The sequence below is a fragment of the Nuphar pumila genome, chromosome 14 (assembly GCF_984573655.1).
Source record: "Nuphar pumila chromosome 14, dmNupPumi1.hap1.1, whole genome shotgun sequence".
NCBI lineage: Eukaryota > Viridiplantae > Streptophyta > Magnoliopsida > Nymphaeales > Nymphaeaceae > Nuphar > Nuphar pumila.
Genome location: NC_143262.1, coordinates 12,969,711 through 13,030,658, shown reverse-complemented (window position 1 = coordinate 13,030,658; position 60,948 = coordinate 12,969,711). Strand labels below are relative to the sequence as shown.

The window sequence follows — 60,948 nt, the reverse complement described above, 5'->3', positions numbered from 1 at the left end:
TGGAGCTGATCAGTGTTGTGAGAGGCGTACGCCTCAGTACCTGAAGCGTACGCCTCAGAGGCGAGGTGCACGCTCAAAGTACTGAGGCGTTGCTGTGATGCGCCCCTCATCAACCTCCGACCAGTTGTGACCACCGACCACCGGAGTTGCTGTGCTGCAGCTGCTGCTCAGTCTTCTCCGACCACCGGACGACCAGCATATCCCTCGATTCCGTACCAGCTGGGCGCATGGTCCTCTTACTGCCTCCCCTCCCACCGCTTCACTTCCATACCAGTTGTGAGAGGCGTACGCCTCAGGTACCCTCATCGCATTTAACAACCTTGGAGCTGATGTTTCTCGAGCCATTAAGGACATTTTCTAGAAAGGTAAGCTTGTTCATCGAGTTAATGGTACACACATCATCCTTATCCCTAAATCAAATAATTCCTCATCTTTTGTTGATTACCAACCTATTCCATTATGCAATTTTCTTTACAAAATTGCATCCAAAATTCTGGATGTTCAGATGCAGGCTATTCTCTCACGCATCATATCTCATAATCAAGGAGCTTTTTAATTACAACATCTCCTCGGTTTGTCTCAAAATTGACTTGTCTAAAGCCTATGACCGAGTGGACTGAGATTTCCTTAAAAAGGGTCTTCCCTTTTTGGGATTTCATGAATCATGGGTCAGTCTTATCATGTTAATGGTCTCTTTGGCCTCTTTTGATGTCTTGATTAATGGCTCACCCCAGGACTGATTTCATAGTTCTCATGGATTACGTCAAGGTGATCCGCTTTCTCCTTATTTATTTGTCATTGTGATAGAGCTACTGCATTGATGGATTCTTGCAGAAATTGATAAGGGAGAATTACTTGTTCCTAAGTTTCCTCATGGTTCGACTCAAATTTCTTCTCTATTTTTCGTGGATGATGCCTTGTTTGTGTGCACAGCTCATGATAAATTGATATTGACTTTTTGTAATATTTTTCGAGAATTCAAAGATGTGATAGGAATGCAAGTGAACCTTTCCAAATCTCAATTCATCTCGATCAATATCTCAGATAGTGAAGCTGCTCATTTGAATGGTGTACTTGATTGGACTCTTGAAACCTTACCGATTAGCTATTTTGGTCTCTCGCTATTCTATGACAATCGTTCTGGCGAACTTTGTCAAGATATTATTGCTAAGGTGGATACTAAATTGGCAGGTTGGAAATGATACTTATTATCTTATGCTGGGCGAGTATGTTTGATAAGGCATGTTCTCTCTACCCTACCCTTACACGGGATCCTGGCATTTACGATTACAATTCAAGTCTTGAAGGAACTAGAGAAGATATTTTGCAAAGTTTTGTAGGATGGTAACGATTTCAATCACCATATTCATTTTATAAGGTGAGACCTATTGTATAGATCAAGATTGGAAGGGGCAGTTGGCCTAAAACACCTTGGAGACATAAACAAAGCTAATCTTGCTTTGTTGGGCTCTCTTGTTATCACTAAGACTTCACTATGGAGTTGTTTTATGAAAAACAAGTATCTTTAAGTTAGAAGTATTTGGTCACACAGCCCAACAATGAAAGGATCATGGTCTTAGAAATGGGGATGAAATCTCATCAGTTGACTTGAAAGGTGGACAATGGACAATATGTGAAGTTTGTAATGAAATGGTAGGCTCCACGAATGCACTTGAATCTACTCAAAAGGAAGTATCTAAAAGATACTTTAGACAAGACCCATAAAAGGGTATAAATGAAAAAGCATAAAAATAAATAACACTTTATTTATGAGAGCAAAATGCTTAAAAAACATTTAGAGGAATGATTTACACAAGGGGATGCACCCCTATTGATACAAGAGTATTAAGGAGAGCTCATAAGGAGCTCTCCCTTTCTAGCTGTTGGAATTTCCAACAACTAGAATTCTAGCCGTTGGACTAGTTCCAATAGCTAGAAAGTTGGTCAAGTTCCAATCGAAACTTGACCAAACTAGATGTATCTAGTTCTAATAGAACTAGATACAAAAAACAAAAAGAAAAATTATAAAAAATTTAAAAAGTATAAATAAAAAAAATATAATAATAATAATATAATAATATTATTATTATTATATATATGTTGTTTATATTTTAACACTCCCCCTCAAACTTACGGTACAATGAGCGATAAGAGGAAGTGAAATCTGAGAGCCACGAGAGGCTTGGTGAAGAAGCCTGCTAATTGGTATTCTGACGTCACATATGGCAGATCAATGGTTCCATGCAAGTACTCATCTTTGACATAGTGACAATCCATCTCAATGTGTTTGGTGCGCTCATGGAAAGTCTGGTTGCTTGCGATGTAGATTGCACTCTTGTTGTCACAATACATTCATGAGGCCTGTGTTGCTTCAGCTCCCATATTAGCGAGCAGTCGTCTGAGCCAAACAACTTTCATTGTGGTGGTTGTCATGGCTCTATATTCAGCTTCAGTGGAGGAAAGAGAAACCTTATGTTGCTTCTTGCACCTCTATAATATTAGAGTTTCACCTAAAAATACACAAAAACCAGTTGTTGAGTATCTATTATTAGGATCACCTCTCCAGTCAGCATCAGTATAAGCAATTAAATCTAATGGTGACAATGCAGACAAGAAGAGTCCTTATGAGAGAGAACTCTTTAAATATCTAATAATACGTAAAACCGCTCTCATGTGAACAAAAGTGGGAGCATGTTGAAACTGACTAGTTGTGTGTACAACATGTGCTATGTCTGGCCGAGTGATGGAGAGATAGGAAAGTGCTCCAACAAGTTGTCTGAATAGAGTGGGATCATCAAGACGCTCTCCATCATCAATTTTCATTTTAACATTGACCACTTCTGGAGTGTCCACCTTCTTATCATCTGTAATGTCACACCTGAAAACAATATCAAAAGCAAATTTAGATTGAGATATCAAATACCCACGAGAGAAATAAGCAACTTTTATTCCTAAAAAATATCTCAACAATCCTAAATCAGACATTTCAAAATGGGTTTTAAAAAGAGTTTTGATATTGGTAACTCCCTGTTTGTCGCCTCCAGTGATAATCATATCATCCACATAAAGAAGAAGGATGATGATACCTGCATCAGATTGCTTAATAAATAAGGCATTGTCAGTCAAACAAGAATGAAATCCAATATCAATCATAACATGACTAAATCTGCCATACCAGGCTTTTGGTGCCTGTTTGAGGCCATAAAGGGCCTTCCCAAGATAAAGTGTTTTACCCTTAGGAATAGTAATATCAGGCGAAGCTTCCATGCAGACTTTTTCAACAAGAATCTCATTTGAAAAAGCATTTTTGACATCCATTTAAAATATAGGCCATTTTTTGATAGAAGTCAAAGCAATTAAAGTTCTAACAATGGTCATACGGGCCACAGGAGCAATGGTTTCTTCGTAGTCAATGTCATACTCTTGAGCATAACCTTTGGCTATGAGTCGTGCCTTATATCTTTCTAGGGTCCCATCACTTTTGGTTTTGACTTTATAGACCCATATACAACCTATAAGTTTCTTTTCGAGAGGAAGGTCTTGAATGAACCAAGTGTTGGCCTTCTCTAATGCATCCAATTCTGTTTTCATAGCTTTAACCAATTCTTCATGGTTTTTGGCTTCAGAATAGGAGAAAGGTTCAACATAAGATTGGATTAATGCAAGGGCTGCCCTATACGAGGGTGAAAAAGATTCGTAAGCGACAATTTTTTTGGGAGGTCGAGAAATTCTAGAAGTCCTACGAGGGGGAACTTCAGAAAAACTTTTTAATGCACATGGTGGGTGTTGCTCTCCAACTCTTTGTCTTGAATATTGCAAACCAACATCCCTACTGGTTTGGTATTCGCTATCATTTTAAAAAATAATAGGACTTTGATCATTGTCAAAGTTATATTCAAAATCCTCTTCATTGAATTTTGAAGTTAAATCATTTAAAAAGAAATATTCAGTAATATCTTTGGATTTTTCACTTTCAAAAGAACTTTTTTTTTCTAGAAAAGACGCATTTCTTGATACATATAATTTGTCATTTTGAAGATCATAACACCTGTAGCCTTTTTTATTTTTAGCATATCCTAAAAAGGCACATGGTATTGCACGAGAGGAGAATTTATCATTTTTGTTTGTAAATACAAAACATTTGCAACCAAAAACTCTTAATCTAGAGTAGTCTGGAGCTAAATCATAAAGTTTTTCAATTGGAGATATATTTTTTAATGAAGAAGATGGCATTCTATTGATGGGATAGGTGACAGTTAGAGCGGCTTCAACCCAAAAACCTTTTAGAACTTGACTTGCAATAAGAAAAGTCTGAGTGGTTTCCATAATGTGGCGATGCTTGCATTCCACAAGATCATTTTGTTGAGGGGTGTGTGGGAATGATCGTTGATGAGTAATGCCATATATATTAAGATAGTTTTTAAATTCTTGAGACATAAATTATCCCCCTGAATTGGTGCGAAAAATGAAAAGATTACTTTGAAATTTGTTTATGACCATTTTATGAAATATTTGAAAGTGAGCAAAAACTTTTGATTTATATTTAAGAAAATAAATCTAAGTGTGTCTAGAAAAGTTATCAACAAAGATAACATAATACACATAACCACCTTTAGAGATAACTGGTGCAGGTCCCCAAACGTTCGAATGTATTAACTCAAGAGGTTTTGTAGAGACAAAGGTTCTACTAGAAAAAAGTAATATTTTCATTTTACCAAGAATACAGTCTTTACAAGTAAAATTTTCAGATTTATAATTTTTTTCTAAACTTGGGAAGTATTGGATTTTTGACATATGAGGATGGCCAAGTCTTTTGTGCCATAATTTTGTTTCTAATTTTTGAACATTTAAACAAAATACATTCTTTAGTAGTTCCAAAAAGTCCATGTAATATAGTCCTCCTTCTCTATGGCCTTCCCCAATCAGCTTCCCTGACTGGTGATCCTGTATCCAGCAACCATCAGAAGAGAATGATATATTACATTCATAATCAGAAATTTGCGAAATAGATAAAAGGTTCAAATTTAATTTTGGAATAAATCTAACTTCTGGAATACAAAAAGTTTTTGATTTTTAAAAACTTTTAAAACATCTTATTCCTTTTATTTCAAGAGATGTTCCATCTACTGTAAAGACTTTTGATATACTTGAGTTATTTTTAAGACATTTGGCTAAACATTTAGCATTTCGTGTCATATGAAATAAAGCACCAGAATCTAAGAGCTAAGGGAAGTTACCTGGACTAGATACAGATGCAACTGCCGCTCTAGTTGAGGCTTCAGTCGAAGAGGATACCTCTTTGAGAATAGGTTGAAGAATCTTCATCATTTGAGCCATGAAAACATGTGCATCTTAATCTTTTGGCTCAGTTTCAACAGATGCAACCCTCTTTTCGACTCTCCTTTTTAGCTTCGGACATTGAGGTGTATAGTGCCCCGGTTCATGACAGTGGTGACAAATAACTTTTTTTTTGTTAAACTCATCACTCTGTCTCCCAAAATGAGGCGGCCTATAAGTGTGACTATGATTCCATGGTCTAGACACAGCTAGAACTGAATCATCATCAACTTTTAGAGTACTCTTTCTAAGACGATTTTCTCCATGATTAGTTCTTCAATAGTATCCACAATAGTAGGGATTTTACCACGATGAAGTAGAGTCGATTTGGTGGATTCAAATTCTGACCTTAATCCATTCACAAATTGGTAAGTGTTCTCTATCAAGTTATTTTTTATGAAGCTCGATATCTTCGGTCCAATACCATTTTGGCTCTAGAATAGCCAACTCTTCCCAAAGTTCGGACAACTCATTATAATATTCATGAATAGTTTTGTCATTTTGAGTTAATGTCCCAACTTTTTCTTGAAGATTACACACATGGGCAATATCTTTAAGGGAATACATATTTTTGAGGTATTCCCATGCTTTATCGACATGTTCAAATTTAGCGAGGCTAGAACATTTTTTAATGTCTACACTATTAATAAGTCATGACATTATCTTTGCATGACCCATCCTCCACTCTTTCCATTTCTTTTCATAAGAGGCTAGAGCATTAGTCTTCTCCTCTTATGTTAGAGGGATTTCCTTATCACCCTCTTTTTTGGTGAGAGATAGTTTAGGTTCCGAATCAAAACCATCCACTATTTCTTATAAGCCTTTTCCCCATATGTGGTGCTTCATAATTGAAGCCCACATTACATAATTAGTATCATTCAACTTCATGGATATGATTGTGACCTTATCATGGTCATTCATCATTTACAAGGGTGTGAAGAAGATAGTAAGGAGAAGAAAAAAAAAAGGAAAATAGAGAAAAAGGAAGAAAGGGATACAATACAATGTTGTTGCTCAAGTCCTTTTCTCCAAATGAATCCTCTTGTAGTCGATAGAAAAGTGATAAAACACTCATTTGGCAAGTGATGAAACACTCATTTGCAAGTGACGAAACACTTTTTGTAAAAACAAGGTAATAACACACCTTTACACAAAAGGCACAGAAATTGAGGCAGAAGTTTTTCAAGATCTAAGAGTTTCGTAGCTTTGATACCATGTAATGAAATAGTAGGCTCCATGAATGCACTTGAATCTACTCAAAAGGAAGTATCTAAAAGATACTTTAGACAAGACCCATAAAAGGGTATAAATGAAAAAGCATAAAAATAAATAACACTTTATTTATGAGAGCAAAATGCTTAAAAAGCATTTAGAGGAATGATTTACACAAGGGGATGCACCCCTATTGTTACAAGAGTATTAAGGAGAGCTCATAAGGAGCTCGCCCTTTCTAGCAGTTGGAACTTCCAATAGCTAGAATTCTAGTCGTTGGACTAGTTCCAACAGCTAGAAAGTTGGTCAAGTTCCAACCGGAACTTGACCAAACTAGATGTATCTAGTTTTAATAGAACTAGATACCAAAAACAAAAAAAAAATTACAAAAAAAAAATAAAAAAGTATAAATGCAAAAATATATAATAATATTATTATTATATATGTGTTGTTTACATTTTAACAAAGTTATGGCAGGACCCTTGGTGTGAGCATCCTCTAGAAGATGATCTCTCTCCAGTAGAGTTTGGAAGGATTTACCAACATGTAGGTATCTCCTTGGTTGATGCTTATAAGTTTGCTCAAACATTGAAGGACAATGATCTATATGTGAAAATCTGTGTGAAAATCATTGAAGGACAAGATTCCAATACAAATCATTGACCTATTTGGCGTGTGAAAATCATCTACCTACCCAAGATAGACCTATGTCTATGGGCATTCCCTGGGTTAACAGTTGTTACTTATGTAACTCTAGAGAAGATTCAATTGATCGTCTCTTTATCTCCTATCCTATAGCTTTCATGCTATGGAGTTTTGTCTCTTCTAAATTTGCAGTAACAAGAATCCACTTTAGACAGTCGGTGCTCGAAATTTAGTGGTGGTTCTCCAAGTCTTTTGAGTTTTACTGGTTGGCTCCAAGTCTTTCATCTAGTTGTGTGGAGACCAGCAGTTTAGGAATCACTTTAGAGACAATGATAGCATCCTTACTAAGGCACAAATGAAATTCAACTTATGCTCCTTATGCTGTGAGAATTTTTATAAGTAGAAGTGGTCTATAAAAGAGAAGTCTTGTCTAACCATTTGGTTAAAATTTGGGATAGTGCCACATCCTTGGCTAACATTGAATATACAAGGTATTCATATTCAGATTGCCTCATCCAATTCCTTATCAGCAGTTGCTCTTGCCTTTGTGATTAAGAAGACCAATCAAAAAGTTTATTGTGGCAGGGGCTCAACGTATATCCCCAGATCGCCTCTCACCGAAAATTCAGCTGTTGGATGATGCTCTAAGTCTTGCCTTTCCTGGGGATGCTAATATTATTATCTTTAGCAATAGTAAGCTTTTTAGAACCTGGCTTTGTCAACTTAGTGAGGGAAGAAGATACGTTGGTAACAACTTCCCAACTCTAAATCAGCTTTATCACAGGTGTTATGTCACTTGTTGTAATCCTTGTTTGGAGGTTTGTAAACTTTTGAAATTTGTTCCTAGGATTGGGGATCATGTGGTTTGGCACCAACGGCCTCCAGATTTTGTCTGACAGATTGATTAAGACAACAATACAGTTGTAGGAACCATATTTTTTTTTGTCAAGCCAATAATCAAAAGCTTGTTGAGAAAAAGAACTTCAGAAATAACTCAAACGCCTTGATGGTAATAGCCATTTAATGATTCCTTTCTTTACTTTCAACATTATATTTATGAGGCTGTGGGAACTATGGTTATCAAAATAAAAGCCAACTTTAGGAACCCTAGTTTGTTGGACATCAATGGCCAATAACTGGGTCGTGGATACCCAACCTGAAAGCGATTAGACCCAAGATGACCTGATATTGATAGACTTGTAGGCTTGACTGAAATGCAGTGTTTTTGTCTGATCCGAATGGTTCTGTGCAATTCATACCTGAACAGACCAGAATCCAAAACCTTTTATACCCAAACTCGTTTCACATCTGACCAAACCCGTACTACACCAACCTGAACCACCCCGCAAACCCAAACCTGATTTATACACAAACCCATTTCAAATAATGCTCTTTGCATCTCCAAATTTTGGCATGCTTTAGAATAGTGATTTTTATAAGCTTTTCAATTTACAAGTGTTTATTGTAGAGTTTATTAATAAATAATCCTGTTAAAAGGATAAAATCCTACTCAATTGAAAAACAGTCTGTTTAAGACCCGATTCATTCATATCAGATTCGGTTTATACCTGAATCCATTACCCCATATGGGTCTACAATTTCAGTCAAAACCAAAGGCAAACTCATCCAGAATCAACTGACTCAGGTCTGGGTCCCATTTTTCAGACCTGATTGACAAAATGTCTGTCAAAACCTGACTTATACCTAACCTGATCTATACTTGAACCCACTCATACAGGTCTACAATTTCAATCATATTCAAGGCCCAAACTCAAACCCGAACCAAATTATGCTAGGTCTAGGTTCAATTTCGACCCGTTCCAGTACACAAGTTTCACAAAACCTGACTCGAAGGGACCACTTGCATCCCTGTTAGTTGCAATGTTAATTATGATTAATTAAGAATTTAGGATAAATGAAAAATGTCCATATATTTCCTTCCACCGATCTTTGACTTACATTTTTGAAAATTAGGGGTATTTGGAGAAAATAGCTTTATCTAGAAACTCTGAATAAGTTGGGAGACCTTATTGTGCTCCACAATGCAGTGTCCCAACTTATCCCAAATATTTGTGTGCAGCAGTAGCACTTGGTCCAAGGGTGAGCGGCAGTTTTGTAAATAGATACTGACCTGAAGCTGATCATTAAACCAGCTAGAGTGAAATCTTTGATAGTCATTAAAAAGTTGAAGAGGAACGCTTCACAGATATCATAAACTCTAATCAAGAAGGTGAAAAAAAACAAGCTTCCATGTTCCAAGTAAGACAGCACAAGGGCTGAGCTTACCCAAGCATGAGCCTGATGAGCTTGGATCGAGCTTGAGCCAAGCTTGAACAATGGAGCTCAGGCCAAGCACAGGCTGAGCTCAATAACATGAGACCAAACGATTTGGTTCTGCTATGCTAGTGCTAGACATGCAAAATGCACAAAAAAGATTGAAAGCACAGAAGTCACATCCATGATAATGTGGAGCCCATAGGATACAGAATAATCAGGACCTCAATGCTGAATTGGGGTGGTGCTCATTGTAATTGCAATAAGGGGTTCCAAGAAATAAAAATAATGAAGAAATCCAAAAGATCACATCCAAGAAAAATAAACCCCTAAAGCTGGATGGCTCCTTTATATCTTTATCCAGTTTCTTTGAAAGACTGGCTTATGAAAAATGTAGGTTTCAATTTCAGACTTGGCTTATTTCCTCAAACAGAAAAAAAAATGTTTATAGAGTGAAAGAAGAGCCATGAGCCATGAGGGAACCTCTTTTGAGAACTTCACAGACCATGTTCTCCTGCTGGTTATATATTAGCACTGCAATGAACCATCCAAGATCGATAAAATCATAAATTTCACAAAAGCAGATTGAAACCTCTTCTAAAGTAGAGTGAAATTGCCTATGCTCTGCTGGCAGCCTGAAAACTACATTAGCATTTTAATTAACCATCCCTCCTTAGATGGACTGACACAGTAGAATGATAAAAAAAAACTTCATCGCTTCAATCCATTTTCAGAGAGAGAAACATTTATCTTAGATGAGGAAACATTTATCTTGAACAAGAAGCAGATTCAACTCTACAACTGTGATGAAACCACTGAAAAGTTGAAAAGCCATATATTTAAGTCAAAAGATTCAGAAAGAACGGGTTATAATCTCTCAAGTCAAAGCCTATCAGGTTTAAATAATCTACAAGGAACTTCAAGAATAGGTGGGAAATCTATTTCAAACCAAGAACAAGATTCAAGGCGAAATAGGTTCAAGATTTTACATGCTTAATTAATGATGAACATTGTCTATTGTTTTTAATTTCCACTTTTACGTTGACTTAATTTCTTGTGTTTCACAAGCCGGAGCTAGACCACCTTGACCTGATATAGATTATGGAGAGTTACCACTATTTGTGAAGGAAATTAGAAAAGAGAAAATGATCATATGATCCTCGGTTTGTAGCATTTAGCATCAAGCATACAACCAAGGAAATGTAAAATATCACTAAATATTCATCTGTCATGCTTACCTATTCAGCATTGTCACTACACAAAGATTCTGCTGAAATCAAGAGCCTATAACTTATGCAATCTCACCTGGTAAAATCCTCACTTTCTTCACAATGCATCCCTACCAGCAATGCGACAGGTTATAGAATCTGCAAGTGAGGATATCCCCAGCTCCAGGCCCGATATCTTGTAATGCTGAGGCATAAAAGCAAAATCAGTACCTATTTGAAAAGTCAAAAACTAAATACCTCAGAAGTCTTAGTCGATGAAAACCTTCTGTATCTTGCCCTTGTCTGCTAGTCCCTTTAACTCATCCAAATCTATCTCCTTACCATCAACAAGGTTCTCAATTGCCTTAATCTGCAAAAATTAATAGTATTTATTTTTACACAAGTTTTTTACTTAAGGATGCTAAAAAAACTATATAAATGTCCAGCATAAGAGGATAAGCATAGCACTTTGTTTTTCATTTTGAATAATCATGTAACAGTCCCTCATTGGCTTTGAAAGCAATCCCTTAGTTAAACATGCAAGCAATCACTAATATCAGGCTATATTCAGCAATTTGGCACTTCTACCGAATGTAGCTGTAAGAATCTGAAAAAAGAAAATATACAACTTGAATCGAAAATCTTTATTAACGCCATCAAAACAAAATAAAGAACTAAACGGAAGATGAGCATGCATATGCCCTTCATGCTACGTATATCTCCAGTGATGCTACATCTAAACGTGATCTATAGGGTTCTTAAACCAGTAACGAACAAAGATTTCCTAATCTACATATTAAGATCACAACCATTACAAGAAATAAACATTAGGAGCATATATCTTTGACTCAACTTGTAGAAGTTCCTCAAACTCTATTCAAAGGAGCTTCATCAACTTAAGCTACGGTCTCTTCTATTGGCATCTCTAACCCGCAATAAGACTCTTTGGCTTCTTGACTTAGGTGCCTCATTTCATATGAGGCCAAATGGTAATATGTTATCCGAATGTCATAACTCAAGCCGGTCAAATGTTTTTATTGTTGATGGGACATCTCTTGAGATAAAGGGAATAGAAAATTTCAAAAATGTTTCAAAAGGTTTTCTATTTAAAAAATTAGATATATTCCCAAGTTAAACCTAAATCGTTTGTTTGTCTTTCAATTATCTGATCATGGGTTTAATGTTTTTTTCTCTTCTATTGGTTGTCGAGTACAGGATCGTCAGTCAGGGAAGCTGATTGGGGAAGGCCATAGGGAAGGAGGTTTATACTACATGAATCTTTTGGAAATACCCAAAAATACCTTTTGTTACAATGTTCAAAAACTGAATTTGGATTTATGGCATAAAAGACTTGGCCATCCTAATGTATCCAAAATCTAGTACTTTCCAAATATGAAAAAAAATTGTAATTTTGAAAATTTTACATGTGAAGATTGTGTTTTTGGCAAGATGAAAAGATTGCCTTTTCAAGAAAGAACTTTTGTCTCTACACGACCACTTGAGTTAGTGCATGCGGATGTTTAGGGTCCACCACCTCTTACATCTAAGGGTGAGTTTGCATATTATGTAATCTATGTCACATGGGTGTGGGTGCGGCTCATTTTCAAAAAAATTGGACACGAGGACACGGGTATATATTTGTATATATATTTTTTAAAAAATATATCTAAAGACTGTGCTCTGCAGTCCGCTAAAGACTGTTTCTGCTAAAGATTGTGCAGTTGCACAATCTTTCTGCTAAAGACAGACTGTGCAACTGCACAATATATATATTTTAAAAAATATATATAAAAGATAATTTTTTTTTTATTTTTTATACATTTTTGTCCTAAAAAATGGAAAAAAATAGACCCGATCAAAGTTGATCGAGTCTAAAATATGGACGGACTCGGTCCAGGTGCGTTGACCGAGTCCACCCTGTGTTCGAAGCCGCACCCGTGTCGGGGCGTGTCGACGCGGGTGAGTCGCCTCCCAAGCCGAGTCCGTGTGACATAGTATGGAATTTTTGTTGATGATTTTACTAGATACACGTGGATTTATTTTCTCAAACATAAATATGAAGTTTTTTCATATTTTCAAATATTTCACAATTTGGTCAAAAATAAATTTCAAAAAGATGTCTCTATCTTTCGCACTGATTCAGGGAGAGATTTTTTATCGAAAGATTTTAAACAACAACAACAACTACGCCTTCATCCCAAAACAATTGGGGTCGGCGATATAAACCAAAAAAGAAAATCATTCTGGGTCGGCGAAAAGATTTTAAAGATTACCTAAAATCAAATGATATTATACATAAAAAAAAATTGTCCCTACACTCAACAACCAAATGGCTTGACCAAAAGAAAGCATAGACACATCATAGAAACCATAAGAACTTTGTTTATCTCAAATTAAGTACCAAAATAATTTTGGTCTTAAGCCACTTTGACCACAGTTTATCTTATTAACAGAATGCCATATGTTATTTTAAAAAATATATCACCAGTTGAAAAACTCTTTAAACTTACTCATGATTATTCTAGATTGAGTTTTTGGATGCAAATGTTATGTATTCACTGATAAAAATGATAAAAAAAAAATCCGTGCTATTCTTTGCGCCTTTTTGGGGCATGCAAATAACCAAAAAGGCTATAGATGCTTTGATTTTAAAAATAAAAAATTATGTTTAAAAAAATATGTCATTTTTAGAAAAAGATTTTTTTTTTAATTTGAGAATCCTAAGGACATAACTGGATATTTTTTTCTGTTGGATCTAATTCTAAAGTTTGGTGATTGCGATACAAATTTTGATGAAGATCAAAATATCAGAAATGATATGGTAAGTGAAGAAGAATCTCTTGACAATGAGATAAGTAAAGAACAATCTCAAAATCAAAACTGTATTCAATATTCTGGGCGTAGTAATTCTGAACATCTATGTGCCCTTGAGAAATATACTAATGAAAACAATGTAGAAATACAAACTAGAAGGCCATCGAGAGTATCAAAACCTCCTCGGAAATTTGGGTCCTATGAGTATTTTTCACCTAAGTATCAAGCTTGGATTGCATTGATACATTCTTTCATAGAACCCTCCAATTATGTTGAAGCAAAGAAACATTCTGGGTGGGTAGAAGCTATGAGGGTAGAATTAGATGCTTTAGAAAAGGGAAACACTTGGACTATCCAAGATATTCACCTAAGAAAGAAACCCATAGGTTATCGATGAGTCTATAAGATAAACACCAAGAATGATGGAACCCTTTAAAGGTACGAAGCTAGGTTAGTTTCCAAGGGATACTCCCAAGAACATGGAATAGATTATGATGAAACCTTTGCACCTGTCACTAGGATGACTACAATTGGAACTGTAGTAACCCTCTTTAGTGAAAAAATGGCTTATATACCGAATGGATGTTAATAATGTATTTCTTAATGGTAAATTGATTGAAGAAGTCTATATGTAGGCATCGCCTGGTATAGTTATTCGTAAAGGAAAGACTCTTCGTTTAGATAAGGTTGTATGACCTTAAGCAAACTCCAAAGGCTTGGTATGACATGTTTAGTCAAGTTATACTTAATGTTGGATTTAAATCTTGTTTAACTGACACAACTTTATTTGTTAAGATTTCTTATGCTGGTATTATTATTCTCCTTCTTTATGTGGATGATATGATCATCACAAGATGTGACAAATAAGGAGTTGAAAACATTAAAAACCTTCTCAAAACATATTTTAAAATGACTGATTTGGGGTTTTTAAAGTATTTTTTTGGTATAGAAGTTGCTTATTCCTCTATAGGATATTTACTGACTCAATCTAAATTTGCGTTGGATATTGTTGTCAGGTCAGGCATTTCGAACGATAAGAAGGTTGACACTCCCAAATTTGTAAATGTCAAAATGAAGATTGATGATGGGAAACCTTTTGAAAATTCAACACCATACAGACAACTTGTCGGGGCTCTGTCATATCTCTCAATTACAAGACCTGACATTACACATGTAGTTCACACAACGAACCAGTTTCAGCATGCTCCCATCACTGTTCATATGTAAGACTTCTATTTTTCGAGGACTTTTCTTGTCTGCTTCTTCTTCTTTAGATTTACTTGCTTATATTGATGCTGACTGGGGAGGTGATCCAAATAACCGACATTCAATCATTGGTTTTTGTGTGTTTTTAGGTGACTCGTTGATCTCATGGAGGTGCAAGAAGCACTAGAAAGTTTTTCCCTCTTCAACCGAAGCAGGATATTGAGTCATGGCTACAACCAATATAGAGGTGGTCTGGCTAAAGAGATTGTTCACTGGCATGGGCGTTCTAAATACAGGAGCATCAAGACTGTGTTGTGACAACAAAAGTTTCATCTACATTGTCAGCGATCAGACCTTCCACGAAAAAACCAAACACATTGAGATGGATTGTCACTATACGATAGGAATATCTACATGACACTATTGATCTTCCTTACGTTACTTCAGAATATCAATTGGCAGACTCCTTTACCAAACCTCTCGCTGCTCCTAGATTCCACTTTCTCGTAGACAAACTTTCGGTCATTCAACCGTAAGTTTGAGAGAAGTGTTAAAAATGTAAATGTTTATACAACGTATTTGTATATATATATATATATTAGGTTAGAACCTAACTAAATATAACTAAGTATTAGTGTCTAACTAGGTTAGTTCATTTTTTACTTTTTCTTTTTTACTTTTTCAGCTACCTTGTAGCTAGAGAAACATTAGAGAAAGAGCCCAACGACTCTATTGGAGCTGTTGGGAGAGGTCCCAATGTCACTCATAGGAGCTCTTTTTGTGTGTATAAATAGGGGTGAAACCCCCTCTCAAATGTATCATTCTTGCATGGTCTTGATCAATAGAATATTATTTTATTCCTTGTGTTTGCCCCTTTAGTGAGTGTTTGTGTGTGAGCCCATTTTGTGGCTTGTGAATGTTCTTTTGGTGTTTTAGTGAAACTCTTTGAGTGTCCACCTTGTTGTTTTGGTGAATACATTCTTGGAGGATCTTGTTTTCTTACACTTAACAAAGGAAAGGAAAACATTTATCAACGGCAATCAATATGCTCGATATCTTTTGTAAAAGAGTTAAAATCAATAATAACTACCAATAGATTAATAATAACAGTCACATAATCTACATATTTTTTTAATATTTATGTTTAACTAATAAACCTTTCCAATTTAAAAATAAAAACAATAAAAAATAAAATGTTTTAAAACAACAGAAGGAAGGGCAAGTTGATAGGCACAATGTTACTGAATAGCCACTTTGGGGTGCATGTGGACTATGGTGTACTGAGTTTACTAAAATTTTGCTATGGATTGCTGTTCTATTGCTGATTTTTTTGGAGCTACAAAGATTTACCCTTTTCTAGTGGGAATTTAATAACTGGTGATGGAGATGTTGCATGTATAAGAGCAGAAAATGATAGAACTCTTGATTCATCACCAGATGATTGAACAAACATATGTCAAGCACACTTTAATGGCTCACCTCCTCAGGAGAAGCATTGAAACGAGCAGCCAAAACATAGGTGCAACTATCAGAGATGCCACATCTTTTCAATGACTCTGTTATCTGATAACAAGCAAAGTGTCCAAGATAATATCATGAAGACCCAAAACATCTTAAGCAAAATACTGACAAAAAGTTGGAATTGGAATTAGTACATGCTTAGATCCCGAGTAGTTGTAGACAAGCTCTGAATGAAGAGTCCGAGTGGTCAACGATTCTCTTGTTTTGGCTAAAAGTGTCTTGTGTGCTGCAGCAAGAACAGGAAATACATCTGGTATCTGTTTCAACCATCACAAAAAATCAACATAGTTAAAGTGGCCATATGAACCAAGAGATGGATACAACAAGTAATTAGTAGAAATTTCATGCTAGATTAGTAGTTACACTATCTTAATGGAGGCCATGGGTCTTATATCCTGCTGGAGGCTATCCCCCAGCCAGCCTATTTGCAAATAAAAGAAAATCAAAGCATCAACACTACTTGGAGTCATAATCCACATTAAAAAAATAATAATATTAAAGAGTTAGTATATTCAACACTGAGAACCAAAGATAGATATTGAAAACGCCCATACTTCAGTAACAATGATCAATAACGTGGTAAACTGATAATCAAGTCTATCTCAAGTGCAAATTCAGAATATACAATAGTCACTTACTTCCCATGGAAATAACGGAAATGAGAATGTTCCAACCCAGCTTTTTCATGAAATGGATGGAGAACATAAAGGTTAATCATCACTTCCTTTTGAAAAAGTTGCAGAAATGAATATTTCAATGAAATCAGAAATCAAATCCCTCAGTAGATGCATTACAGTGGGGCAACTTAATTTATGATGTGGAGCCTTCAGAGGCTATGTCTATGTCCCAAACATTAAGGGTAGCTCTGAAAAGTTCATGGCTGTCAAAAAAGCTTCATTCATTCACAGCACTTTGCCTTGTTACGACCTGATGTCCTGATCGATTTGGTCTAGTGCCATTCAACTTATGGACTATGTCACATGGGGGTGGGTGCAGATACGAGTGTGGATGCGGCAATCTGCCACTTTTAAAAAACTAGGGTGCGGGTGTGTGTGTGTGTGTGTATATATATATATATATATATATATATATATATATATATATATATATATATATATATATATATATATATATATATAAAGTTTCTGAATGAAGTCCGGATACGATCAGATGGACCCACGTCTGAATTCTAAATAAGAGTCAAACCAGATCTGGATTTGCTTTGACTCAGTCTATTTCAAACCTAGGTCAAAGCAGACCCAGGAAGAGCTGATCAGACTTCGGTCTTGAAGCAGGTCTGAAGAGTCAAACCAGATTGGGGTCAAAACCTAGATCCAATTAGTCACTCCAGCCGGACGGGTCAATACCCAGGTTTGAAAAGTTGAACCAAACCTAAAAGTTGAACCAAACCTGGGACATGACCGAGGTCTTTCCACACCAGACCCGGATCGCGACCCAAAATCTAGGTCTGATTATGTGGTTTGGGGTAATGCATGGCCCTGCGGCAAAACCATGTGTTACAATTCATGGTATTTTACATCAAAAATCTTGTCCTAGAACACCTCAACAAAATGGAATTGTCGAAAGAAAACACCGACATATTGTTGAAACCAATGTTGTACATATTGTACAATACAGTACGATATTATCTATAATATTGATACGATACGCACTCGTATCGCGATACGAGTGAGTATCATAGCTATATTATATGAATCGGATGATACATGCCCATATCGTACCATATCATACGATATGGGGTATATCGTATGATACAGGGTCAACACTCTTAAACAATGACCAAATCGTAGTTTTTTAGTTTTGGGTTTTAAAGACCTATTGAGGGCCGACTCCCTCATTTGTGTAGAAGCCATTAGACAGGTATCCACACACCCTAGGACTCATGAGAGAGATTTGAGGGCCGATCCATGCACAAGGAAGAGAGATTTTGCGGTTTGCTAAAGTAAAAGTGCATTTTTACAATTTTTCCACTCAAGGAAGTGGGTTAAGGTAAAAAATCTTTATTAATCGTAAAATTACAAAACAATGACACACTCAAGTAATGAGTGAAAACCGATTGAAAATTGAGTGCAACTATTGCCATAATATTTTTGTTCATGTAATATGAAAGTATGAGTCTTGTGGCATGTTCTTAATTGTAAGATATTTAATATTTTGCATTATTCTTGTGAGATATGCAGACAATATTATCTATGATTTTATATTATTTGATCTTTGATAATGTCTTATGCAGCTCATTGAGACACAAATGCTTCATATGTGATTTTATGGTTGTATTTTGTGCAATTCATCATTGTTTTATGTGATATGATTTTTTAAAAAATTTTGCTAAATTTTTTATTTTTTTGGATTTTAAAAAAAATATATATAAAATTTTATGATATTTTACGATACGATACAGTCTTAATTTGGGACCGATCAATATTTGTAACGATACGATACTTACAACCTTGGTTGAAACTACTAGAACTTTGCTTATTTCAAAAGAAGTTCCAAAAAATTTTTGAGTCAAAGTCGCTCTCACCGCGGTATACTTGATAAATAGAATGCCTTCATTAAATTTGGAAAATAAAAATCTCCAATAGAGAAACTTTTTAAAATTAGTCCGGTTTGAAAAGATTGAGGGTGTTTCGGATGCAAGTGTTTTGTGCTTATTGAAAAACATGACAAACTCTCTCCCAAAAGACATAAAATGTGTATTTGTTGGATATGTCGATAACCAAAAAGGCTATAAATGTTATGATTTGAAAACTGATAAGCTCTATGTTTCTAGAAATGTTACATTTCTTGAGAAAGAAAAAGGATTTGATGTTAAAGAATTTAAGAAAGATCTTGAGTATGTTTTCTTGTTTGATTTATTACCCAAAAATAATGATAAAATTGTGGATTGTGATTCTAGTGAAAATGATAATGATGTTAATGTGGAACCTATTCATGAGTCAAGTAATGATATTGGACATACCCGTGAACTTCAATGTTATTCTCGACGTGATGGTGGGAATCATCCATGTGCTCTTGATAAATATAATCAATCCCATGAGATAGAAAAACCTAGTCTTAGGAGATTCGAGCATGTTTCTAGACCCCCAAATAAGTTTGTCTCATGTGAGTCTTTTTCACCGAATTATATAGCATGCCTCATATCTATTTATTCATATCATAAACCCTCAACTTATAGGGAGGCCTAAGACATAAAAGAATGGATTGAAGCCATGAACTTAAAATTAGAAGTCCTCCATAAAGCTAAACCAAAAGTGATGGACTATTGGAAAGATACAAAGTTAGGCTAGTTGTCAAAGGATACTCTCAATAATATGGCATAGACTACAAAGAAACCTTTGCCCATATTGCTTGCATGACTAGTATTAGGACTCTCATTGCATTAACATTCATTAGGAAACAACCCATATATCAATTAGATGTTAAAACTTCTTTCCTAAATGAAAATTTGAATGAAGAAGTATACATAGATCCTCCCCCTGGTTTGAATATCGAGAAGGGTATGGTTCTTCGTCTTCGCAAGGCCTGCTATGGGCTTAAACAAGCCCAAAAGGCATGGTATTATAAGTTCAGTAGAACTATGTTGGATCTTGGCTTTAAATCATATTATACTGACACTGCTCTTTTTATAAGATCCACGGGTTACACTTTTGTTATACTACTTTTATATGTTGATAATATGATCATCACTAGAAGTGATAAGAAAGGGGTTGAAAAAATTAAATCTATGCTTAAAAAAAAAAATTGATATGAGTGACCTCAGTTTTTGAGATATTTTTTAAGTATTGAAGTTGCATACTCACCAAGAGGATACATTTTTTCTCAAATAAAGTTTGCAGTTGATATTGTTGCTCGCTCAAGAATCACTGATAAACGTGCTGACACACCAGAAGTAGTTAATGCCAAGATGAGAGTTGAAGATGAAATTCCTCTAGATAATCGAACACCATACCGATAACTTATTGGATCCTTAACCTACTTGTCTTTTACTCAACCATACATTGTGCATGCAGTGCATACTGCAAGTCACTTTCAGCATGCACCAACTTCAGTCCACATGAGTGTCATGTTGCGAATAGACAGATATATAAAGAATATTATCTCCAAATGGGTTTCTTATCATCCTCCTCGTCTTTAAATTTTATTGCTTATACTGATTCAGATTAGGGAGGAAATCCCAATAACCCATACTCAACCGCTAGTTTATGTGTGATTTTCTTATATCTTGGCATTGTGAAAAGCAACAAAAGACATTATTGTCCTCTACAGAAGTTGAATATAAGACTATGACTACAGCAACAACTGAGGTCGTTTGGTTGCAGTCTCTTATTAGAGATTTAGGAGTTGATGTTTCAAAATCATCGAAGTTGTATTTTGATAACATATTGCCAACAATCATATGTTTTATGAATGAACTAAGCATATTGAAATGGACAGTCATTATGTTCGGGAAGAGTAGTTGAAAGAAACTATTGATTTGCCTTGTGTATAATCGAAATATCAAATCGCGGATTTTTTCGCCAAAGCCCTATCTTTACCGCGATTTATTTTCCTCCTTCGCAAACTTTCGATGATCTCACCGTAAGTTTGAGGGGGAGTATTAAATATTATTGTATATATATTTATATATGTATATATACTACATAATATGTACATACTATTTATGTATATACATATAGTATATATATATAATATATAATATGTAAAATAGAAATATATTTTTTGCTTCTTTATTTTTTATTTTTTAATACTTTATGTTATATGGCTGTTGAACTAGCCATTAAAAGTGTCTAACAACTAGTCCAACAGCTAGTTAAGCTAGCCGTTATGCACTCCCAACGGCTACTTCTAGCCGCTTGTGCGTATTTAAAAGGGATTCAATCTCCATTGTAACGTATACTTGTTGAGAGCTTTATTATTAATAAAAATATATTTTTTATGAGTGTGTGCTCTCTCTTGTTCTCACTTTCTTGTGCCTTAGTGCATTTGTATTGCCCTTAGTGGCTTTTGTATTGCCCATAGTTGCTTGTGCTTTGGCTTATAGCCTATTACTATCTCTTGTATCTCTTAGTTATTTAATTACACTTAAGCACCAAACACTCACAGTTGCCCCAAATATAGACCGCCTGATCTCCCTTAGCTACAATTAACAGGGTTACAACTCGAACTGCACACTTAGTATGAAGATCGAACACTTACAAAACTCAAAATGCAAACAAAATACACCGAACATACATTGTTTCTGCACACAACTTCATAATCTCATATCTCCCAAAATACATAAAATTTCCGGGCACAAATTAGTACAGAGACTCATTGTATGACAGTAAACAAACACAGAAAAAATGGGGCAAAACGCACGAGTAAATCTGGAGGTATGCACATGCAAATATTGGCCCAGAAACAAGACTGTACAGTCTGCAGAAACCTTGCCACCACCTGCGACTTTCCAGAAAATCGGTCTATTGCGCCCAACCTCTGCAACTTCCAGTGGCACTCCTTCAGCCAAATCCTTCTACACCCTCTTAAGTTTTTGTGGACCAAAAAACTGCCCCTGCGCAATTGTGGAATGGATGGAATTGGCCTCCAAAGCCAATGTTGTCTATTGTGCACAGGTACAGAACAGACTGCCAAACAGAACGCCGGAAAATCCAGTCTCGCACCGGATTCCGGTCAGATCGGGCTCCAACATCTATGCTCATTAAATATACACAAATCTACCACCAGAGGCACTCGTCCAAACTCCATATGGATGGCCGGAATTGTCCAAACAAGTGGCCGGAAATTCTATGCTACAGAATACTGCAAAATTGCAGAGATTCACCAGGGAGTCACCGGAAAATGAGCAATTCCGGGCTACTCATACCAAATCCGATTATGACAATCTCCAGATATTGTCTAGGGACCATAATGCACGTGATCCAAGTGGATATTGGCTAGAATTTGGCCGAAATGTTCAGATCTCAACCTGAACAACTAGCTGAGCTAGAGAATGAAGTAAATCACTCAATCTAGCTTTGGATCTAGGCGAATTACCAGAGAAATCACTAAATTCACGTAGGTCTGAGGTTGATCTAGTGTTTAGGCATAGATCTACAGCAAATTCAATAGGAAAAAAGGTAGAACGAGATCGAAATTGTTGGATCTACCTTGATCTTGCTGCCAGTAGCCAGGATCGGCCTCTCCCTTGCTCGATCTAGTCAATTCGAGCTAGCTAAGCTTAGATCTCACGAGGATGATGCTCCAGATGTGTGAATTCGGCATCAAACACGTTGAGGGAAATAGATCCACCATGAATTGGGGTCTGATCGCTGGAATTCTCCAGCAAACTTGCCAATTGGGAAGATCAGACAGCGATAGGGATGAGCACTCTATAGAGCTCAACTCGGTTTGAGTGAGGAGCACACTTGAGCTCAACTCCAACTCATATCTGAGTTTCGGATCTCAAGATGAGAAGTAGATGAAGAGAGGAAGAAGAAGATAGGAGTAGGGAGAAGAAGAGAAGAGAGTTCAAGAGGGAATTCAATTCAATTCATTTGTCAAGCATAGACCAAAGTGCCAATGGGGTTTTTAAACGCATGAGTTGGATCTTAGGCTGTAATCCACTTTATGCATGATCCTAAGACCCAAACAACCATTGCACCCTTATTCTAATGACATGCATGAAAATTTACATGAAATTCAAATTCAAACAAGAATAGGAAGTCGAACTAGCTAGGGGCTCAAGGTTTGGGCAAACCAAGCACACCCTAGTCATGTGTGGGTCTAGTGAGGCCATATCACTTGGTGCCTTCGATTTTAACCAGCTTTGATTCCAATATTATGCCTCGCAGATTAGGTGACACTTGCGAGGGTAACAGGCAGCCTGTTAGTTGTGGAGACCAGCAGCTTAACGAGTCTGCGAGGCTAGGCTTGGTGGATGTGATGGGTGGAAAGGATGGCTGAGCACACATGGGCTGCATCAACACCCCGGGCAGAAGCGGGTGCACACGTGGCCCTCGGTGGAATCACGTACGAGTGGGATAGGCTGCAGCCATGGAAGACATGAAGATGGAGGAAGAAGAAGGAGAAAATGCACAAGGGAAAGAGCCTCACTTCGAGGGGAGGTGCAACTTAGTTGTCAAAGGCGGCCTAGGTGAGGTAGGTGCAGCCCCACCACCTGGGCGACCAGGTCTGGGTGGTGGGGCCCTATTTTAGCACCTAGGCACCGCCTAGCTTGCTTAGGTGGTGCATAAGCTTGGACCACCTAGGCTTAAAACTAGGTCGGTCCAATTTTTTTTTTTACGCTGACTTATAAAAGGGGGAAAAAGGGGAAACCTTTAACCCCTTTTTCTCTCCTCTCTCTTGCTAGGGCAGAAGAAGAAGAAGATACCAGGCATCTCTCTCTCTCTCTCTCTCTCTCTCTCTCTCTCTCTCTCTCTCTCTCTCTTCTCAGGGTTTCGTTTGTTTGGTTGCTCACTCCGACTTGTGTGTTTCATTTGTTACTTGGATTGAAAGATCTTGATGCATGCAGACTTATTCTGCATTCTTTCTTGACTGTTCTATGTACATGGATGTGCAAATCATAGGATTGCCTTGTGCAGCAGTTTTTGTTTCTTCTTTCTCTTATTTCTTTTCTCCTGGCTCAAACTGTTTGTTTTGTTCTTTTTTTCAAATGCCTAGCTTTGGCTCTTTGTGTCTAACAAAAAGTAAGGTTGTTTCAAGTTTCTTATCCTATAACTAGGTTCTGTTTTTTATGCTTTTGAATTCACTCCAATGCACATTTTCAGATGCTTTACTGCTTACTGTTGTCGGTTTAATGGAGCTTTTTCTGTTTTTGAATGCCTGCCATATACTTCTGGTCTGTTTGCTGCATTCACTCAGTGTTTCGTCACATGTTTGGTTGTTTTGGTAGTGCTGGTTGGTTGAAATTTAGTTTATCCATTCATGTGCATATTAACCTTTTCTTACATTTCTATCACCCAAATTCTTTAAGGTGTTTAGGTTCATTTAGGTGTATCCTTCACCATTATCATCTCCTTGATACATTTCTTGACTAATTGATTTCCTAGAAGCACTTGATACATTTTCTTCTTGGTTTTTACTGATTAAGTTGATTCCATCTCGGACATTGAGGTTTTGGTGGACTTTTTCGTGCCATGTCTTTTAAATAAACAAGTTTTGTGCCATGTCTTTTTTGTTCCATGTTCTATGTAGATTTTGCGACTTGCTCGTGGTCTTGGAAATTTTTTGCTTGTGCCATGTCTTTTAATATTTCAAGCCTTTGAATACCCTGCTGCTTGGAATGTGTGCATGTAACATAGATGATGTGCTTATCTTTATGTCTTATTTGATTTTTTTAATTTTTAGTTGCTCTTACACGCTTAGAACTATCAGTTAGCTATGTTTTGCTGCTTATGAATTTATTGTTGGCTATTTTTTTTTGTGAAGACGAATATGCATTGTATATATAAAGATATATTTATACAATGATTTTTGCATGGTCTTATTTGCATTTGCAGATAAGACATTGGTTAAATGTGATGGTTTTAGTTGTCGTGCACTCTCAATACTTTAGTTATTGACTTACGACATTTTAGTATAACTTGGATGTGAATTTAATATTGTTAAGGCTTTGATTGTGTTTAAATTGTGTAGTTGCCTACTTGCCTTTTATTTACATTGAGCAAGTTATTAGTTGCATGGTTTCTTCTTCTTATCTGTTGTTAATTTTTTTTGTATACATGATTTTATTTTTTGTATAATGTTTATTCACATTGTTAGTTGTATGGTTTGGTTATTCAATTGCTCATTTATTCTTAATTGTTTTGAGCAGGTTATCAGTTGCATCATGGTTTGTTTATTTAATTATTCATTTCTTCTTATTTGTCTATTGCTTGTATTATGTCTATTGTTGTTAATTTTTTTGTATACATGATTTTATTTTTTATATATTATTCATTCACATTGTTAGTTGTATGATTTTTTTATTCAATTGTTAATTTATAATTAATTTGTTTGAGCAGATTATGTAATATAATTGCTTTACAATGTTCGACGACATGTTATTATTTGTCTATTGCATATTGTTGATTGATTTTATCTTATATACATGTTTGTTATTAATTTTAGTAATTTGCTTATATATTTTGTATGTTTTTTTTAAAAAATTTATTTGGGGTACCGCCTATTCCGCCTAGGCTTCGCCTAGTCTTTTTAGGGGCTCACTGCCGAGGCTCCGCCTAGCGCCTTTGACAACTAATCTCCACAATTCCTTTCTCATTGACAATCGACCCATTACAAGGAACCCCTTGTTAATATCTCTCTTGTGGGGGTTATTCAGGTCCAATCCCAATTTTGGACGTCTCGGATCTCAAACCCAATTACCTAAATCGGTCACTCTCGTTTTATAAATTCAAGCCTCATATATACAATTTCAAACGCCAAGTGGCCTCCATAGGTCTCATGGCAAGGCACAAATAGATGGCCCAAATTTAGGCTCATGGCATTGACTCTGTGCTAGGATAAAACCAGGTCAACCAAGTGAATCAGCTAGGTTTTGTTAATTTCTGCTATACATGTAATAGTAGAATAGTATATGTATGTCTATGACATTAAGTAATAACATGTAGTGATATAACTATATTTACCATCAACAAAATATAAATTATAGAATTAGATTCATCATATATATGAGTCATTAAACTAGTACGTCAAGTATCACAATTAACTAAGCAACATAGTCACCTATATCATTCAAGGTAATTTCTCGCCGAGGGTTATAAAGAAATAAGTTTTATAAGGTTTTAAAATATAAAAGAAACAAAAAAATAGAAAATGCATGCTTAAAATATTAAAAATGAGTTTTTTCCAAAAATATCATGATATTATCACGATATTTTGAAAATATTGCGATAAATTGCAGATAATATCAGCTGACTTGATATCGTTGATATTTTCAAAATATCGGCAATATAGGTGACACTGCTAAACACTACCATGTATAAACTATCCAATTCAATAATCAACAATCACAAAATGAAAGCTCAGTTGGGAAGCTCTGTTATTGACAAAGTAATTAATGTAAAAACAATATCACAAAGTTAACATACAAATAGGTTCACATCTGTGACACAAACCATAAGTAGTAAATAAGAGCTATTAGAAAAACTATTTTTTTTAACTTACAGAAAGCTAACATACAATTAGGTTCACATCAATCAAAAGTTGCATTGCAGCCAAAGATAGATATTATGGGTCTCAAGGAACTATCCGAGAAAGAAAAAAGAAAAAAAATGGAGAATCCACAAAATGAATCTTCACATGGCAAAACATGTTCTGAACCTATAACAATTCATGAAAACTAAACCTTGTACAGGAATCTTCTCAAAAATTAATACCCAACAACTAGACATTGAACGAGAACCAAGAACTCAATAAAAAATGCATATTCCAACCAGAAATTCTAATGGATTTTTTCCTTTCTGTTAAATACTTCAACCATGGAGAAAAAAAAATCCCACAAAAATTTAATATCATATACAAGCCACCCGCCTACACCAACATATGATTTTTCTTCAAGCATAAACGAGTTGCATCTATTAGAGCTACAAGGCGTATTACCACATAGGAAGGAGATATTACATACCAATGAGGCGTTAAGAAATGCTACTTCTGGTTCAAGGGTGCCTTCTTGCATTGCTTTCAGGAGTTCCCTGCACCAAAATTCACGTCTTATTAAGACCACAAGACCAAAACAACGGAAAAGTTATAAAAAAAACAACGAAAAAACAAAAACAAAAACAAAGGTGGAGTCCCACGACAACTTACTTGCTATTTGTGACACCAGTGAAAAGGAAGAGGCTGAGAGTCCCACCATCGACCTTGAATTCCTTCATCTCTCTCTGTCTCTCTCAGAAATAAGGAAGAGGGTTATTATTGCTTGTAAATTTAATAGTATTATAGGGCTGGGATAATTTAGAGACGCCCCCACTTTCTCTCTCTGAAAGCTGACACCAACGGGATTCGAACACGAGACCTCTCGGTTATGATACCTAACCTTCCGACTATCTCATTCTGACCCGTCTCCTCTTTCTTATGTCGCTAACCCTGCAAAATCACTCCCTGTTTGGACGTATTTATACGCTCATAAAGGATAAACATAAACCACATTTATAAAGAGCTACGAAAAGCAAACAAAAACCAAAGAATTTGTTTTGGCTGTGAAAGCGTTTTCTGAAAGAGGAAGTTTTGATCGGCTACGGCTGAAAGAGAAGAGAGGAAGAGAACTCGAGAAGAATAGAGAGAGATGTACGTGTCGGAGTGGCCTCGGACGGCTAGTTGGACAGCTCCGGCGGTGGCTGTGATGGTGGGTTTGTGGATGAGGAGACGGTGCAGGGAAAAGGGTGAAGGATAAAAAGAGGTGAAGTATAAATAGGAAAAAAAGTAGCCCCTCCCCTGTTTTGTGTTCGTATTTTTATTTGTAAATAGTTGTTTAAAGTAAATTAAATAAATCAGCCAGGTATACAATAAATATTTCAAATAAATATAAATCGAAATTTTCTCTTTATAAATATGTTCAAATACCACATTAATAAATTATTATTATTTTTTTTCCCGAAGGCAAGCTGGGGTTAAGCAGACCCCACCAGTTTTTTTTTTTTTTTTTAAGAAAAGCTAAGGTTAGGCAGACCCATCAAATACTATTCAATGTACCACTGGGGTTTGAACTTGCAACGTTCCACCACACAGAATCGTGCACTAACAGCTCCTGGCAACCCTGGAAAGCCCTACTTGGTACAGACCCACCAGTTACACAACCTACCATTGGGTTTTGAACTTGCAACTTCCCAAACACAGGGTGACTTGCACTAACAGCTACTACCAAACAAGCGGAGCCCCCGTTGGTACACATTGATAAATTATTGTGACCAGATAATAATGTAAACTACGTCTGTCAAGGGGCCGAGTACCCCGGTTCAGGTTCGGGTTTGGGGTTTTGTTGGGTCACAAAAATGGAATCAACTCTTGCCTCGCATAACTTTAGAAATTTACTTTTATTGAAAATATATATTTTATACTAGGCTCGGCTCAAGTGCCCAACAAAAATCATAACTCAAACCCAGCTCATACATTGCTCAGGTCAGGATCGGGTCGACTTGAATATTATTTGGGTCAGCACTTTTCATGCTCATACCCGAGAATTTGAGTCCGAGTTAGGTCGGGTAACCTGTACAAAGCCGACCCGACTTGAACTTTCTCTTACAGTTGTTTTCAATTTACTGCAACATTTTTGTATTTTATGAAAAAATAAATTGCAATAAAGCTAAAAAAAAAATTAAAAGTATGGTCCAATCATGATGTGTCCCTACCAAGCTAGTGTTGCAAAACAGGTAAAATATGGGTCAAATCAATTGCCTGATACAGGATCCAAATTTGTAACCATGGATTAGGCTTAGGAGACCGGGGATCAAAACTTTGACCCGTTTGTACCCCTACTACCGGTTGTGTACTGTGTCGTCTATGAAGTATGCATGTTTGGTATTCATAAGGGCTCGATTAACACTTATTAAAGTTTTTTTTTTTATGTATAAGGTAGATCAATTAAGAGTAAGATACACCACCCCGGGGTCTCCTGCATGGCCTTGAGTTGAAGGCCCCGGATCAAACCCCACTGGCGGATGGGTGTGTCCATAGCTTTTAGAGGTGGGCAGGGTAGTTGTGGGGCTCCACCCGGGGGTTTTTCCTCGCTTCGGCGAGGGTCATAGGCGGAGCTAGGGGGGGGCAGGACTGGACTAGCCCAGTCCTGCCTCCCGAAACAGTTAAATTTTTTTTTCTGTAAAAGCCAAGTCCTAGCCCAGCCCTGATTCCATATGAAATAGATTTTTATTCATTTTTTTAGCCCAGTCCTAGCCCACCCCGCCTCTCCCTGTTTGGACCGGGGATGGAGGTTAAAATCAAAACCAGTGTAAGGATGGACTTACGCCTTCTCCCACCCCGTCCCTGCCTTGCCCCACCCTACCCCGTCTCCAATCCTTCTTTAGGGATGGCAATGGATCGAGGGGAAACGAAGCCCTGCCTCGCCCCGTTTGAACAGGGAATGGAGGTTAAAATCCAAACCCGTGCAGGGATGAAGGCGGGGATGGAGGTCCAGATTTTGAGACAGGTCCCTGGCCCCCACCCTGGTCCACTGCCATCCCTAATACTCCATCGCTAAGGGCGAGGCGCGACTCCGCTAAGCTAGTTTCCTGCAATGAACCACTTATCACTTCTGCTGGTTGACATAAAGACCTGATGAAACTTCAAACACTTTGATCAGCAACCAGATCCAAGCCATTTGTTGAGGCCAAGTTGACCCAAAAATCAAGATATGACCGGCGAATTGAAGCATTGAAAATTCATCAAGGCCTTACAGTGGAAGACCATCAATGAAATTTAACGAGATGCCTTTTCGATACACATTTCTTCAAGGGAAAAGTCTCCTTTTACATTGTTCATAGTGAGTGAAACTTGAGCCGTAGTGTTACCAATTCCATCAACCACTTGGTAAAATTTTCACCAAACGTCATATTTTTCAGGCGTTAATGAAGGAAATCCCACCTGACACTATCAAATGCCTTTGGAGATGTCAAGTTTTTAGCCTAAAAAAGGGAGATCTTTGCATAGAGAGTGAAGAGAATACTTCTGTTTGAAATATGATGATGCCTTAATGATTGTCTTGGCCATCAACAATACTATCATTGCTGAATCGAGTTCACTTGTGTTCGGTGTGAGGCTCTCAGGTGAAAAAAAAACCTAGAATTTTGGTCCTCAGGCTTAAGGCATGTGATGCGTGATCTTTGGCGTCAACTAATTCCATCACCCAAACACCATTAAGAGCCAATTTGGAAAATGGAGGCCATTTTTTGCCGCCCTCCAATGGATCGTCATCCTGCATTGGGTTGGCCTCACTTTGCAAATGACTAATCTGCTCGTCAAGATCTCAGAATTTAAAAAGCTTGCATCTGTCGTTGTCGTTGATCTTGTAGCTGAATAAATGACCTAAGCCCCTTTAACTTGGAAGCCAATTGAAAGGCCGCCCATTTTCCAAAAACCAATTGTTTCCACTAATCTTCAACTGCTTTTAAATGGTTTTCAATGCTTTAAGTTTTCTTTCAAATTCAAGCACCAGGGCACTCTGATCAGATGCAATTCTATAACACTTCGATCCAAGACCTCTTGAGTCCGGGTTCCTAGGTATCACTTCTCAAAGAGAAGAATCCAAAATGAGCATAACGAAACCATGACATAATTTTTTTTTTTTAAATAAAACAACAACATTCCATAATAAAAGCATAAACATAAACCAGATGAAAGTTTACTCTTCATTTAACAGCTTAAGAACACCTGCAGAAGTCACGTCTACGTTGATTTATCTCTAGAAGACTGCTTGGAACCTACAGTTGTAATTATTAAGAGAAGTGAGTCTACAACTCAGTAAGAAACAATTATAAGCAATATAAAACTCTAATTTACAACTGTAGTGTGCTCTAAGTCAATAGTCTTAGTTTAGTTTTTCATCACATAGTACATATATTTGTCTCTTTTAACCCTCTATTAATCTTCTCAAAACTAATAAGTTAATATTTACTCAATGCTAACTAATTTTTTAGATTGGCTATACCAAAAATAGCTTAGTATGAGCATAGCAACCCGTGTAGAATACATCAATTCTACGATATTGGTCAGACTATGAATTATTCTGAGTGATCCCAGCTGAGATCACTAGGCACTACAGTGAAAGAGGACCCACTAATAGGTAGTTGAAGAGTCAAACTGATGAGCTATACCTGCCCCTAAGGCTCGTGGCATATGCTATATCCTGGTTTGCCTAAAGTCTCAAATCATTGTGTGAAACATAACCCCTACGATACATTATGCAACTCTTGCTTTTCCCACGTGAACTCCCTCAAGTTCAATTTTCTCTATCTCAAGTAAGTTTATCAGAGTATTCCTAAAATTTTGATATTCACAAAAATCTAAGCATGTCGAACATGTAGCATCTCTACATAGTGTTTCTACATTAATAAATCGTTGATGGCCCACGCTTATGACAACTCTCACTCTGACTGCCGTCATATAGCTCTTTTCATCTGTCGCCTCTTTCAAAATTTATAGGGTTAAGTCAAAGATGTTAAGATAATTGAAATTGCAGTTAATATAACAAAAAAATGGACTCAAGAAAATCTCTCAAATACTCAGTTTTGTTCACATGCATGTAGTTCTATATTCTCAAGAAGCATATAATATAGATTTTGTGTAAAATTATATAATTTTCTCACATACATAAAAAACTTAAGGATACATGAAACCATTCTCGACATTGTAGCTAACTCACATGCATTCATTCAATCTCTCAAGCATTTATAAAAATCATTTCTACAATACATCTACATTATATGCAAAGTCATGATTACATTCTCAATCATATATGATTTCATGCAAATTATCTCATACACGCAAACAAACATATTATTTATTATTAACTAGCAAAAGCTCATAATATCCCTTACCTCAAATGCAAGCGTTGAACTCTAACCTGTAGTCGAGTCTCTCGCTGTAGTAACAGGAATTGTTCAGAACATAAAGACCCACTTAATTGTTAAACAAACATCTCTTATATTTTCAAATTGCTCCTCTCGAAGTTGGTTTGTCTGACCTCAATTTATATGCTATGTGTTTGGTCATGAAATCAGAATATACAAATTTCTTTCTGTGATCTGATTCCAATAAACCATACCTCACTTAATTTCGATTTCTGAGTGAGAAGTTATGACCAAATTATCGAATCAGTAGAACAAAAGCAAATGGTCATTTCTCCTTTCAAACGGGTTTGGATCCTCCAAATCTAAACCCCTCACTGAACTCAATCCCAAAACTAGCCTAATGTAGGTTTATTTCAAACTGATCTTTTCAAATTTAGTTGTTGATTCCCAAACTCAGATCTAGATCGAAATCTACTATGCCATGGGTCCCAAATTGAATAGAGCTTGTCTCTGTTTCATATACTGGATCCAGATTTGATATGACTAATCTAAACCCAATTTACTCTAAGTTTGGTACAAAATAGAACCAGATCGATCTAGTCTGGGTTTGGGTCTAAACTGGACCCAAACCTACTCTATTCTAGTTTGGTCCTATTGGATCCAAATCTGATAAACGGATCCAAATCCAGATTCGATTCAAGATAGGAAACTAAGACAACCATTCTCGGTTTTTCCTTTATATATATATATATATATATAACCATACTTGGTTCGAGTTTCACTCAGACCAAGTTGATACGAGTTCTGACTCACTTGACCCGGTCTAGGTTGCACCTAGAGAGAGGACTTTGGCTGACACGATCTAGTTAGAACCCGAACCCGAACCAAGTCAGTCCAATGCCTCACAAAAAAATCCGGGACAGAGAGCACTGCCATCTATTTCAACACCCCCCCCCCCCCCACACACACACACACACATTTTATTGACACAACTTGATCTGTTAACAACAACCCGAGACAAAGAGTTTTTTTGTCTCGACTCCTTTTCTACCCGACTTAGTCTGGTGTGCCCCAACCGAGTCGTTCTCTCTTTTTTTTCTTTTTCTGGACATACGCGGTCTGGTGGAGACCCGATCTGGGTCGCACCCCGACCCTGACCGAGTTGGTCTTAGCCAACTCGATCTGGTTCAAATCAGATAGAGTCGGTGGGGGTCTGTTTTAAAACCCAAAAGAGAGGGTCGCGTCCTTCTGTTGTCTCTCTCCTTTGAGCTAAACAACATCGGCAGGGGTGTCACCACCCCTCCTTGTCTAGTCTCTCTTCTCATGACGATGCCACTGGTGCTGGCGACCTCTCCGGTCACCAGTGGCTGAGATAGAGGCATTACCCTCCTGTCTCATGCCCTCTTCTCTCTCTCTCTCGATCAAAACCTCACCAACAACCAAATGGTTGTCGGGGGCAGGGGCGCTCTGCCTCTTGTTTGTTACAGCAACGACAACCCGCTCGGGTTGCTGGCGGCTGCCGAATATAGGGACGGAGGCTCTGCCTTTGCCCTGTCCATCTGCAGCGGAGCTGCACCCTAGAGAATGTGGCTCCACCTCCCTTTCCCTTGTTTCTCGTTAAACTCTGAGGCAGAGGGTGAACTCCTTTTATGTCTCGCCTCTCTTTTTCCCGAACAACACCGATAACTTTCCCGGTTGTTGGTGTGCTTGTTAAAATGAAACAGGAAAGGAGAGGATGTGTGGCCTGTTAGGTGCAAAAAGGGAGGGGAGAGGAAATTCTAAGAAGAAACGTTGGGTGTTTTTCCTTGGATTTTATAAAGAAAAAGAGTCATGCCTTTCAGAACTGGTGACCCTTGGCACAGTCACACCCGTTCAGAACTGGTGACCCTTGGCAGAGTCACACTTGTTCAAATCTGGTAACTCTTTGCAAGGGTCATGTCTATTCAAAATGGGCAACTCTTCAAGAGTCATGTCCTTTCGAACAGATCTCTTCCACGTCTATATAAACATGGTTAGAGAGGTTCCAAAGGGACAGATGTACTCTCTATCATCTCTCTCTCTCTTGCTTTGCTAAAACTGTGAGGTCTGCAGTTGTAGTTCCTAAGGTTGTTTTCGAAAGGTGATTTACCATCGGCGTGCACCGATCCAGATCGCCGAGGCTATTGTATCCTGGGGGAAGGACGCCGGACCCTGTTTGCACTGTATGTGGGGGCAAATCTTCTCTAAGGGGAGTACTTTAGTACGCCTTAGCCGTTTATACTGTATTAATATGCTTTTGTTGTTTATATTATGTTTTATGCATATGTTTATTTGCATATGTTTGGATTTTGGTATATGATGGAACCCGACATGTTTGCTCCCTGTTATTGTTTCGATCGTCTGTTGATCATGATGTCTATACTGTTATATTTCTTTATTTGTATCATGTTTTATATCATGATGATGATGATTGTGAAACTGTGTGATCTGAAAATCAATCCAATTGTATCATGTTTTATATCATGATGATGATGATTGTGAAACTGTGTGATCTGAAAATCAATCCAACATGACCTACTTGTTGTTGTTCTCTCTCATCGGACAGTGCTGCAGCCATGCTCTCTCTGGAAGAAGAAGAAGAAAGAGAGAGCACGAGAAGGTGGGGGTCACCTCCCTCCTTCTCTCATTTAATAGTGAGGAACGGTTTCTCACGGTAATCCGGTCGAAGAAGAAGACCAACAAACAATAACCACAATCCCTTCATAACCCATTCAAAATATCCCAAACAGTGATCCCTCGAAGAAGTGCTTAAGCTGGAAAAATTCTGCGATTTGGATTATCTATATCCCTTCAACGATTACAATGAAAACAAAACTTCCTTCTCTTGAAGTTGAGAGAAATACATCACACCACCAATCACCACTTATGGCTGAAGTGGAAGCAGTGAAAGGAAGGATGACCTGAACTCTCTTCTCCTTCTTTGACAAAATCGGCCTCCATTCAGCGCCATGAAGACTAGGATCAATATATGTAAAACTCAACTAGGGTGGGCTCCTTGTTTTGAAGTTATTTTTGATAATTTTGCTTTGAAAATTAACGTCCATGAACCCGAGCTCGAAATGCCCTGGTTCGGGTCTTCACAATATAGAAATAGAAAAAACAGAAAGAAAACTGCACGACAATACCACCACCACACGAGGAATATTCCTGAACGGATCTTTCATCTAAGGAACTGATGTCAATTAGTCTTTAAGAGTCCTCAACAATCTCAGGAAGAATTTCTGATTGATGCACTTTAAACTTTTTTATTTTGATTGAAAAATCCATTGTGAAAGCCGAGCTCCAAGATCTTGCAGCAACCCTCCTGGTTGGCGCTTATATTCTTCCTCCAATAAATGCCCCAAGATTTTTGTTGAGAGAGAGGTAGCTTTTGATTAAGAAAACAACGAGCTTCCTCACCGAAGGAGTGCTTTTTGGAGAATCTTTTCCATGACTCAGGCAGAAAAGAGTTCCACGAGGGACTGAGAGAGAACCAGTGCCGCCCCATCAGACAAGAGTTTGTCACACTTGTTAAAGATGATGGGGGAGTAGATTTTGTAGGTGATGCAGGGACATGGATGTGAATTAGGGGTACTAGAATCCTTTTGAGGAACATCATGCACATATGACAGAGAGAGGAGACATGATAAAGCTACAAAACACTAAGGGGGCGTTTGCATGTCACGCCTTTCTTGGAAACGTCTGCCGCGAAAATGGAATCGGATCCCTCTACGGGAACAGTTTCTGTGAAAAACCCATGTCCAGCGTGTATTTTCGCACGCCCGTCGAGGGTTTTCTGCGGAAATTATGGATTCTGCTGTTTGTGTTGTCACTGTAGCAAAAAATGCACGCCTGTCGATGAGTTCCCCCCGGAAAACAGCGTATTTTTCATGACACAGTCATAGTGACAAATATCGTGAGATTTATAAAAAACTTGATATAATATCGTGAGAATTTGCCCGAAAGTTTAAAACCGCAATTTCTCGTGATTTAAACGTGATATTTACGTTTTAAACAGCTATTTATCATGAAAAAATCATATATTTTTATTTTTAAATAATTTTTATTAATATTTTCTTATAAAAAATAATTTTTATATTTTATATTTTATTCTTTTATTGCTGAGATTTTGACGAAAAATGCAAGATTTATGGAATTTTTTCAATTTCTTGCTAGTTTTTGAAAAACTAAAAATTGCCCATAAAAACGTTTGTCACTATGCACACAATAGCGCCCTCAAACACGACCACAGTCAACATGATAAAAGAAGGAAACAAAGTTGTATACTCTCTCTCCCATTTTGTTTAAATTCTGTTTTTCAAAAAATAATCTTAACTTGAATAAGAACATGTATGACACATTTTTTTTACATACCCAACTGGGGTTAGGCAGTCCCCCACCAATTCTTTCAAAGTAGCATAGGGTTTTGAACCTGCAACGTCCTACCACAAGGTGACGTGGACTGAGCTCCTATCAACCAAGCGGAGAACCAATTGGTACCATATATGACATTTTTAAGAATATGTAATTACTGTTTTAGAACAAAAAAAGTTACTATCATTTTTTTATAAATTAAACTATAAAATGTCTTTTGTCACTTTTTTTGAAAACTAGGTTGTATTCTTCTTTTCTGGTTCGGTACACAAAGACCTAATCTACATCCACAAATAACTATCCATTTTAAAAATTGTCATTGCCTTTGAGAGTAGGGTAGTGAATTCAATCAATCAACTGAAAATTGCTATGTTAATATAAAGTTAACATAAGGGACTTAAGATTTGTGTATGTGTATTGAGTGTTGAGATAGAAACCTTGCAACTCAAGTTTACGTAATTAAGCCAAGAGACTGCTTTGATTTTTTTCTATGCATAGGAAGTTGTCCTTTCAAAGTTCCCTTTTTTGTCTTCTATGGTGGCCTCCTTTGAATGAGACTATCATAAGTAGGGGGTGAGAGAGTTATAATTAAACTTGGTTATCTCGCGTGTGTGTGCGCGCATGTGTGTTATAAAAAGGGTATTCTAGGTAGAACTCGTTGGTTGGTTCTTTGAGTTTTTGCTTTTGGGGTTTTGGGTGTTATCTCCTTTGGTTCCACTATCGTAGTGAAGAAGAATTAACGCCACATTTGATAATTAAAAAAATAAAGATTATGTTTTAAATTATAATATTATGATAATTAAACATGTTTTTCAATAACAATAAAAATCAACAGCCTAAAAATACATCAAAACCTTTCAATTACAAAATTTGGTTTTTTTGTGTTGAAAGAATTTGGACAAAAGCATGTTTCATGGCTAAAAAGAAAAAAAAAATCATAATAATAACATTTGAGAGGTCCCATTCAGTAAAGATAATTTCAGACAATCGCCATATTTTGGACCTACTTTGGTTGGATGGTCACTCTTATATATATATATGCGCGTTTGGGCTGTTGACTTTGGAAGTTCTTTTAACACATCTGCACATCACAATCACATAATATAAAACATGTGAATAAACGACCAAATTATATCTATAGCGTTTGATTCATAAACATTTAATAAGATGTTAAAAAGCTAGTGGAGTCTGTTAGACAGTACGGCATTACCAAATACCAAGTATTTCATGAAAGCGCACGAATACACACACACACACACACACACACACACACACCAGAAAATGCAACAAGCTCATCCATTTACAATGTAAACTATAAAAATCTGAACTCTGAAGCCCAAACCATTCAAGAATAATTTATAGAGCCAAATTATTGCTTAAAAGTAGAATACAAATCTATATTGTGATGTTCTTCATCAATGACTGACGTCTCCCCATTAACCAGAACCATATATGACTGACATCCCTAATCTCCCAATAAAGCATGACACACTATTATTTTACACCAAGGGAAAAAAGAGAGACCTATAATGGAACAACAATATAATTACAAGGGTATACTTGCCTCAATGGCTGTCTTTTTTCTTGGCAATAAACATGACAATCTTAGGGAGCAGAGACTTTTTCTTCTTTTTCATATCGGGATCCCGAACCACATTTCCCACATTGGTTTCTGGTATAGAAACCTTGGAATCCTGATCACCATTAGAGCCCCTCACAACCTTCCCCTTGTCACCATCACTCCTTGTTGGGCTGCTTCTAACAGGATTTATTATACCAGAAGCAGAGTCCTTTGCTTTCCTTTTCTGCTCGTGTTCTGCTCTCCATTTCCTCAACTCCTGTTCCACAACCAATTTCCCTTCCTTTGAGCGTTCGGCCTTCTCCTTCGCCACCCTTAACGCCTCCCTCTTCGCGCTCAGCTCCCGGTTTGTGGCCTCCAACTTCTCCAAGCTTCTCAACTCAGCCTCCTTGGCTGCGTCTATTTCAGATATGGCAGCTGTCACCCTGGACTTGGCAAGCTCCTCTGCTTCATGTGCTTTCTTGCTGAGATCATAGTACTGTTCAAGAGAGAGAGTCACCCCAGAAGGCTCGCTCTCACCGAGCATGCTTGAAGCTGTTTCGCTTTCGTGAAGTGCTTTGATTGCTGCTAATGCCAAATTCTCCGAAGCCTTGGCTGCCTCTATCTCCTTCAGTGCCGCACGCAGTCTGCTCTCTGCAGTGCTTGCACTAGCTTTGGCGAACTCTGCTTCTTCCTTCACCCTGTGTAAATCCTCCCGCGTGGACTGGGTCAATGATTTGGCCTCATCTGCTTCTTGAGCAGCTTGATGTAGTGCCTTGGGCAACTCGGTCATACTATCCCTTGCTTTCTTCTCCCTTACTTGAGCTGCTTCAATCTCTGATTTTGTCTTGGTGAGTTCTGCTTCAAGAGCTGAAACTGTTACAGTTGCTATTCCCTCTCTCTGTCTCATGGTGGCAAGTGCAGACTTTTCCTTTTCCAACTCTGACTTGAGTGACGTAGCTGCGACTCTCAGAAACTTCACTTCCTCTCTTGCTTTTTCGATTTTAACCCTGACTTCCTCAAGCTCTTTCGTGGTTGAAGAGAGTGCAGCAAGTGTAGCTGTCTGAGCCTGCTTTGCTTCTTCTAGCTCTATCGACAGGATTTTTTCTTCTTCAAGGGTACTGGTTTCCGAGTCCAGTTTAGCTTCCATATATGCTGCCAATTCAGCCTTTAAATTCAGCAGCAATGCTGATGCAGTTTCTAATTTTGCCTTGAGATTATTGGATGCAGAAAGCTGCTGGGTCAGCCTCTGTATTTCTTCCTCTGCCATCTTCATTTCTTTCTCCTTTTTTAGGGTCTCTTGATCTCTAGTCAAGGCAGCAGCAACTCTCTGCTCTTCTGCTTCCAGATGGGATGCATGGGCCAACTCCAAGGATTCTTTTGTAGCCATCAGCTCCAAAGTCAGTTCCTCGACAGTCTTTTCTATTTCCTTTGATGCAGACATTGCATCCTCAGCTTTCTTGACAGCTTTGTCCTTCTCTTCGATCAATGTTAGGTAATGACTTTTAAGATTTTCCAGTTCAACCTTCACCTGCTTCAGCTCAGCAACTGCTGCCTCATGCCTGGATTTCGCAGCATCCAGCTGAGCTTTGGCAGCAACGCTAGCTTCATCAGCAATACCTTGCTTGATTTCTTCAACGCGCATTTGAGTAAACTGGCAGTCTTGTTTTGCCTGTTCTTCTTCAGCATGTGCTCTCTCCAAGTCCACTTTTAGTTCTTCAATAAGCCTCTTGGTGCTGTCTAGCTCCTGATGTACTTGCGTCTTTGCATTTTCTGCAATTTCCAGTTCCTTCTTGCATTCAGGAACTTCATTTTGCACCTTCTCAAGCTCAAGCTCAACAAGCCGACGCCTCTATGCATCCAAGGAAACCAAAATAAACATACACAATGTTTATCAAAAAGTGTACTTATTCCAAATAACTATACAACAACAACAACAACAACAACAACAACTACGCCTTCATCCCAAAACAATTGGGGTCGGCGATATGAACCAAAAAAGAAAATCATTCTGGGCCTTCCACATGAATCCTTCTCCTCCAATCATTTCTATCCAATGCCATGTCCTCGGTGAGGTTCAAAGCATTCATATCCTTTCCTATCACCTCCATCCATGTCTTCCTAGGCCTACCCTGACCTCTTTTAACTAATATATTCCAAATAACTATAACAAACAAAAATTAAGTTCAAAACATATAATGTCTGCTTTTGCTTTAAAATAAAAAGAACTCGTAATTAAAATGTTTTCTCATAGCTGTAACAGAAATCCATGAATTTTAGCAACTCGGTAGTGCACAGAAGTAATTGGTAACAGCGAAAAAAGATTTACACATACCTCCACTGTCTGCAGTTTATGGGTTTTCCAATCAACAATTCCCCCAAACATGGTCACAGCTTCTCTCACAGATTCAAAAGGTGCTGCAGTATCAACAAGCGCTCTGTGTGCCTCAACCTGCTTCACACTGCTGGAGGATTTATTGAAGGCTTCTGGAGTTTCTGATGGCCGATTTACAATCTTTTCTTCAGGTAACCGCTGACTGAGTGTAACATCAAATTGTTCCTTTTCCGCTCCTGCTTCACTCGAGATTAAAGATGGCATCACATTTTCTTCCTGAAGATTAGCTAAAGTAACACGACCACTTCCTTCCTTTTCAGGTTGCACTGCATCGGCACTAACCTCGGGTTTATGATCATCTGAGGCAGAAGCCAATATAGTAGAAACACATACATCTGATTTTTCTGTCACAAGGTCCTCAACTAAAGGCTTTGAATCTTCTGCAGGTGATGCCAACTCTCCATCAAGGTCGACCGCAGGGACATCGGGCACATCCTGTGGGGAGAATTCGTCGCATTCTTTTACAACCATTTCCTCATGCAATTTTGCACCATTAATCACAGGAATAACAGGAGTTTCTGAGTGGAGAGTTGGATTTTCTTGAGAAGGTAATGGAGGGGCAGCGGATTCACTAACCAGAGACCTCTCTTCCTCGTTGTTTTTGCCTTCCATTTCCTTGCACACGTGATCTAAGAGAGTCATAACTACTTATCCACTGCCTGCAGCCCAGAAGTAATTTAACATGTCAACATGTTAACTGTTAAAAAACATGAATTAGAAGGAACATGAACACAAACTATTGCTTTCCCATCTTAGATGTCAAAATTCCAGCGACATCCTAAGAAATGGAGGTCGTGAAGTATTGTTTTCATATTCATGACTATGATTTTGGTGAACAAATACCATTTTCACAAAAAGAAAATAAGTAACAAAATTGGAAAACAGAAGACATCTCTTATATCACTACTGAAATTCACACTTAAAAGCATAATCTAAATCCAACAATCATGAACATGATTCAAGGCTTAATCTAAATACCAGAACCAATTACAAATAAGCAGTCAAACCCATGAAGAACATGACAATCTAATTATAGAAATATTCAGTGCAAAACCAGCTGTAGCTCTTGCGCCACCTTCACACTCGCTTCCGAGCAAAAGAATTCGTCATTAGCATCCTCTAAAAATAAAAAAAAACTTCATCTACCATGATGCAAGGCCACAATTGTTACCTTAACTACAGAACCCAACAAACATAATTACGATAGAAACCGATCGCAATTTCCAAATTTCCACCAGAAACTCACTTGAAAACCCTAAACCTCATATACTCCACCGAAACGAACGAGAGAAACCCCAAAAATTTTAACTGAATCCAGCACCACGACACAATAATTCATCCACAGAAACGCGATTTTCACCCTCGAAACACTCATCCAAACACCACCCAACAATGCTCGATCCACCAAACACGAAATTGAAATAAACAATTCACATCAACACAAAGAGATTTCCACGCAACCAAAACCCTAATTTCGAGAACTTGTCAAACAACAACGATCCTCCCTCGGCATAGCGATTTTGATTGCACTAAAACAAAAACAAAAAATAGCGAAAAGAAAAGAAAAGAAACCCCAATTCCGAAGGATCGTGCAAATCAAAAACCCAAATTTCGCCATCATATCAAAACAAAAAGTACAAAAAAAGAGAAATAAATCACAAGAAAAAAAGCGGCCGACTTACCCGAATTCTTCTCAGAGAGAGAGAGACCCTCCTCTTATGCAACAAGTATTCTGAAGGCCAAAAAATTAAAGTAAAAATAATATTGAAAATTTTGAAAAAAAAAATAGAAGAAAAAGAAAGAGAGAAGCTCAACAAAACAATCTTATTATCTAGTCCACTGCGTCCATCCTACTTTCTTTTATTTATTTATTTATTGCTCATTAATTGTTTAACTCAACTTTTTCCCTTTAGTCTTTTGCAATTTCCTATTGTTTATGTTTTTTAATTAACTTTAAAAATAATTTTGACAGACTGATAGCGTCACGCCACGTCATCACCTTAGAGGACGTGGAACGACCTTGACTTTTGCAAGAATGGCAGGGTTATCCTTGCTTTTATTTATTTGTTATTTGTAGGGGTGGCAAAACCTGACACGACCCGCCAACCCGACCCGCCAACCCGCCTCTTAGGCGGGTTCGGGTTTGAATAAAACGAACCCGTTTAATAAACGGGTCGACCCGCCTAACCCGTTTATTAAACAGGTCAGGTTCGTGTTAGGGGTATGCCAACCCAGCTGACCCGTTTAATAAACGGGTTAGGGGTGGGTCAACCCGCCAACCCGACCCGTCAACCCAACCTGCCAACCCGACCCGCCAACCTGACCCGCGGACCCGTTTACCCGACCCAACCCATTTATTAAATGGGTTGGCGGGTCATGTCGGGTTACCCGTTTATTAAATGGTTCGGGTTCGTGTTTGCCACAGTCGACCCGTTTAATAAACGGGTTGAGGTATGCTGACCCGCCAACCCGTCGGGTCGACCCGTCAACCCGACACGATTGCCACCCCTAGTTATTTGTTTATTTATTTTAGAAAATTACTTGAGGATTTTGGATATTTTTTTTAGATTTTTCTGAAAAAGAATCTTTTATATCGACTTTCTTCTTGACATTTGCCAATAATAGAATTGGGGTTGAAATGGGTTGGGAGTTCCAACTGAGGTCCAATCTGTTTGCCAATCTAACTGCCGACAGGTTTATTTTAGGTGTGTCAATGGGTCATGTTTAACCCCGTTCTATTAGAAACTGGGTCTAACCCAAAAGGTTTGATTAATATATGTAGTTGGGTATGATTTGTAAAATTTTATACCAGACCTGGGTCTGACCCAAGTTGCAATTAAGACCCAAGATTTTTCAATGTAAATAGACAAAAAAAAAAGTATTTTATCTTGTATGGGCCAACTCTAGTTCAATTAATTCTTATAGGGTTTGGGTATAGTTTTTCTTATAGCAGACCCGAAAGAATTTGTGTTGGACCTGGTACCTGTGCCTCAAAACAGATCCGGGTTAGGACTCACCTGGGTCTGAACCAGATCCAACCTGGGTCTGACCGGTAGTTTATTTTGAGGTCCGCAGGCTGAAAAGATCAGAAATGGGTTAATTGGGTCCAGGTCCATCTTTACCAACCTGAGTCAAGTAATGGCTCCAGCCAAGTCAAACCCAAGACCTTGCATGGACCTAGGCCAAGACCAGCACGTTCTGAAGACTGGGTTTGGTCAAGTAAGACCACCCTAGCATTGAATCATCATGTTGTATTTACTATTTTCATGTGTTAAATTAAGTTGACTGAAAGTTGATGTTTTATATAATTTTTAAGCCACCTTTATTTACATGAATTGTGAGCCATTGATTCTTTATTATCTTAAAAATGAAATCTTGTAGTGACACTAAGAAACCTTCTAACATAAGAAATAATCCATGTTAAACACATCAGTACGGTTAGATTCACCATTTGGTCACTAAATCCATTTAAGCAAGAGTATGTAGCATTGCATGGTATCATGATAAAAACCACCATATGTTCTCTCTCTCTCTCTCTCTCTCTCTCTATATATATATATATATAGAGAGAGAGAGAGAGAGAGAGAGAGACGAAAACCTTACAAAAACTGTCTCATCCTACCCAATAAAAAAAATGTGATATTTTTTTCAAAATTCTGATTGTACAAATGTGTTTAGCATTATTGTTTTACTAGAAATTGACACTTGGATAATGAATTTTGGATAAAAAAATGGTATTTGGAGCTTTAAAAATTTATGAAAATTGTAGGCTGTTGATTTTTCAAAACTTATAAAAACCTATCCATGCATAGGAATCAAATTCTTCAAGAATTGACTCCTATAAAAAAAAACATATGGATCACATCTTTATGGTCGGACTTTTGAAAAAAAATACCAAAAATCTAATAAACATGTGGCGGGTAGGTTTGGCATGTTTTGAGTGGGTAAATTAAAACCTACCCACTATAAAACATGCCAAACCTGTCCACCATAAGTTTATTGGATTTTTGATATTTTTTTTTAAAATTCTCACCATACAAATGTCTATATTTTTGTTTTTGTAGGAATCAGTTATTTGAGCATTTGATTCCGATGCATGGATAGGTTTTTATAAGTTTCAAAAATCAACCAGGTATACACAGTATAATTTTCATAAAATTTTGAGGCTCCAAATACCATTTTTTCTATCCAAAATTCATGATCCAAGTATCGATTTCTAGTAAATCAATCATGCGCATATGTACAATCAGAATTTTGAAAAAAAATACAAGAATTTTTTCATTGGGTAGATTTGACATGTTTTTAGTTGGTAGGTTTTCATATCCGTTGCATCTTCTTTGTCTGCTGCAATTTGTATTACCCTAATGATAACTGATAAAAATGTCCCTACCCTCTATTACTTTCTCCTTGACTTTTGTTATTTTGTATTTCTTAGTGGTAATTATTTATAAAAAATGCAATCCTCTCGCTCTCTCTCTCTCAAAAGATGTAAACACGATTCTTTTTATCAAATTGCTTTCTAAAGAGAACAAAAAAGGTATTCTTTATGATTTTTGTTGAAGTAAGCATAGTTTTTTTAGGCAAAAAAAGAAGTAAGATTAACTATTTTATAATATTTCTTTTCAAAGAGAACTAAAAGGGTAATTTTTAAATTAGTTTGGTAGATGAAAGGCTTGAATGAATGAAAAAGTCATTGCGATTCTCATAGCTTTCACCTTTTTTTTTTGGGTTTTTTGATAATCAACCATCACCCTTTTAGACATACAAAAATTTAAAAGTCACCAAGAATCAAGAGACCACGACCTAGGAAGCATATGCCACATGTTAATCAACCAACTTTTGAATTTTGGAAGATCCAACGGTCAAAATTGATTTTGGAGTATCATTTTACCGTTTCCAAAAGAAAGCAGCCACGAACTTCTGAAACAGATTCCACTGTGTGGAGAAATCAATACTTTTTTTCAGTGTAGCAACGGGGGGCTCCGCTTGTTCGGTAGAGCTGTTGGTGCACGTCACCATGTGTTGGCACGTTGCAAGTTCAAAACCCAATGGTATGTTGTGTAAGTGGTGGGGTCAGACTAACCCCAGCTTGCCAGTAAACAAAAAGAAAAATAACGGCAATTGACACAGAACTAAAACTATTAAGCTAGCTCACTATGGTTGTATACTAAAGCATTTGAAAGCTACAAAGTAACAGTGGAAGGAGTTTTACATTTCTTCGTGTAAGAGAGAGAGAGAGAGAGAGAGAGAGAGAGAGAGAGAGAGAGAGCCCAAAACCTAGCTTTGATTGCCTAGCTTTGATTGATTACTTTAAAGTAGCAAGTAACATAAGGAAAGCCCACAAGTAGGGGTGTCAATGGATCAGATTTGATCTGGACCGACCCATACCAAACACTAGAGGGTCAGGGTTTGATGATAAACAAGGAGGTCCGATTAGAATCCAGGTCAAAATAAAAGGGTCAGATTAATATATAGAGCCGGGTATGGTTTGTAATTTCATACCAGACCCAGGCCCAACACGAGCTTCGACTAAGATCTAAAATTTTTCAATGTAAAAAAGATAAAAATTATGATTTTACCAGATATGGTTCATGGAGTTCTTATAGGATCAGGGTGTGGTTTTCTATGGTGGGTCTGATTGGACCGGGGTCTGAACCTGGCACCAGCTTCTCAAATGAGATCTGGGTTTGGTTTCACCTGAGTCGGAACCAAACCCAAACTGATTGAGACCCTTGCCCCCAAGAGCTCCGCTCATCTGGCATGGAAGACTTGTTAAAGTCACCAAGTTAATGGGGGCATCCTTTGCCCTAGGGTCTAAGCTGGGTGTACTCCCCAGTGGACAGGAGTACCTCAAAGGTTTTACCAATGGAGTACCAGAGTCATGGTCAAGTTTACTCAGCTCATGACCGGAGTCAAAGGCTCAGTCAGTCGGGTTAGGTTCGGACCTTGTGGAACAAGGCTTGGACCAAATTTTTGGGTATGGTATCAGGTCTGAACTCGGGTCTAATCGAGTCAACTATAAGAAAAATCATATCGGGACCCAATAAGAACTACATAAACCAGACCTAGACCATACCAGTAAAATAATATTTTTTATTATTTTTATATTGAAAAATTGTGTCTTAATTGGAACTCAGGTCGGGCCTGGTATAAAATTTCACAAACTATACCTGGGTTCATATATTAATTGAATCTTTGGGTCTGGACCTAGGTCTTAATCGGGTCTTCTTATTTGTCACCATACCCAGAACCCATAGGGTTTGGTCCGGGGACACCCCTAATATATATAGTGAAATGGATAAAATGGGCATGGTTTCTAATAAAACATGTTATTGGATTTTTGATGTTTTCGTTTTTCAAATTTTCAATCTCGTAAATGTGTTCAAGATGATTGATTTACTAAAAATCGACACTTGGATCATGCATTTTAGATGAAAAAAAAAGGTATTTAGAGCCTCAAAAATTTATAAAAATGGTAGATTGATTTTTGAAACCTTATAAAAACCTATTCATGCATCAAAATCAAATGCTCCAAAAAGTGATTCATATAAAAATAAGCATATAGATCAATCTGTATGGTCATAATTTCAAAAAAATACCAAAAATCCAATAGCATATTTCATTTAGCACCGTGCTCATTATGTAGATTTTCATTTTCTATATATATGGAAAATAACCGTACTATCCTTGTAAAATGTCACAATTTTGAATATACCTCAAAATTTACTAAAATCTTTCTATATCCAAAATATCTAATTCTTGACCTTTTAAGACATTTTTACCCTTCGCACAAGCGAACCTGCTGAGGTTCACGCGATATATAGGTACATCATTTGAAGCTCACAACTTCTCAATAAATAGAAGATTCACATGAACATTTCGTAGACATGATGACATTGACATAAACAAATTTGTGAACCCGACTAACTTTGATCCCAACAAAGGTGATTCACATATCAAATGCATACATCTTCTTAGGTTTGCAACCCTTACTTGAACCTTCTCTAATTGAAAAGTTTTAACTCAATAGGTTCTTCCATATATTTGTAGCGACATTTATTGAGGACTAAAATACTACTACAGTGATCAACGAGAGAAGGAGATCACAGCTAGGTCACCTGAAGATCACAATTATGATCTTCCTCCCTGTAAGCCCAGCATCACCATGGGGTCCCCCAATGACAAATCTAACGGATGGTTCATATGAAATATGCTCCTTTTATCAAGGTACTTTTGAGTCTAGGATGAGTCCCTTGTTTACATAAACGAGCCAAGCATGTCATGTTACAGCCTTTCTAGATCCAAGAAATGGGAAAAACAGGATGGCATTGGACTGTTTTGAAACTATATCATGTTAATTACAGAATACAACACAGATGAGCTCATGGCAGAAAGAAACAAAATTAAATGGCAATAGTTCCTCATATTTAAATACAAGTCTAACTCACAACAGATATAACAATAAATATTTGCAAAAAGAGCAAATCTTGAGTCATAATTTCACGCAAAACAAAAACCTCTTTCTCTCTCTCTCTCTTCATATATCACCAATAAGAAAACATTTGCAAAATGTGGTATTCTTGAGTGCTTTTTTTTTACAGATCATTGGTTTTTGTCATTAATTTCATAGTCTAAATATTGGTTAGCGTTTTTCATCCACCAAATGACTTCTACATATGATCCATGTCAGCAAAGGCATGGTCCGGCCCTGCACAGATGAATATTTCTCAAATAAAAAATAAAGCAAGCATACACTTAAGAGTATATGGTGCAAATTGGATAAGTTAAAATGCACGTCATTTTTAGAGAACAAAGGGGAGAAAGAAAAAGTATCTCACAATAATTAAAAAAGAAGTCATGTGATGACTAATGCTGGTTACGGCCGACCTATAAAATGACACCCAAAGATCTGACTCTAACTTTTCAGTTCTCATGATGCTACAGAGCAAAAACGATCTCCAAAGGACCGGACCTCAACCACAGAAGAGCTTGTTGGACCACTGTTGAAGGAGGAATCTTGCAGCAGCAGCCTGGAAGAACAACAAAAAGGACAATGAAAGAAGAAGGTGGAATGCCTTTTGAGGGTTTGCTTCAGGAGAGCTTTAGATTCTTGTTTAATTTCTGTATGCCAAGCACGCCTTTTTATAGGCTGCTTTGTCTCTTGGATTCCCTCAGACTCGACGAGCAATTGTGTCAGTTGGAAGAGGATTTTGGAGGACAAGGATTTTGATAAGCATGCTTTTGAAAAACAGTTTAGAAAAATGGTCCACGGTTCATCCACGAACGGACCCTTGTTCGTGGATGAAACCGGTCTATGCAGTTTATGGCCACATAGACTATCAACTCCTGCTTGGCCATAAATCTGCTGAGCTTGCTCCCACTTTTGTGAGTTGTCCCTTGGAGATTACAGTTTTTTCTTTTTAAGGATTTTCATCGTAATCATAAATATCTTAAACCCATATGAGCAACATGTTTTGAAAATACATCCTCAGGGATTTCTTTTGTTAGAGGATCAACTATCATGTCTAATGTTGGTAGATAATCAATAATTATCTCATTTCGCTCAATCATGTCATGTATGTAATGGTATTTTACCATTATATGCTTACTTTTTGAGCTATCAGCTACACTTTTCATTAAGGAAATAGCAACCTATTGTCACAAAATAGTTTCACAGGTTCAACTTCTAGATTTAGTTTTAAATCATTTATGAACATACTGATCCAGACTGCAAATATCGCGGTTGCATTACACGCGATATACTCAGCCTCTTGAGTATGCTGAGCCACACAACCCTGTTTCTTACAGGACCATGCAACAACTCCTCCTCCAAAGTGGAAGATGTAGCCAGAGGTAGATTTGTTGTCATCTTTGCATCCTGCAAAGTCAGCATCAGAATATCCAATTAAATAAAGGTTGTCTGCTTGAAAGCTTAGTTATGGACCTTTAGAGCCTTTTAAGTATCGAAATATTCTTTTCACTGATTTCCAGTGAGGCCAACCAGGATTACTTTGATATCTACTTACAAGACCAACAACAAAGCTTATATTCAGTCTTGTACATAACATAAGATACATTAGGCTTCCAACAGCTTGAGCATATGACACACTTAGTTTTTGTTGGCTTTCTGATGGGCAATCACTTTTACTCAGATTTACTCTTTTGGCAATAGGAGTACCAATGGGTTTTGAGTCATGCATTTTATATTTCTTTAAGATATAGTCAATGTATCTTTCTTGTATTAAGCTGAGAATTTTTTATTTTCTGTCCCGAATAATTTGAATGCCTAGAATATATGAGGCTTCACCTATATCTTTCATTTCAAAGTTAGTATACAACCAACTTTTCAAGTGGGCTATCATTTTATTATTATTTCTGATTAATAATATGTCATCTGCGTATAACGATAGAATGTAAAAGTGACTCCCACTTTTCCAAACATACACAGAGTGATCTAACTGATTGGCTACATATCCAATCTTGCTTATTGCATTATGAAAAGCCAAATACCACTGTCTTGGTGACTGTTTAAGTCCGTACAAGGTTTTTTTTAACTTGTATACTTTGTCACTATCTGTGACATACTCCTCTGGCTGAACCATATAAATGGTTTCTTTTAAGTCACCATTCAAGAAGGCAATTTTTACATCTATATTCCATACATCAAGATCGAAGAAAGCCGCTATGGACAAAATTATTTTTATGGATGCAAACTTGGCCACTGGTGAATAGGTTTCAGTGTAATCAATTCCCTCTTTTTGGAAAAAACCTTTAGCAACCAGTCTAGCCTTAAATTTTTTCATGGTTCCATCAGATTTGTATTTTTTTTAAGACCCACTTGCATCCAACAGGTTTTCTTTCTTCGGGAAGATCGGTCAATTCCCAGACCTTATTCTTTTCAATAGATTCTATTTTCTCATCCATAGCTTTCTTCCATTCTAAAGCTTCATGTGATTTTATTGCATCAGAATAGATTCTATTTTCTCATCCATAGCTTTCTTCCATTCTATATCGACACTTGGATCATGCATTTTAGATGAAAAAAATGGTATTTAGAGACTCAAAAATTTATAAAAATGGTAGATTGATTTTTGAAACCTTATAAAAACCTATTCATGCATCGAAATCAAATGCTCCAAAAAGTGATTCATATAAAAATAAGCATATAGATCAATCTGTAAGGTCATAATTTCAAAAAAATACCAAAAAACCAACAACATATTTCATTTAGCATCATGCTCATTATGTAGATTTTCATTTTTCTATATATACGAAAAATAACCGTACTATCCTTGTAAAATGCCACAATTTTGAATATACCTCAAAATTTACTAAAATCTTTTTATATCCAAAATATTTGATTCTTGTCCTTTTAATACATTGTTACCCTTCGCACAAGCGAACCTGCTGAGGTTCACAGCATATATAGGCACATCATTTGAAGCTCACAACTTCTCAATAAATAGAAGATTCACATGAACATTTCGTAGACATGATGACATTGACATAAACAAATTTGTGAACCCGACTAACTTTGATCCCAAAAAAGGTGATTCACATATCAAATGCATGCATCTTCTTAGGTTTGCAACCCTTACTTGAACCTTCTCTAATTGAAAAGTTTTAACTCAATAGGTTCTTCCATACATTTATAGTAGTCCTGACATTCGTGGAGATCACAACTAGGACCTTATTGAGGACTAAAATACTACTACAGTGATCAACGAGAGAAGGAGATCACAACTAGGTCACCTGAAGATCACAATTATGATCTTCCTCCCTGTAAGCCCAGCATCACCATGGGGTCCCCCAATGACAAATCTAACGGATGGTTCATATGAAATATGCTCCTTTTATCAAGGTACTTTGAGTCTATGATGAGTCCCTTGTTTACATAAATGAACCAAGCATATCATGTTACAGCCTTTCTGAGATCCAAGAAATGGGAAAAACAGGATGGCATTGGACTGTTTTGAAACTATATCATGTTAATTACAGCATACAACACATATGAGCTCATGGCAGAAAGAAACAAGATTAAATGGCAATAGTTCCTCATATTTAAATACAAGTCTAACTCACAACAGATATAACAATAACTATTTGTAAAAAGAGCAAATCTTGAGTCATAATTTCACGCAAAACAAAAACCTCTTTCTCTCTCTCTCTCTTCATATATCACCAATAAGAAAACATTTGCAAAATGTGGTATTCTTGAGTGCTTTTTTTTTTACAGATCATTGGTTTTTGTCATTAATTTCATAGTCTAAATATTGGTTAGCGTTTTTCATCCACCAAATGACTTCTACATATAATCCATGTCAGCAAAGGCATGGTCCGACCCTGCACAGATGAATATTTCTCAAATAAAAGATAAAGCAAGCATACACTTAAAGAGCATATGGTGCAAATTGGATAAGTTAAAATGCTTGTAACTTATTTTAACACGTCATTTTTAGAGAACAAAGGGGAGAAAGAAAAAGTATCTCACAATAATTAAAAAAGAAGTCATGTGATGACTAATGCTGGTTATGGCCGACCTATAAAATGGCACCCAAAGACCTGACTCCAACTTTCCAGTTCTCATGATGCTGCAGAGCAAAGACCATCTCCAATGGACCTCAACCACAGAAGAGCTTGTTGGACCTCTGTTGAAGGAGGAATCTCGCAGCAGCAGCCTGAAAGAACAACAAAAAGGACAATGAAAGAAGAAGGTGGAATGCCTTTTGAGGGTTTGCTTCAGGAGAGCTTTAGATTCTTGTTTAATTTCTGTATGCCAAGCACGCCTCTTTATAGGCTGCTTTCTCTCTTGGATTCCCTCAGACTCGACGAACAATTGTGTTAGTTGGAAGAGGATTTTGGAGGACCAGGATTTTGATAAGCATGCTTTTGAAAAACATTTTAGAAAAATGGTCCACGGTTCATCCACGAACGGACCCTTGTTCGTGGATGAAACCGGTCTATGCAGTTTATGGCCACATAGACTATCAGCTCCTGCTTTGCCATAAATCTGCTGAGGTTGCTCCCACTTTTGTGAGTTGTCCCTTGGAGATTACAGTTTTTTCTTTTTAAGGATTTTCATCGTAATCATAAATATCTTAAACCCATATGAGCAACATGTTTTGAAAATACATCCTCAGGGATTCCTTTTGTTAGAGGATCAACTATCATGTCTAATGTTGGTAGATAATCAACAATGATCTCATTTCACTCAATCATGTTATGTATGTAATGGTATTTTACCAGTATATGCTTGCTTTTTAAGCTATCAGTTCCACTTTTCATTAAGAAAATAGCAGCCTGATTGTCATAAAATAGTTGCACATGTTCAACTTCTAGATTTAGTTTTAAATTATTTATGAACCTACTGATATCGTGATTGCATTACACACGATATACTTAGCCTCTTGAGTATGCTGAGCCACACAACCCTGTTTCTTACAGGACCATGCAACAGCTCCTCCTCCAAAGAGAAAGATGTAGCCAGAGGTAGATTTGTTGTCATCTTTGCATCCTGCAAAGTCAGCATCAGAATATCGAATTAAATAAAGGTTGTCAGCTTGAAAGCTTAGTTGTGAGCCTTTAGAGCCTTTTAAGTATCAAAATATTCTTTTCACTGATTTCCAGTGAGGCCAACTAGGATTACTTTGATATATACTTACAAGACCAACAACAAAGCTTATATCCGGTCTTGTACATAACATAAGATACATTAGTCTTCCAACAACTTGAGCATATGGCACACTTAGTTTTTGTTGACTGTCTGATGAGCAATCACTTTTACTCAGATTTACTCTTTTGGCAATAGGAGTACCAATGGGTTTTGAGTCATGCATTCTATATTTCTTTAAGATATAGTCAATGTATCTTTCTTTTAAGCTGAGAATTTTTTATTTTCTGTCTCGGATAATTTTAATGCCTAGAATATATGAGGCTTCACCCATATCTTTCATTTCAAAGTTAGTATACAACCAACTTTTTGAGTTGGCTATCATTTCATTATTATTTCTGATTAATAATATGTCATCTACGTATAACGGTAGAATGCAAAAGTGACTCCCACTTTTCCAAACATACACACAGTGATCTAACTGATTGGCTACATACCCAATCTTGCTTATTGCATTATGAAAAACCAAATACCACTGTCTTGGTGACTGTTTAACTCCGTACAAGGATTTTTTTAACTTGTATACTTTGTTACTATCTGTGACATACCCCTCTGGCTGAACCATATAAATAGTTTCTTTTAACTCACCATTCAAGAAGGCAATTTTTATATCCATTTGCCATACATCAAGATCGAAGAAAGCCGCTATGGACAAAATTATTCTTATGGATGCAAACTTGGCCACTGGTGAATAGGTTTCAGTGTAATCAATTCCCGCTTTTTGGGAAAAACATTTAGCAACCAGCCTAGCCTTAAATTTTTTCATGGTTCCATCAGATTTGTATTTTTTTTTAGGACCCACTTGCATCCAACAGGTTTTCTTCCTTCGGGGAGATCGGCCAATTTGCAGACCTTATTCTTTTCAATAGATTGTATTTCCTCATCCATAGCTTTCTTTCATTCTGAAGCTTCATGTGATTTTATTGCATCAGAATATGATAAGTTATCGGTCATTTCATCCAGGTCTACTGGGTAACATAGCTCCTCAGACAAAAATACAAAGTAATAATCAAAATAGGATGGAGGAGCTCTAGACCTTTTTTGACGACTTATTCTTTGAGAAATAGAGGGATCAGAATCAGTAGATTCATTGCCTGACTGTTTCACAGTTGGTTCATTACCAGACTGTTTCACAGTTGGTTCATTACCAGACTGTTTTGCAGTTGGTTCATTGCCTAACTTCTCATCATCATCTAGTAAATCAAGCAAGTCTTCACTTTGATCACTGGATTCATTATTGAGTTCTTCAAGAAACTCTATATCTCTACTTTCGATCAGTCTCAACCTTTGATGATATAACCTATAGCCTTTTGATCCTTTAGGATAACCAATAAAAATGCATCTAGCAGATCTATTGTCTAGTTTATCCATAGTATGATCTAGAATCTTAGCATGTGCTACAAATCCCCATCTTTTGAGATGGGCTAAGTTTGGTTTCATACCAGTCCATCTTTCATAAGGTGTGGTTGGAATAGCTTTGAAGGGCACACAGTTCATTGTATACATAGTTGTACTCACAACTTCTCACCAAAATACTTTGGGTAACTGTGAACCTGCCAACATGGATCTGACCATGTTCAAGAGTGTTCTGTTACATCTTTCAGCAACACCATTTTGCTGAGATGTTCTTGGCATGATTCTTTGCCTGTCAATGCCAAGATCTTTACTGAACTCACTGAATTCATTAGAGGTGTATTCACCACCTCTATCTGACCTTATTTTCTTTATGTTTCTACCAAGTTGTCTTTCAACTTCACTTTTATATATTTTGAATTTCTCGAATGCTTCAGATTTTTGTCTGATAAGATATAAGTATCCATACCTCGAGAAATCATCAATGAATGTTATATAGTATAACATGCCACTGTGGGTTTGGACCCTAAATGGTCCACAAATGTCTGTATGAATTATTTCTAATAGTTTATTAGATCGCACAATATTTGATGGAAAGGGTTTTCTTGCCATCTTTCCATATATACAAGACTCACATTTTTCAAAGTGAGACTCATTAAAAGAAAAAATAATGCCTTGTTGGGTCATTTTCTTCATCTTTTTAATACTTATGGACCTAATCTTTTATGCCATGTATTTATATCAATGCTAAAGGCACAATCAATATAAATAGAAAGAGTTTCTTTATTGTCACACAGTATGAACATATTATGTTCTTTTACATATTTGCTCTCAAATAAGACTCTTCCATGTTTACCCACAGTGACCTTTCCTGGGATAAACCTGACCTTAAACCCCTTTCCAGTGAGGGCTGACATAGATACTAGATTCCTTCTCATAGAAGGTACATACAAAACATCATTAAACAAGACACTTGTTCTACCAATGTTCAACCTATAAGATCCAAATCCTAGCACATCGCAATAGAAATTGTTTCCCATGTAGACTTTATGTTCACCAGGTTTCAACTCTTTTAGATCCACAACACCATCGATAGTCTTGGCTATGTGACGAGTAGCAACTGAGTCTACCCACCACCCTGAAAGCTCCTCATTCGCAAAGTGGCATTCCGACACAACACAAACAACCTCTTTCTTGTCATTTTTCTTATGGTTGTTGTTGTTGTATCGATTATTCCCATAAGTCTTTTTGTTTAAAATCTTGGATCTGTAGTTTCTCTGGATGTGGCCCAATTTTCCACACTTGAAGCATTTGACTTGGGAGCCGTTGTTCCTTTGAGGTTTGCGAAACCCTGAGCCCTGTCCTTTGTTGAACTTGTCATTTCCTTTTTTCTTAAAATTGTTGGTTTTAAAAGGTACTCGACTACGAGTGGGTGTCTCTTGGGCAATCAACAACTTAGATTTTTTCTCTTTGTTCGTGTGTTCTTATTCTATAGCTAACTGCAGAGGCAGCTCGGTTAGGTAAAGATTTTTGGAGTTTAACCTAAGGGCAGTAGTTACCATCTTCCAGGAGGATGGTAGGCTATTTAGGATAGTGGATACTTGCATACGATCTGGGATAATATTCCTAGCTATGGCTAGGTCTTTTGCCATAACTAACATCCTATTTACATAGTCCACTACACTCTCATTTTCTTTCATTCTATATGAGTTATATTGCTCTAACAGTAGTTGGATGTGAACCTCAGATGTTGTGTCGTATTTTGCAGCAATTGCTTCCATCATATCCTTTGCTGAGGTGAAGTCTTCAAACACCCTAATTAGGTCATCATCCATGTATGTAAGCATGATTGTCCTAGCCATTAAGTCATCTTTCAAAAACTTTTCATATTTGTCTTTTTTATCCTTAGTTGGGGGTTCTTCAGGTTTAGTTACAGGGGCATTTAGCACTACAAGAAAAATGCTAGTTAGCGACAGACGCTATTCGTCGCTAACGTGTTTAGCGACGGATTCACGACGAATAGCATCCGCCACATAATCATAGTTGCTAAATTGTGACAGACATTGTCTGTCGCCAATCCGTCTCTAATTAGCAACAGATTGGTGACAAACAATGTCCATCGCGAATCTGTCGCTAATTAGCGACAACGTAGCAACAAAATATATTCAGATATAATATGTCGCTAACTTTTGGTCGGTAAGTTAGCGACGGATTAAAGTCCATCGCAAATCATCGCCTGATTGAAATTGGTGATGACTTAGCGACGGATTATATCCGTCGCAAATTCGTCGCTAATTTAAAAAAAAAAATTTGAAATACATTTCTCGTTATGCAATTCATATAACCTGCTTATAAAAACAAAGTATAAAAAACAATTTTCTCATTATACAATTCTTTCAAGGGTCTTAGACATTACCTTTGTTCTCATTTCCTATTTCACTTTTACATCTATATTTGCTTTGACAAAAAGGTTTTGACTAACAAAGATAATGACTGAATTTTAAAAAGTACCCATTCTAGACACACTAAAAACAAGAGTGTCTACAATTTTCAAGTAAATTTTCAATACTTGATTATGGCAAATATCCTAACAGTGAGCAGCAAAGTTGGACTGAAACAGGTGCAACTTGCTAATCATATTCTTTCCTTTTAAATTATGCATTCAAGTACTATGACAATATCTAAATGTGAAAAACAAACTCAAAATTCAGCATGTTTGAGAAAAGATCTAAGCAATTACCCTCATGTCTTTAAGAAATACTGCCCACACAACAATAGCCCCATCAACACTTCCAGAAAGCAAAAAATGTTCCTCTTCTGACCGAACTGTAAAAAAGTAAAGAACAAAAAACAAATCAAATGATACTGAATTTTGAAATTTATTGATGTTCAATGGATTTGGATTTTTCTAGTAATGAACTGCCTTTAGAAATAAAGGGAGGCAACAATTGTAATTAAATTATTAGATCAATCACGAAAGTCGGGATGCAATAGCTTAGCAAGGAGGACTAGACTCTGTGGCTGATATGAATAATGTTAATGGTTAGAAATTCATGCAACATATGGGATTTTTATATAAAGCTTCATCCTTCATTAATTACTCTTGAAAACAATAATACCTGTTGTCATTAGAGCTGACTTAATGGCAACAATACTCCAAGTAGGGTGAGCAGCTTTGAGGAGTGCACTCATCTATGGAGCCCAAGGACTACTCTTCTACAAGTTAACCTGCACCACTGGAGCCCAAAGACTACTCTTCTACAAGTTACAATTGTATTTTTCTTTCAAATATCAAGGAATCATATGTTACAGTCACGAGGGACTACTCTTCTATTATAAAAAAAAGTACATCTTAAAGTTTCTTTTTAATGGCAACCACAATGTCGTCTTGCATAACTCCTTTATATACTGTACCATATCCACCTCTGCCGAGTACCCTGCTTTCATGGTAGTTGTTGGTTGCTTTTTAAAGCTCTTCTACTGAAAAAATTCTTGAATGTGTGGGACCATGTGGAGCAGACATTTGTTGATATAGCAAAAGACCTCCATTTTGCTTGAAATACTCCTCTTTGAGCATGATGAGTCTCCTTTTCTTCACAAACCAATAAGCCCATATGCCACATAACAAAAATAGCATACCCACAGTCGTAACTGCACAATCAACAACAACACGAGAAAACAAGTCGGACCCTAGACCTGGAAAGCATGAGGACAATATGTTTCATTATTAGGGATGGTTCAACTTACCTACAACACCTTCTATTATTGGAACAGTCTTCCTGCAACCAGATCTGTTACTTGTACCATCTCCCATGCTTCCAAAAGGGCAAGAGCATTTAAATCGAGGAACCATATTCTGGCAATGAGCATTAGGAGCACAAGGCTTGTTTTCTATTACATTGCACTCATCTATGTCTGCAACACATGAAACATATCAGTGGCAGAAGATGATTCTATACTAAATCAATGACGATCCTATTATAGGTAATCTTTCAGTCTGTCAGGTGTAGTATATCTCGCTGCAATCAACAACAAAACTTACGCCATTAAACATTGAATACACAAATTGTAAGCAAATATATCAGAAGTCTCATAATAGTTAATGAACTTTAAAACTGTTTTTGGTTCAAGATAAAGCTTGCACCTGCGAGTTTCTACTACAGAATATTGTACACACAAGCTTAACCAACGCACACACATGTATGCTCCTAATGACATGTTTAGATAAAAAAAGCAAGGAATATCCAAAATATATAGGATTAAGATAGCAATTTTAGATAACAAAACAGAGGTGCATGACGGGTCACAGTTTGTAGCATAACAAAATTTTTGAACAAATTCAAAAGAGAACATTTAAATCCGCAACACACCTCAAGACATTAAGCGAAGGTGTGTAGTAGCCCTTTCCTCTTGTTGTCCCACTTGACAGAGAACCGCAGAGTCATGGACAATGGATACCAGCTCACCGGGTGACCTACAAGAGCAAGATAAAAAAAAGGAAGAGATGATCCAATCCTTCTCTCCATCGTGTTTCACCCTACAACCAGCAGACTCTGCTCAGCCCACATCTAGCAAGGGGACCAGCAGCAACATGTCCCAGAACCTCATCACCTGCATCTACCACCTGAAGGAGGTGGGCGGCCACCCTTCCCTCCTCACCCTCACCTGGTCCAGGACCCTCCTTGGCCACTCCCTCATTGTCCACCTCGGCGGCTCCGCCTGCACCATCGACATCTCCCCACCTTCCCCTCTCTACCTCTTCCGCCCCAAGCGCGACTTCAGATCCCTGGGCCACACCAAGCTCTTCTGGAGCTTCTCCCGAGCCCACTTCGACCACGACCCCGAGCCCACCAAGAACTTCTACCTCTGCGTGGTCACCGCCGGCAGGGTGGCACTCCTCCTCGGCGACCTCCCCGATGAGGCACTCCGCCACGCCAAGGGGGCCGAGCTTCCCGTAGGAGATGCCTCCCTGGCCGTGCTTGTCTCGCGGTGGGAGCACGTCTTCGGCCGCCGCAATTACGCCACCACCGCCCGCTTCGATCTCACCTGCTGCGAGCACGAGATCAGGATCGAGTGCAGTGGCGGGGAAGGGAAGGAATCCAAGCTGGTAGTGAGGGTGGATGGCAAGTCGATGCTGGTGGTGAAGAGGCTGGGGTGGAAGTTCTGGGGGAATCAGAGGGTGGTCGTCAATGGGCAGTCGAAGACGATTTGGGGGTAATCAGAGAGAGAAAGAGAGGGGAGGGAGAATTTCCCACCCTAGATAGGGCCATTTTTTATCGAAAAATAGCAACCGATTCACGATGAATTTATTTCGTCGTAAATCAGTCGCTAAATAGCGATGGATTTGCGACAGAAAAAATCCATCACAAATCCATCGCTAAGTTGCGGAGGAATTTGCGTCAGAATTTTTCCGTCGCTATTTAGCGACGACTTAGCGGTAGATGTTTTTCTATCGCTAATTCCGTAAATATTTTGCATTTTAGTGATAGATGGTTTTCTCTCACTAATCCATCACAAATTAGCGAAAAAAAAAATCCATCTCAAATTTCTGTCGCTAGTTACCATTTTTCTTGTAGTGCAGGACACACTCTAGACCTTTTAAGGTAAGGGCTAAAGGTATACGTCTTTTCTAGATGGCAAAGTTTGATCCACTCAATTTGTCAGTTTTGGCTAGTTCAGAAGCGCACACTCGACTAGCCATTTTCTTCAGACTAATGATTTTGACAAGTTCAACAAATTCAGACAAAAGAAAAACATAAAATTAATGAATTAATCCACGACTTAAAGGAAAACTTAGAAGAATACACTCTTAGAAAAAACCCACCCCTTTATGTATAATTTTTTGTTTTATATTATTATTATTAGTTTTTTTATAAACCTCTTTATGAGATTTTTAGAAAAAAAGGTACTCATAAGTAAATTCTCTCATAAGTAAATTCTTAAAAACTAAAATGGTTTTTGAAATTTCAAAAAATCGCAAACCGTGTTTTGCAATTTCTGAAAAGAAAAGAATATGGGATAAAATGTTTTAAACTTTAACCCGATTTTTTAAATACTCAAAAATTTCAGGGTGAAGCTGAATTTTTTCAGAACCGAGTATAAAAAAACATTTTCGAGATTTTTTTTTTCAGATTTCTTTCGCTGGTTCTCTCTCCTCTCTTGACCGACTTCAGGGCGATAACACCGCCGGTGGTCTTTCCGGTCGACCCCGGCAACCCTCTAGCTTGCTGGAGGCTTGGGTTTGTAGATATGGTTGCATGCTTCTATTTTCTGAGCGTTTTGATATTTTTCTCTCTTTCCTCTCTCAGTTTCTCAGAGGTATAGGTCTGCAAGAGATTTTTTTGGCAACGCTTCGCTCAACAGAAGTTTTGGGTTTAAAGATCTGGTTGCATGCTTCTATTTTCTGAGTGTTTTGATGTTTTTTCCTCTTTCCTCTCTCGGTTTCTCAGAGGTACAGGTCTGCCAAAGATTTTTTCGGCAACGCTCTAGCTCAATGGAGGTTTTGGGTTTGTAGATCTGATTGCAGACTTCTTTTTTCTGAGCACTAACCTTTGGCGGCTTTGGCAAAAACCCTGCTTCCCGTCTACCTGTGTTTCTCTATATTGTTATTTTATTTTGTTTCTTTTAATAAGCTTCCCAGTAGTGGGTTAAGGCCCAGTATGTCGGTGGTTGTCTTCCAACCGGTCTTAGGAGTTTTATGGATACGCCGGTGGTTGTCTACCAATCAAGTGTTCAGAGAGGAACAAAAAAAGGGCAGAGTTTTCAAGATGGACGCTGGAAAACAACATCGACCTGAATGTATTCTGCCGACAGAATATATATGTATATATATGTTTATT

At 37.3% G+C, this 60,948-nt stretch overlaps 3 protein-coding genes across 8 annotated transcripts; 1 reads left to right on the top strand and 2 right to left on the bottom strand.

The window, feature by feature from the left end:
• Positions 1-2,647: 2,647 nt before the first annotated feature.
• LOC149816414 (EKC/KEOPS complex subunit tprkb-like protein) lies at positions 2,648-27,614 on the bottom strand. Of its 6 annotated transcripts, none has more exons than XM_089987150.1 (8): positions 27,532-27,614; positions 27,048-27,326; positions 26,866-26,932; positions 16,352-16,474; positions 16,176-16,259; positions 10,960-11,046; positions 10,774-10,881; positions 2,648-2,878 (listed from the first exon to the last, which is right to left on the bottom strand). In XM_089987150.1, the coding sequence occupies exons 2-7, from the start codon at positions 27,113-27,115 to the stop codon at positions 10,795-10,797; spliced, it is 516 nt and encodes a 171-aa protein (XP_089843276.1). In that variant the 5' UTR covers positions 27,116-27,326; positions 27,532-27,614; the 3' UTR covers positions 2,648-2,878; positions 10,774-10,794. The 6 variants fall into 6 exon arrangements, with proteins under 6 accessions (XP_089843276.1, XP_089843277.1, XP_089843275.1 ...); XM_089987151.1 differs by lacking the exon at positions 2,648-2,878 and adding an exon at positions 9,630-10,110; XM_089987149.1 differs by lacking the exon at positions 2,648-2,878 and adding an exon at positions 9,630-10,002.
• Positions 27,615-37,463: 9,849 nt separating this feature from the next.
• Positions 37,464-41,929, bottom strand: LOC149816413 (protein WEAK CHLOROPLAST MOVEMENT UNDER BLUE LIGHT 1-like). Its single transcript, XM_089987145.1, has 3 exons — positions 41,769-41,929; positions 40,027-40,745; positions 37,464-39,543 (listed from the first exon to the last, which is right to left on the bottom strand). Exons 2-3 carry the CDS (start codon positions 40,726-40,728, stop codon positions 37,699-37,701), a joined length of 2,547 nt encoding a protein of 848 aa, XP_089843271.1. The 5' UTR covers positions 40,729-40,745; positions 41,769-41,929; the 3' UTR covers positions 37,464-37,698.
• Positions 41,930-58,559: 16,630 nt separating this feature from the next.
• Positions 58,560-59,327, top strand: LOC149816412 (uncharacterized). The gene has a single exon (XM_089986885.1). It carries the CDS (start codon positions 58,560-58,562, stop codon positions 59,325-59,327), a length of 768 nt encoding a protein of 255 aa, XP_089843011.1.
• The last annotated feature ends 1,621 nt before the right edge of the window (positions 59,328-60,948 follow it).

Coding starts and splice junctions, on each gene's coding strand:
- LOC149816414 (XM_089987150.1), bottom strand. CDS start 27,115: ATGAAGGAATTCAAGGTCGATGGTGGGACTCTCAGCCTCTTCCTTTTC. Junction 16,475..26,865: donor CATTTCTTAACGCCTCATTG/GTATGTAATATC, acceptor TGGTTGAAACAG/ATACCAGATGTATTTCCTGT. Junction 10,882..10,959: donor ACAAGGGCAAGATACAGAAG/GTTTTCATCGAC, acceptor TTTATGCCTCAG/CATTACAAGATATCGGGCCT.
- LOC149816413 (XM_089987145.1), bottom strand. CDS start 40,728: ATGACTCTCTTAGATCACGTGTGCAAGGAAATGGAAGGCAAAAACAAC. Junction 39,544..40,026: donor ATAAACTGCAGACAGTGGAG/GTATGTGTAAAT, acceptor TTGGATGCATAG/AGGCGTCGGCTTGTTGAGCT.
- LOC149816412 (XM_089986885.1), top strand. CDS start 58,560: ATGGATACCAGCTCACCGGGTGACCTACAAGAGCAAGATAAAAAAAAG.